Below are 72,089 nucleotides of genomic sequence, written 5' to 3'. Positions count from 1 at the left end.
GCCCTAGCTACCCAATTTACAAAACGTGTGCTTCAGTTGGTAATATTCAGATTCGTATAGGTAAAAAAAAACAAAACATGTAGACTTGCTTAAAAGTTAAAAGCTCTGCCAGATTCTATAACCAGAATCCTTTGGGACTGAGATTCACATGCATGTTGAATACCACACCCACTGCTTTTATTCCTAATGAATTTAAATCAATTTATTAACAAAACAACCAGAGCAATAGAAATATAGTAAATATGCCACATGCTGTTGTTTGGTTTTGCCATAAATTTGTATTTCTTATGTATAAATATTGTTAACATTCTCCTGCTAGATTTCAGTTACTTTCCTAGCTGCTTTAAATATGAAATTATTATATAAAAGTGTGATTTTGTGATAAAATGTAAACAGTCATTAGCCCCACCTTGTCTCTCTCTCTCTCTGTGGATAAATTTATGAGGACATTTTGTGTTGTGTCCATTTAACTAAAATTTGTAGCCCTCAATGTCATGAAAAGCCTTGGAAAGCAAAATGTATCTCTAAACTTCCTGTGATTATTAGCTGCGCAAGCTATACTGTAGTGTTGAATATGGCTTACTTAGTGGTTACAATAAAGCCCAGCAGTCTGTTGTCATCATGGACACAAGTGCTTAAAAAAATTAAAATTAATCAAGGCTTTACATATAGAGGCCAAACACTTTAATTAACTGCAAATGAGACAACACACACAGCCCAACCCTCGGCTCACAAATGTTTCCATATTTAGATTGATCTTATTTCGAATGATGTTCCTCCATAAAGCCAAGTGTTAGCAGTGCAACAATCCCAGCCTACTACAGGGAAAAACCATTTTAGAGTCTGTTTTTATTCCAGTCTTAAAATAGTGTTCACTGTGCAACTTTTGCAGCCTTATGTGAACTGCTAGATGGAAAGAAAAAATAGACATGTAGCTTTATAAAATTGAAATACATTCACATAGGAAGAAAGTATATCCCAAAACGTGGGAAAGGCAAAGAGACAGCTCAATAAAAAGTTAATCTGAAGTATGTAATTAAACGTTTCCTAGGTCACTTAGATATCCAGGATCCATTATCCAGAAATCTCCAATTATGGAAAGGGATATCTCTTATAGTCCATTTTTAATTGAAATTTTGTAAAATGATTTACTTTTTTCTATAATAATAATAAAACAATACCTTGTACTTTAGAGTAACCTAGCTGTATGACTCCATATTGGAGTATTCATATTGAGTTTATTTATTGTTTAAATTATATACATTAGAAAAATATCTCTTTTCCAGAAAACCCCAGGTCCCAAGCATTTTGCACTTCTACCTGTACACTTTTTTCACATTTCAAAACAATTAAACCTATTTCTAAATATATACAGAAACAAGTTGTGCAAAGCAGTTTAAAAAAATTGCAACTCTCATTGCAACAGTCATTGTACCAGATTCAACAAATCTAACCACAGGCACTAAGGGGCTGATTTACTAACCCACGAATCCGACCCGAATTGGAAAAATTCCGACTTGAAAACGAACATTTTGCGACTTTTTCGTATGTTTTGCGATTTTTTCGGATTCTGTACGAATTTTTCGTTACCAATACGATTTTTGCGTAAAAACGCGAGTTTTTCGTATCCATTACGAAAGTTGCGTAAAAAGTTGCGCATTTTGCGTAGCGTTAAAACTTACGCGAAAAGTTGCGCATTTTTCGTAGCGTTAAGTTTTAACGCCACGAAAAATGCGCAACTTTTCGCGTAAGTTTTAACGCTACGCAAAATGCGCAACTTTTTACGCAACTTTCGTAATGGATAGGAAAACTCGCGTTTTTACGCAAAAATCGTATTGGATCCGAAAAATTCGCAAAGAATCCGATCCGATCCGAAAACATACGAAAAAATCGCAAAGTACCGATCATTACGAAAAAAACGCAATCGGACTCCATTCGACCCGTTCGTGGGTAAGTAAATCAGCCCCTAAGTGTAAACCTGTTGTTACTAAAACTTATCAGTATAATCTGGCATCTTGTGGGAAGTTTTTGTTACTAGATTTTGGAGCATTGTTGGTGGGATTTGCTTAATAGGTCTGACTCCCAGTCTAAATCACAGTTCCAATTTAGGTTTTTCACTTTGGTTGAAGTCAGGGCTCTTTTTACACCCATTTTGGCATACCCATTCTTTACAGACCTAATTGTGCTGACAAAAAATGGCTTCCACCAAACTAATGTGCTTAGGTAGAAAGCTCAGAATAGTCACTGAATTGCTCTAGGGTTTAGGGTGCACAAAATCACACCCTTTAGTATTTATTCAATAAGCACTTACATCCAGTATTGCTGTACTTTGCACCTTATGCAAGATAACATAATTTGTGTGTGTGTGAACAAATTTTAGGACATGGAATAGGGATGACTACTGCCCCCTCTAGTCTGCAGCTTATGGATATTGCACTGTTGAAAGTAGTCAATGTTGTATTCTATGTTTTTCTTGTGTTAGTTAATACAATAAATATGTCATCGTATAACAAAACATGTATGGGGAATTACATTAAGCCAATGTAAGGTGGCACACAACGACACAGTGACATTTATAGAGTAAAGCAGTAAATGTCACACATAACATACCTAATCCTAATAGGGCTCATTATTTTGGAGTCCAGTGTTCACCTTTGCTTGCATATTCGTATTGGATTGATTACAGATATACATTATCCTTCACTGGGCACATGTTGGATGGTTTAGTAGTCATATGACAGTATCCTCTCTCACATGCATTATAATTGCATTTGCATGCATATGAGCAGCCTTAAGCAAATGAGTCATAGCAATAGGACTGATCACACTATCAGTACTGTGCAATGTATTATATGTAATGGGACAATTGTTTCCCATAGAGCATGTTCAAGGGCCTGATTTAAAAAATTATGTCCGTGGAGTCTTTTATAAGAGGTGGGGGCCATAAAAATCCTTTGGAGAGCCAAGACCAGCCTGCGAGCCTCCAGTTGGACAGCCCTCCATTTCCAAAAGGAAAGATATTTTCCCAGTATCACTCATCAAAATTACTGCTGGTGATGTACAACAAAGAAAGAATTGTGTGATTTTGTACTGATAGTAAGGAGCATTTCAGCCTCTAGAATTTACTGCTGGCAAAATGTGCCTTTATTTTAGATTCATCCACAATCTCAGATCATTTCTATTATACACTGCACCAGCTCCAGCTCCCACATCTTTCCATCCAGCAAAGCAGCAGAGCATGATTGTGTATCACACCTGCAAGCTGTGTGTCGGAAGGTGGCAGTACTATTTTGTGCCAAGTACTGCTAAACAGCGTGACTGCAGTTCATTAGGCTTCTCATGCAGAGTTGCCCCTTGCAGATTTTGCCTTGTAATCATTATATGAACATTCCATGTTATATAAAAAATGTATAATGCATATTTAGTACATTTATAACCAGATTATGCACATATTCCTAAATCTAATGGAAGATAAGTCGGTCTACAACCCCCTGAATAAAACTACACTCAAAATGGACCTGTGGTAAGAGCTTTTTTTTTGTTTTTTTTTAAAAATGATGGAAAAACAGCAAAAGAATTTCAAAGCCACTGGTAGTTACAAGGTAAGCCCTATTCATTAACTGAGACTTTTGTGTAGAAGATACAATTTTAGGGGCTTATAGACCACCCTTTATTAGGTGAATAACAATAAAAGTGCAATATAACACAAACTCCTCAACTTTATTAGGCAGTGAAGTACGTAGAATAGTAAACTGAGGGTGCACACCACTCTTTCTATGACAATTTGTATGTATGCACAAGGATGGCAAGTGCTATAATATTTCCTATTAGTTTTACTTAAATATACTTAAATGTACAGTGTCCATCTCTCCAATTACTTGCTACTGATCTCTAAGAATTCCTAACTACTGTATATACTCAAATAAGCCTACTTACAAATTGTGCTGAAAAAGTCACCCTCGGCTTATACTCGAGTCGGTTGCCATGGGTCCCTCCAGACTAGCACCCTCTGTCCTTTGTGTGCAAATTAGGCCACCCGCAACCAGACCCTCCTGTGCCCTGGCCTGCTCCCAAATTCATCTTCATCTACCATCCTCGCCTGTCCCATTCTGCACTAGACATTGCACTTTATATTCTATATAAACTATACATAGTTTTGAAGGATTGAGCTAAGGGGGTAGTACTCTTAAGGTATCATTGTTGTTACCATATTGTTTTTGTTGACCCTCTTCTCCACTTACAGAGCTAACTTACTGTTTTTCTTTGAAATATTTAAAACCATATTTTGATCATTGAAACTTAGCAGTAGCTGCTGCATTTCCCACCCTAGGCTTATACTCGAGTCAATATGTTTTCCCAGTTTTTTAGGTAAAATTAAGTACCTCGGCTTATATTCAGATCGGCTTATACTCAAGTATATACGGTAAATATATACTGGCTAATATGGTACAAATTAAATCCAGCCTAGTTCCCTGTAGCAACCAATCTGCAATTAGCTTGAGTCCAGTGCAGCTGAATGGCTGGTGGTTTTGATTATGTACTGTGCAGTTTAGCTAGTAGTACAATAAGTGGAAGTTAAACAGTACCTACCGTTTACCTACAAGTATAACTACAGGGTATATTTTAATAAGGACCCTGGTTGATAACAGCCCAGGATGCAATCAATTCCCATTGAGATTATTTCAGATGTTATTAGCTATTGTTACCTTGTGGGCACTTCTTTCTAACATGTATAAAGCCTTTTTTTTTTTTTTTGGTTTGCTATATAAATAAACAATGTTGTTTCAGTCTGAAATGAAAATACATTGCAATAATCATTAAAAATAGGACAACACAAAATGCATCTGTTCTCTCTCTTGATTTTTTACTTCTAATATATTATTTTAATATTTAATATACTATTACCAAGTTATTTCCTAGTGAAAGATCTAACTTTTTTTTAGGAATTTTTAGTTAAATAACAGCTTCTAGCTTCTAGCAGAGTGGCAACAACATTATTTTAAAATTTAGGCTGTATTTGTACACTTGTACAACCCCAGAGGCTATGAGATAATAGGACTTATTTACACCCACAAGTGCAGTGAGGAAAGTGCACTTTCACAATTGGCTTGTTTTTTTTCCCACAATGCACTGCCCCTCCCCCTCACATGTTTAGTGCAAGGTGTACATTTTGACCCAAGTAGCTTTAATAAAAGTGGTGTTATACACAATTCACATCAGGGAAAAGTGCAAGTTGCCCACTGTGCTTGCGAACATAAATGAGCCCTAATGTCTTCCATTCTCTGATTTGTCTGGCAATACTGAACTGGGTAAAGTTCTAGCACTTCCCAGTCCTGCTGCCACCTTAGCAGATAGCACTAATTGCTTTAAAGTGACTAGGTACTATATGTGGTTCATTCTGACAGGAATTACAAGCAATTACAAGTAATAACCCCCAAGAGGGAGCTTCTCAGTGTCTCTGTCTCCTTTGCTTTAGTTCTAGGCAGGTTATTCATCAATCCAATGATCAATCTATCTGCTCTGCACCCCAGAATGTCCATTATATATCAGTCTATTTATATACAGTATAATATGGATAGATGGGTAAATAACGGTAAAACCTGCATCCCTTTATTTCTGTTTCTCTGTTCTGGTACCATGTAGAGACTCTGTTTCACATCGACTACCGACCATCAGTTAGGAGTATCCAATGCATTCTTAAGAATCAACCCTGTCTAGCGTCATTGTTTTCATGTTGCTGCTGCATCATTGCTTCAGTACAGCTCTTACAGGACTCACAAATATTATATTATATATATATAAATATTAGTTTTCTTCCCATTGTTCCTGACACCCAGTCTGTGATTGGGGGTAGATCTGCATCGTTTTTCACATGCATTGGAAATATCAGATTATAGCAAAGTTAAGCTAGTAAGGCTCAATAAAAATGTATTGTTTTTCACTTCATTCTATTGCACAAAGCACAGTATTGTCAGGTGTAGTGGAGCCCTGTACATATCATTGGCCATAGTCAATCTGGAGGGTATGTAAGCAGGTTTTTCCAGAGTACACCCATGTGCTGCCCATCTTGCATCTTGCTGAACACAGGCAGCACCACATACAAAAAGCAGTGCGCCATTCTAGAAGCCAAGAGGTGCATCACAAGGTACAGCAAGCAATTTAATTGTAGTACAATAAGCATTGAACCCATATTTACACATTGTCCATACGCTGTAAATGTGTCATTAGATCTTTGTAAAGTTAGGCATTTTTGCAAAAACTTTATTTAATGCATACATTTAAATGTATATTGGTTATAGCTTGTTATTATTTTAAAGGAGAGTGGTGTCCAATGGGCTCTACTGTGACGTCCAGTTTCCATTTCATTAAATGAATATACACACAACCTTATTATGCCCCATCTCCTCAATGGCTCAATACAATTACTTCTACAAAACTAATACAAACTACATTGCAGCACAATTTTACTATCAATTTAAACCAAACACAAAAGTTAAAATAACAGCTGGTAACTTGTGGCAAAAGATTATTAATACAAACATCTCACAAACAATCATATCACAAACATCTCAACATTACATCATAAAATCTTATTCCGCTTTGACTTATGAATATGATTTTATACTGGTACTTTGTATTACTAGCTTCTCCTGCACAAACCGTGAATTTGCAGAATCAAGAAGAGCTAAAGTGAAAATTTTAGTTAATACTTAAATAAAAGGGTGCTGGGCCAGTTCTCCTGTTTACCAAAAACTGCATCTGCACAGGGGATTTCTGCAGAAGATCCTTGTCATCATCTTCCTTCCCAAATAAAATGTAATAAAAACAACAGAAAACCAAGCTTATTTACCACAAACTCTTTTAATTGAGCTCATGTTGAACAAGGGTGTACATTGTGTATTCCATTAATACTTGATTTGGTTTGGTGTTGCATACACAGAATCCTGGCTCAAACTGGCAGATGGGTGGCTTCATACTGTGCCGTAAATACATATACAGTAAACCCCACTGTTGCACAGGGGGTCCAGAGAAAGGGGAGCTTATTCCCAGGCATACTACAATAGCACATAGTAGTTACTTTATTATATGAGAAAATGCTCTATATTCAGATCAAAAATGACTGTATGGCCACTGTTATAGTCTTTAGCAATATTTAGGAATCAATTTAGTCCCATTGGTTAGCAGATTCATTCTTTAAGACCCCCTTGGAGGTCCAGTCTCTAGTCAGGACCCCTTTAGGCAGGTTATGGTTGTAGAAAACATTCCTATATTAGTCATCCAGCTTTATTTCCAAGTTGATCAAATACATTTTCACTCAAATTTGACCCTCAAATTTGGACTTTCAATGTATTTTTCCTAGATCTCATCATAACAGGCCTTCAGACTGAGCCACCACCCCAAGCTAATCTAAATTCTGCCAGATGCCAGAGGGGCTGCTGTAGGATGCCACTATTTATTGGGCCTGTGGGGGGCTGTTTGGGCCTTGGGTACTTGAAATGTCAGGACCTATTTTGAATCCCAGTCTAAACCTGCCACCCAGGGAAGCCAGCCTGACAGTTTCAGAACCACTGCCCTAAACTTAGTTTATTACTGTAGAATTCGATATGTCCTGATATGACCCTAAAGTACACAGGGAATCATTTACCCACTATAGTAAAATATAAGGATATATTTAGCACCGTTTATAAGGATATAATTTACAGGATATTGATACTTTCTCCACAAACGTTTAGACTTTGAGTACAAAATTACTTTTAAAAATGTCTGAAAATCCATCAGCTTTACAGTTTTACATTAAACATTGTTTGCACTGACCCATGCAATTATTTCAGTTATTAGAGCATTAACCAAGAGGCGCGCTGTCTGATTTATGCCTGACTGTAATGCAGGTACCAGCTAGTTCTATCTGCAGTATGACAAATACAGAGATATGAACTGTATAATGTCAGTGCTGAACAAGATAAAGTTATCCATATATCCAATGGTACTTCATAGAACTGTAAACAAAACTATTCATCAGTGTCAGGACCTGGAAATATGGCAGTTTATCTTTGCAGTAGGAGAATGTGACAATGGTCCCTACTGCTGTTTCCTATGCAGCAACTTCACTTGGCTCTGGAGTCATTTTGTATTCCTCTGAAGTGCTGTGGGTTAAATATGCATTTTGGAGAACCAAACTGAGAAGCAAGTTCAATCAATGTCTGTCCTAACATGTTTAATGTATAATAATCCATTGTTATTAAAAATAACCAAATACAATTACTGCTGTTTTAAATGTTAAAGGCCAGTTTTGGAACTGGGCATGGAGTTGCTGATGGTAGAAGCGGGTTGTGTATATATATTCATTGGCTTGTGATAAATTCCAAAAGCAAAAAAAAAGAAACCCTGAAACCCACACAGTTGTGAGTAACCTTTTCTATGCTATAATATTCAAGCTGGGAATTCAGACAGAAATCAGAAAAAGCTGTAAGAGTGCTGTTGATATTAACATTTAATTGCAGGGTAGCAGCACTGCTGTCAGAAGGAAAAAAAGAAATTGTAATTTATTATAACTTGCTTACGAAAGTGAGGCCTTATTTACCTTGCATTGTCTCTTGTAGAATCTATTCACATGTTTTTGTTCATCTGACAAGGCATCTTTAAATAAGTATTAACCTCCAATAAACACAAGGTTGATAATTATAACAAATATGGGTTATATCTGAGGCAAATCTCATATCAGAAAAAGCTGTTATTTTGGGTGTGTCTTGGCCATGGCCCATTATGACTCAACCACAACCTATTATGTCTCTGGTGATGCCAATCCGGTGGGCCCAGAAGGGGTGCAGACCTGGGTGCAGTTGAGGCTTCATCTGCTAAGGGAGCTGAGGTGAGCGGGGGTACCCCTCAACACACAATCCTCATGTGCCGACTGTATGGTGCATGCACTGATCAGCAACAGGGGGTGCAGTGGTCTGGCTCATACGGCAACACCAGACCCAACTATAGCCCTGGTCACATCTCAGTCATACTACCATCACTGCCCAGCCCTGCCTGGTTCTGGGGTAATTCAGATGCATTTGGGGCCCTTTCAATTGCATGCATTATCTTTTAATTGGGGTGCAAATTACAGGGAGTACTGCAGATGACTCGTGATGGAGGGGAAAATCCCAAAAAATCTGTGTGGTATTGACATGTTTGCTTTTACTAAAGGTGTTTCTTTGGCCTAGTTGGTTTATAGAAAATGTTAGAATATCGGAGTAGAACTCAGACTGCAGAACTAGCCCCATATGTGAGTCTGGCACCCTGTGATTGAAGTTGTGAGCTGGGTGCTGTAGCGGGGCCACATTTCTTTGGCCTCTGTGATTCTGTGCAACACTGACATTCACCATTAGGTATCTATTGCAGGGTCGGACTGGGCCACTGGGACACAGGGAAAAAACCCGGTGGGCCCCGGTCCTAGTGGGCCCTGGAAGCCCAGACCTGACCCTTGCCAGCGCACCCCCGGCCGACTATTTCTCCCATGCTGCGTAAAACTTACGCACGCTCAGGGGAGGATGTTGGGCGGGGGACCCTGCGGGGGGTTAGGGGGTGTGGGGGTCGTGGCCAGTGGGGGCACCTGCAGGGCCCCCGGGGGCCCTGCACCCCCCCCAGTCTGACCCCGATGTATTGTGAAACATATTGGTTAAAACCGTGCCAAGAATAGCTGCCATTTCTTTAGGACGAACCTGCTGGAATAATGAACAGGTTTTTAAAAGCATCTGCATTGTGACTGAAGGGCAGAGAAGAAAGGAGAGGATATGTGGTGTTCTAATACAATATCACTGATGTTTCCTAGCAACTGTCCTCCTTCCTTAGGTGTTACACATTTATTCAGCAGAACTCCCACACTATGGTGAATCACCGAATCAGAGTCAGTAAACATAACCCCGCAATCACAAGCTTTAAACACAACTTTTTTTGTGTTCGCTTTCCCCATACAAATGACAGGTGAGTTTGCTGGTGCTCTCTAGGGTTGCCACTTATTGCGGAACAAATACTGGCCTATATATGTTTTTATTCTTCCCTATTTATAACATTGGCATCAAGTGTCATTTTACTGGCTGGCCTACAATAATATTATTAGTATTATTATTATTAACATTTATTTATATAGCACCAACATATTCTGCAGCGCTGTACAATAAGTGGGTTTCATACATTGGACATACAGAGTAACATATAAAGCAATCAATAACCGATACAAGAGGTGAAGAGGGCCCTGCCCAAAAGAGCTTACAATCTACAAGTAGCTAGGAGCCCTTATGGTGTCTGATGGCATTGGTCTCCAGTTACAGGGCCTTATGCTAAAGACACATGTTTCTGACTCTGTAAAGACCGTGCTACATCTTAATGGAGTGATGCAATTAATAAACATTTATTACTACTTTAAAATTTAGGAATTTCCTTAAAAGGCTATATGTGAATTAATGGAAGACCTATGGGTTCATACTGCAGCCCTGTTTCACAAATTCCATGAAACGGTAAAAAGACTAATTTATGAATATAGCCACATATGCAGGTGTGCACGCTTGTGTCCCTTCCTGTACTATCCATGAGCTCCCGTGACTAACAGCGCCTGCTGCTCTGTTGACATGAGAAGCTTAATGCATTAATCTGTAGTATTAAATAGCAGTCAGGGCTCTCATTTGGCCTGAGAAGTTAATTGTGTACCTTGGTGCTTTAGAAATTGCTGATCCCGAGAAGCATGTGTAAATCAGAATCTGACATTTGTCTTTAGAAAACAGAGTAATTATGAAATTAAGCATTTGCCTCTTTTTCCTCTGTGCGTCAGAATATAGTTTGGACAGATGATAGGGAGGGAACAAGAGAGTATTTAAGTAGGGGAAATCCATACATGTTTATTGCTTGTATTGCGTTCAGCTACAGCTCCGTAAATGTAATCATGCATGAGTACATGTGTATTTATGTATTGAAATCTTTATTTATATAGCGCTACTTGTACTCACAGCATATTTGTATAACACAGTAATAGTACAAATAGGGAGGCCAAACATTGCAATAATTTAATATAAATATATACAATTAGAAATGGAAGGGCCACATGGCAAGAGATACAGAAGAAGGCCCTGTCCTGTAAAGCTTATAATCTAAATTCAGGGATGGAATAATAAAGGTAAGGAGCAGCATAAGAGAGATTGGTGGTGGCAATAGTTGTGGGTGGTGTGAAATGACATAGTAGGATTCTAGCAGCAGAGGTTAAGGTTGATCAAAATAGGGGAAGGTGGGAGTCCAGAAGACTGGTTAGCAATAGGTTGGAGTAGTGTAGGCTGGGCTATTATCTTGGGGGAAGAGGAGAGAGTATTGGAAGGGACCCCATGGCAGTAGGGCCTGGACTGATGGTAGGGTGGGTATTTTCTGTGGAAATGGGTGGAGTTTGAGTGTAATGGCAGTGTTTAGGTCTGATTGAATAAGCACATAAATAAATCTTGGTGATATAAAAGGAGAAAACACATCAGGGTTTTCTACTGATATTAATATGATCAGAGAATGAAAAGGACGGGTCAATGAATACCCATAGGCAGCATTCTGAATCAGCAGTGTTAATGTTCATGCCAGACTCCTGAGGCACCCCAACATTTAATTCAGAAACGGGGTTTGTTAGCGTGAGAGATGGAGACAGCTCTGTTACAAAGGTAAGATAAGAACCTGGACGAAGCTTGATTGTGATATCAAGGGAATGGAGAATTTGCATTTAAATGGAAAGGCTAACACTGATAATTCTAGACCTGTTACAATGAAGAAAGGAAGGTTCCAGAAACTAGAAAGGAGTGGAATATATGAGTAAGAACTGGAGAAAGGACAAGAGCATAGTGTTTGAGTAACAAAGAAGGCATGGGATCAAAAAAGCAAGTGGAAAGGACAGGAGAAGCTGAGAAGATTTGTAAGTAAGGCTGATGCCACACGTGGCGTTTTTATGCTGCGTATTTTCTAATTCTCTCGGTGGCTGAAAAACACACAATATCATCATCCATAGAAATAACTTGAAAAGAAGTAAACCACACAATGCGGAAATACGCTAGAAAACGCCTTACCACAGATTTTTCAAGCGTTTGCTGAAATACGTCGTTATTTGCACAGCAAGCTATTCCTATGTATACACAAAGGCAACTGCCAGACCTAGAGGAAATACGCAGCGTTTTTTACTATTTCGCACTGTTAGCACCATGGGAAACGGGATTTGCTACGTCACCAGTACTTGGCTGAAAAACGCCATAGTCAGGGGCTGTGTGGCTTGTGCAGCGTTTTTAGGCTGAGAAAATACGCAGCGTAAAAACGCCACATGTGGCATCAGCCTAAGGGAGCAATATGTCTGTATCTGAGCTGCTCTCTGTAGGAACAGCAATCGGTTTGTGGTTCTAGAGGAGTCCAAAGCAATCACCGTGTTTTTTACCCACATTGTAGTGTTTTCCCCATAATTCCAGTAAGGTATCTTACACCTGTTTTGGATAATCAAACCTTCAAGCGTAATTGCAGTCACCAGGGGGAGATGAGCTAGATGCAGCTGCAGCCAGTGCATTAAAAATCACCCAGTTGCATTTATACATTCAACTGTACTCAATTTATTTTATTTGTAGTGCAATTGACTGTGGGAAAATTTGCATACCTGCAACTGTTGTCTAGTAAGTAAATTACTATTTCTGATTTGGAAGAAGTCAGTCAGCCTTAGTAAAGAGACCACAGTAGTGTCAGGCATAGATTAGATCTCCCTGATCAGGTCTGCTGTTGGGATCCAGGCCATTTAAGGTGGAAACCCAAAGTATATTAATCTACTTGCCCCAAACTGGTCCTCCGCAGTGGTGCATCATATAGATTCTGCTGCCAAATCTTATGCATCTACATGCCTGCTATTCCATCAGCATTTTCAGCATCAACCCTGCCTTGCTTTTGCCTTTTGTCATTGCCAATAAAGTTGATACTTCCAGTTTGCTGCAAAAGAACTCCTGGCATCTTCTTTACAACACTTTTTTACATTTGGCAGTGGAGGTGTAGTTTAACAACACAGTCCATGTAAACTCTTCCACATAGTGAAGGCCCATAATTTGAAAGAGAGTCCAATGTACCCCTTGCTCTAACCTAACTAGCTGGACATGGCCTGTTACAGGCAAAAAGGGGTTACAAATACAATTGCTCTGGGGTTGTAGGGGGCCATCAGAGTAAACAGATGAAGACTGCGTGAGGTTCTAGGTGTTGACAAGCAAATTATTATCATAAGAAAGCTTAAGGGAGGATAGATTGGAGCTGAGGGTGTTAGCTAGAGCACATAGGTTATTAATGCAAGTATTCTGGACTATTTGTGACTAGGAATTACACAGAAATAGTGACAAGGTGATCTGTGGCATAACGAAAAGCGACCAGGTTGCCCGCAAAAACCTACATGGTGGTTTAGCATGCACCTACCCCTCATATCTGACAGCCATGTGCTTGTTTGCAGAGAAGTGTCTGGAAAGGGGGAATATCATACAGCAGACACTGTGGCACAGCCCCCTGTCCCCTAGTTCCCTTGTGGCTGCTGGGTCTGGTGTAGTTAAGCCACTGAAAGTGGTCATTTAAAAAATGAAATTAATTACTGCTAAATGTATAAAGTATTTTTGTAAAGACAAACTCAGTGAAAAGGACCCCAAGAAGTCTGGCCACCTTTACTTGGATTAATAGCATACACAATAATCACTGCTACTCAAACTGTGGTCTATTCACAGAACTACTGATCTCCAACATTATCCAGTGGTAGAAATGCCCAAATACCGAACCAAATTAAATAACTGATTGCATAATGAATGAGGCTGAAAAGGTATTAAACACCATTTGGGAAACAACCATTTTCAGCATTCATTACAAATTGTTTCTGCATTTTTTAGCTATGGATTTTTTTTCTTCCTTGCTAATGGACAACGTGCTTATTGAATACAAAGTAGCAAAAGGGGGTCTGCTGGGAATGCTAAATAGTGGGCAAGGTTCTTTAATTTACTATGTAGTGTGCTTCTGCAAATCCTCTAGATACAAGCACAATGTTAACTCCTTGAAAGAATTTAGGGGCCATTTACATAGCATGGGGCAGAATGCATAGTGCAAAAACAGGCACATACTGCACTTGACTCCATGTTAAGTGCCCTTAGGCACAGGTATTTGCTTTCCAAAATACAGGCCTGCTTGCATCCGGCACCACTTTATTTAGGGGAAGGAATGTAGATGTCCCCTATCCTGCCCATTACCCACCACAAGTTATGGATCACAGGGATTCAGCACAAGGTGCAGGCTGGGAATCCAAGGCCCCACCATCAGATGCCGCAGTAAATCAGAAAAGATCTACCTGTAGCCCTCCAGGTACTTTTGATCTACAACTTTAAAGGAGAAGGAAAGGTAACAACTAAGTAAGCTTTATCAGAAAGGTTTATGTAAATACTACCATAAGTACTCAGAGAAACGCTGCACTGAGTCCTCTATCAAACGAAACACTGGATTTCTTGTCTCCTTTTTTGGAAACATGTTCTTAGGGTATCTGGCTTCCTCTCTCAGAAAAATCCTTCATTCCCTGGCCAGAGTCTGCTCAGTTCTCTTCTCTCCCCGCTCTCACCCCCTAACATAAGTACTCAATAGCAATTATACAGTGTAACATGATGCAGTTTTACATACTTCTTTTTAAATGGGCACTGGATTTGAAGAAGTGCTGCATATTGTCACGAGATCTGACACTACTTTCTTTGACCCAACTTGGTATATATGTTACATATTTACAGCTTTTGTTTGTTTAGGCAAGCTTGGGAAAACAACTTCAACATGTATTGTTGTGCAGCTTCATTATATTCTTCAAAACAACACTGAAATTAATAGTGCAATACATAGCAGGGCTCATTTACAGCCACAAGTACAATTGCGGTCCTGCAAATTCCCCCACAGTTGTGCATAAAGCCCTATACATTAAAAGTACGTCAAAATGCGCTACTTCCACCTCTGTATAGTTGCGCTCGGCACCATTCTGTCCTTCTTGCCTTTCATTCTGAATCGAGTGCAGTAGCACCTACTGATGTGGAGGAACTTGGGCTGGCAGTAGCTCCAGGGTTCCCTCAGTGCCCAGAGTTGTATTGGCAGTTTGCCCTGACTTTAGCAGGCTAGTGTTTGGAGCCACATTATGAGCATTAAACATTTGTGGGGGCTCAGTTATTTGGTAGGAAAGGCTTGTAAATTTATTAGGAGAATACTGCACTGGTCCATGGATTAGGCCCTCTCGTGACCAGTCTGCATGGGTCTGTGATACAATATTTGGCCCCAGGTCCTGTTTTGGTTGACCAAAGAAAAAATATGCATTTTTTTGTGACCTTGCAAAAACAGCTACATTTGTAAGATCAGCTTTTATGATTTCTAAAGTATTTGTTGATGAATAAGAAAGTAGTGTTACAGAACATGTAGAGAACAATTAATAAAAGGGTATCTTTTCTTTAAGGTATGTGTGCTTGTGTTTACACAAAAATATATGTATATGCAGTATATGCAAGGTTAACACTCAGGCTTTTATAACACTGTTTATACATCTGTAGGTTTAACTGTTAATGTGGAGATAATAACACAGTTACAGTAGACAGATCCTTGAATGCAAATAGGTGGTTACAGACAGTATAGGAAAGTTCAGACATTTTAAATGTAATGCATAACATCTTTTTTTAACCACACACCTTTACAAATGCACAGACTTAAACTCTCAGAGAAAGTGTCACTAAACTGATAGTCTTAAATGACTAAGCAAGACTTGTACAGCATGCATACAATAGCTGCAAGCATTTTTCATTTGTCACACTCTGTAATTTTGCTGTATTTCAATAAATTTTTTATTAAAATCAAAGAAAAAGTAACAGACTGTGATACATTTATTATAATGTATTTCACTGAGATTTTCTTCCAGGAATATAACATCCCATTAGCTGTTTTACATAAAAGCTCCACTATTTGCTACCTTATTTACATATGAAGGACACAGACGATAAAGACTGACAGTCCCAGCCAGAGCAAGTAATGCTCAATGATTGGTGTGCCATATCCCACCTGTCACTTTACTGTACAGAAGCTAAACTGTCTTGTAAAGCCATGTTTTTGCCCTCCGTGTAGCATAAGAGGCACACTAGTATCCAATCATCCCTGCTAATACAATATGGCATTGCCATGTACTGAAACCAGGAAACACAAGGTCGGGTTTTGCAGCTCTGCACCATCAGCCACTGGATTATTTAAGTGGATGAACCAGTCGTGTCCACTCCTTATAAATGTGTTGCTCTTGTTTCTATGCCGTATTGTATCTTCCTTGTGTGCCTTCTATCTGGAGCTTTTTAAGTTTTCCAAAGACTGCAGTTTTTTCTAAGTTGCTTTTTACCCAGTTCACAGATAACTTCTGTCTGCCCTCTTATTATAATTAGGCCATATATGTCTTAAGATACTTCTGGTTACATATATAGGGATACTGTCAATACTATGACCCTATGTGGGCAGAATTGGACCAATATGCAGACCCTAAAAAAGAAGAGTGTTTTGGTTGGCTTAAGTGTATTGCTATGCCTAACTAAATATAATTTACAACCCCAAGTACCCAAGTGGTATTTGCTTTAACATGCACTCCTTGCATTTCTGTATAGTTACGCTCAGTGCCACTGTCCTTCTTGCCGTCCGTTCCAAATTGAATGCAGTTGCCCAGACCAGGCTGTTCCCTCAGTATCCTGCATCAATGGATGTGGTGCACTTGAGACTAAAGAACAAGTGCATGTATCACTCACACCAAACACTGGAAATTACATTAACCAGACGAAAATATTTGGTGCAATTGCTCTAATTTTAATGTGTCAGCCACTATTGCATCAATCGCTGTGCCCCTTGCAACCGCAACAACGCTGGAATTATGAGGAAGAAATATGACAATCGCACTCAAAATTGCAGTTTGCTTACAGAATTTGTGATTCTAAATGATCCCCGTGGTCTGTATTGGCTAAGGAGCTTTGTGGGTATGACTATTACCAGGCAATTACAACATTTAGAGACATTTTAAGCTAATATACTCCCTTAAATGTAAATATGTACTGAGCACATCATTTGTAAAATGACATAAATGAAAGAGGGAAATACCATTTTAGGTAAAACCCCTGGCAGCATGTAACTGTTTAGCTGGATTTCACTTAATCATTTTCCACCCCCATCGCCTTTTTCTTATATTACCGACAAACTTCTCACTCCTCACCTTTGCTTCAGAGTGTATTTATTTTAACAGCAGTGCAACGATTTAACTCAGACATGAGCTTGAGTCAGATATTTGCTCCTTTCCTGCAAGAAAGCAGAATAAAACCAGTGAAGTTGCTGAAATACTATTAAGTGCTTAGTTTAAAATTAGTCTATTGAGCAGTGAGTCATTTTCCTTTAGTCTATGTATTCCATTGTGTCTATCGATTCCAAAGGCCAGAAAGACAGGACCTTCTGCTTCATGTATTGATGTTGGATATCTGTATATCATCACATTTGAAAATTAGGAAAAATTACCAGCTATCTCATGTGCCGAAGCAATTTCTGTTCATCTGTTCAATGGTTCATGGAGCAAAAAAACCAAGAGACCTAATAACAGTGTAAACAATCCCAGTGCATAGACTGCTTCACACAATGCCCACAATGAGTTCCCTGACTCCTAGGATCATATGCAGAAGTCAGGTTCTATGCCAGCTTGTTAATGACAAAGAAACAAGCCTTAAAACATAACCACTTATCGTTTGAAGACAAATAATGCCCTTTAAAGGTGCAAGTTGTCCAGCAATACAGAATATCACCTTTTCATTAAATTCTGCAAAACTTAATTTAAAAAAAATATTATCACTTAGATTGTAAGCTCTACGGGGCAGGGACCTCCTTACTACTTTGTCTCATACAACATGGCACTTTATTATATATATATATATATATATATATATATATATATATATATATATAATAGAAAGAGTGCCGCACACATAGGGACTTGATACAAAAGAAAAAGTGGTTTTAGTGAAAAAATTCCAACATTTCGAGCCCAATCTGTGCTCTTCCTCAGGGACAAAGTTGTCCCTGAGGAAGAGCACAGATTGTGCTCGAAACGTTGGAATTTTTTCAATAAAACCACTTTTTCTTTTGTATCAAGTCCCTATGTGTGCGGCACTCTTTCTATTATATTTTTGTTTTTTGACCTGCACCAAGGGCATTTGGACTTTTATAGGGTGTGCTCCTCCCTGTATACTATAATATATATATATATATATACCGTATTTATTGTATTTATTTATTATATCACTTGTCCTCCCTGTGTGTAATTTTGTATTCTGTGAGATTGTACAGCGCTGCGTACCCTTGTGGTGCTTTATAAATAAAGTTATACATACATACATACATACATTATCAAAGCAGACAGGTAATTTGTTAATAATAAAATTAGATTGAAAGCTCCACCAGAGTACACAGGGAATAATGTGAATGATGAACAATCCCTGGAAATGTGTTAGTGCTTTATAAATAAACATACTAAATAATTGCAGTTTTGAGTCACAGTGAACAGTCTACTGCAAGTTGGAAAATAAAAACAAAACCTGCATTGCCTTGGTAGTTCACATTGCATGCATAGCACGGTATGCTCAGTAGAGCTATCTCTCACAGTAACTTTAAATGACAACGATTGGAATTACCAGATTATAGCTGGCTAACCTTTTAACACCTCTATTAAAATATAACCCATGGTCCAAAAGTGCTAATCCTGCGGTCTGTAGTACTTTCATTACTTAGTTGCTGCCTGTCGGAATGAATTTGCTTTGAGTCCTTAGCACAGAGAATGAGAATGTGCTTAGAATGGCTCTGCTCCCTGACAAGGGGATTAACATGCATTTAGAAGAGCAGAGGACAAAGTTGTCCTAAAATTCAGGTTCATTTTCATACAAAATTTGAAAACAAGGGGTAGAAGTGAATGGATATTGATTCCAAAAATACATAGTAAAATTTACAGAGGAGCCATAAGTTTTATTCTTATGATTAAGCATTTACAGTTGTTATCCACCAGGTTGATGGTAAAAAGATTAGACACGCCCTCTGAAGAGGGGTAAGACTTGTGGTGAGGAAATGAATAGCTCCTCAGTTATAAATCTGTTCTTTGTTTCAATTATTTTTGTAAAATGTACAGGTGGAAGAAGAAAACTCACATATTTAAGAACAAAGCAGCTTATTTGTCTTTGTGGTAAAGGTTTAACTTGCACCTGATCTTCCTCTATTTTTATGCAGTTTTTAACTAGTTCCTTTCCTAATCAAGTAGGCTGTAATTAAAACTATTATCTGGTTGTTCTTATAAATTAATATTATTTTTACCCTTCAATTTGGCAACCAAAAAAGCAGTATTTTTGCTTGGGTTAGTGACCACAGGGCCAAACTAGGGATAGGCAAAAGCACCTACGAAGGGCACAAAGATGGGGGTTACTTGGCAGGTACCATTCCTGCCTACCCCTAGTACCCCACCATTCATCGAGCTCAGCACCCCCCCAAGCGACGTCCCTGTGCATGTAAGTGCTTCTTCACATGTGTGCATGCAGGGGGAAAGCCTGCAGGGGCTAGGGGACCGGTCGGGTTGCCTAGGGTGTTCGGTTGGCTTGGCTGCCCGAGTGACCATTACAACCAGAGTTTAGAGTTAGTAAAAAAAATTCAAAAATGTTGCACCAGTCCAGTATACCATAACAGCCAATCAGCTGGGTATTTGTAAGCAAACATCTGATTAGCTGTTATGGGTTACTAGATCTAGGGCACTATTGGATCCCATAGCACCCAGTAATTTCTATTGCTGCTGAGTTGTCTGCTTTGCAATTTGACAAAATTAGAAAACTGGGCAGCAAACTGGAAAATGAGGTTCAATGTTGACAAGTGCAAAGTTATGCATTTTGGTAGAAATAATATAAACGCAAACTATCTGCTAAATGGTAGTTTGTTGGGGATATCCTTATTGGAGAAGGATCTGGGGTTTTTTGTAAATAACAAGTTATCTAATTCCAGGCAGAGTCATTCTGTGGCTACTAAAGCAAATAAAGTGCTGTCTTGTATAAAAAAAGGGCATTGACTCAAGGGATGAAAACATAATTTTGCCTCTTTATAGGTCCCTGGTAAGGCCTCACCTTGAGTATGCAGTGCAGTTTTGGGCTCCAGTCCTTAAGAAGGATATTAATGAGCTGGAGAGAGTGCAGAGACGTGCAACTAAACTGGTAAAGGGGATGGAAGATTTAAGCTATGAGGTTAGACTGTCGAGGTTGGGGTTGTTTTCTCTGGAAAAGAGGCGCTTGTGAGGGGACATGATTACTCTGTACAAGTACATTAGAGGGGATTATAGGCAGATAGGGGGTGTTGTTTTTTCCCATAAAAACAATCAACGCACCAGAGGTCACCCCTTTAGATTAGAGGAACGGAGCTTCCATTTGAAGCAGCGTAGGGGGGTTTTCACGGTGAGGGCAGTGAGGTTGTGGAATGCCCTTCCTAGAGATGTGGTAATGGCAGATTCTGTTAATGCCTTTAAGAGGGGCCTGGATGATTTCTTAAACAATCAGAATATCCAAGGCTATTGTGATACTAATATCTACAGTTAGTATTACTGGTTGTATATATAGTTTATGTATGTGAGTGTATAGATTGGTAATTATAGGTTGCGTGTGCTGGGTTTACTTGGAAGGGTTGAGCTTGATGGACTCTGGTCTTTTTTCAACTCTATGTAACTATAACTACATATGTATGTTTAACAATATTGTGAATACCACAAGGAAATATATATGTATTAAAAACTATTCTCAGATTAAAAGTCTGCAAGTCTGTGGCAGGTTTGCCTGTGCAGTAACCTAGCTGTCTGTAAATATGGCAGTTAGGTCTCTGCTATCTGCAGTCTCCAGCCAAACATTCCTTTAGGTCCAAATTCAATCTTATGAAGTTTATAGATGCAACTGGCTCTAAAGTGGTTACATTTTTCCTGTGGGATGGCAGAAGTGCATATTGACCTGGAGGCACTAAAAAGTTAAACCAGTACAATTAGCATCAGAATTTAAGAGAAGTTTGCAACTGCGGTGGGAGTCTTATGAGGTGGCAGCGATGGAGGGCCCCGCACACACCAGTCCAACACTGTATATATATATATAAATATATATAACAAAAGCTGGAAACCACTGGCACTCACGTAAATAAGTTAAAGTTGCCTGGGTGCAGTCATCAAAGCAGGAAACGAGATTCAAGTAGAAAAGAAGCCGCTCTCACAGGTCTTACGTACAAAAAATAGAGTCTTTTTTATTGTATGGTGAACTTATAAATATATATATATATAAAAGCCAAACCTCATTCTCTGCTTGACAATTGGGACAATCCCTAATCTTAGCTTCTCAACAGCCGCTCAGAGCACACTGAGCATGTGCAGTGTCACTGAGACTTCAAACAAAATCCCACATGGAGCACTGCTGGGGCAACTTTACTTTATCATTACTGCTGTAGAGATGCTGAATCTTTAGGCTGGTGCAATAAGTTCAGCATTTAAAATATGATATTTCTAGCCATATTCATTTTTAGGGTTTAGTCCTCCTTTAAATCTTACATAAATTGGTTTCCAGGTGGAAATTTCTGTACAATATGCAACAGTAGATCAGTAATGAATTAATGGTGATTACTAGAAATAGAACAGTTCTTTCCCATCTGGAGTTCTTATTTCATTCCATTCAGCATGTACACGTGGTGCATTATAGGCCTGTGAAACAAAATCAGGTTTGCGTTGCTAATATCTTACACAGCCTGCAGGTGCATAGCAAGCATTAGCTATCAATAGATAAATCATTTTATCCCTACAGCCAGTATAGAGAGCACAAAACGGGAACTTAGGGCCAGTAAAGCTCCATAAGCACTGCTTATACAGAAAATTCAGTAACAGAATTATATATAGAAGTTCGCAGAAAATTGCCCAGGGGGATGGGGGGGGGGCAAAATTATCAACCAAAAGCAACTTGTTTTTGTAGACTAAGTCTGTGTATACAAGGCCAAGTCTGTCCCAGTTCCTGCTAATATTTTACCTTTTCCATACTGATCTGTCACAATCTTCCCCACAGCCCACCCATTGATGTCACTGCTACTGAAAGGTCCCACCTGTGTCCCTCAGGTTGTTCAGCTACAACACTCAACTACTTATAACATAAGATAGCCAGGGATTTGGTGGGTTCTGTTGCTGCACCAGCCGCAGGAAGCCATGCAGAGCTGTTAACTCTCCCGAAAATGTGGATAGTCTCCTGAACATTATTAAAATACCCAGGGTCAGACTGGGCCGCTGGTCTCCCTCCCCTGACACGCTGAAGGTAAGTTTCACTTACACGCACTCTTGAAGGCTGCTGCATGGGCCTATTGTGGGGTGCAGGGGCCCCTGAGGAAGTAGCCCCAGTGGGCCCTTTTCCGCCCACCCCACACACCCTGAAATTACCCCAGTTTGTCACCGATTGCATTTAAAATAAACTGCCCCCGGTTCAGCCCTGCTAGCTGGATTTTTTAGACATGTCCCTAAATTTTCAAGTGACCTGGTTACCCTAAAAATGACACACACAAGCAGACTATCCCCCCAACTGCAGAAGAGACATATTCTAAAATAGTCTCATACACACAAAACCATATGACCAGATGGGGGCTCAGAAAGACCCCATGTAACAAGTTTTAGGCAGAAGCCTGACAGAGAGAGTTGCAGTACTATCAGTAAAGAGGCAGAGAGAGTTGCAGTACCATCAGTAAAAAGGCAGAGAGAGTTGCAGTACTATCAGTAAAAAGGCAGAGAGTTGCAGTACTATCAGTAAAGAGGCAGAGAGAGTTGCAGTACTATCAGTAAAGAGGCAGAGAGAGTTGCAGTACTATCAGTAAAGAGGCAGAGAGAGTTGCAGTACTATCAGTAAAGAGGCAGAGAGAGTTGCAGTACTATCAGTAAAGAGGCAGAGAGAGTTGCAGTACTATCAGTAAAGAGGCAGAGAGAGTTGCAGTACTATCAGTAAAGAGGCAGAGAGAGTTGCAGTACTATCAGTAAAGAGGCAGAGAGTTGCAGTACTATCAGTAAAAAGGCAGTGAGTTGCAGTACTATCAGTAAAAAGGCAGAGAGTTGCAGTACTATCAGTAAAAAGGCAGAGAGTTGCAGTACTATCAGTAAAGAGGCAGAGAGAGTTGCAGTACTATCAGTAAAAAGGCAGAGAGTTGCAGTACTATCAGTAAAGAGGCAGAGAGAGTTGCAGTACTATCAGTAAAGAGGCAGAGAGAGTTGCAGTACTATCAGTAAAGAGGCAGAGAGAGTTGCAGTACTATCAGTAAAGAGGCAGAGAGTTGCAGTACTATCAGTAAAGAGGCAGAGAGAGTTGCAGTACTATCAGTAAAGAGGCAGAGAGAGTTGCAGTACTATCAGTAAAGAGGCAGAGAGAGTTGCAGTACTATCAGTAAAGAGGCAGAGAGTTGCAGTACTATCAGTAAAGAGGCAGAGAGAGTTGCAGTACTATCAGTAAAGAGGCAGAGAGAGTTGCAGTACTATCAGTAAAGAGGCAGAGAGAGTTGCAGTACTATCAGTAAAGAGGCAGAGAGAGTTGCAGTACCATCAGTAAAAAGGCAGAGAGAGTTGCAGTACCATCAGTAAAGAGGCAGAGAGTTGCAGTACTATCAGAAAAGAGGCAGAGAGAGTTGCAGTACTATCAGTAAAAAGGCAGAGAGTTGCAGTACTATCAGAAAAGAGGCAGAGAATCAGCAGTTACTGAGTTCTTAGGCGCCATTATAAGGACCTTGTTCTTGCCCTGTTTAAGGAAGAGACTCCAGGGGAGGGAGAAGTGCCCCTCTTGCCCCCCTCAGTACGCCTATGTAATATATACACGTTACTGCAGAGAAGCTCCTCAGTGTAACCAGAAATTGCTTTACTTACCTCCAGCACACAGGCAGGCTGTGATTGGTCACAGGGCTTTTGCAGGAAAGATTGGGAGCACGCTGATTGGCTGGGGCATATTCTCTGTGCCTGAAGTGCTTGGGAGCCGAGAGATGCTGAATCGCCCCGCTCAATAGGCTGCCGAGCTCAGCTGGAGAGAAGCGAGGGGCTCTGTTTCTAGGGACACGCCGGAGCCCAACCATGGATACCGATTCAGGGGACCTCAGTGAAGGGGAGCTCTCACCAGGTAACGGCTTGGATTCACAGCCACACGTATTTGTCCCAGACTGAGCTCTGGCTGATTCATAGCTTAATTAGGAGACGTGCGGCAACTCCTAGTTCAACTTCATTTAACTAACGGGGCATGTCTGTATTACCTGTACAGCTGGAGCTAATGTCAGGCTCTGGCTCTCCAGCCCGGCCCCTCCCCCTGGGGTACTGGGAGTTGGAACTCAGCAATAGCTGGGGAGCCGCAGGGTAAACGTTAGTGAGGCTTACTTACATTGCACTGGGGGAGTTACTTACATTGCACTGGGGGAGTTACTTACATTGCACTGGGGGGGTTACTTACATTGCACTGGGGGGGTTACTTACATTGCACTGGGGGGGTTACTTACATTGCACTGGGGGGGTTACTTACATTGCACTGGGGGAGTTACTTACATTGCACTGGAGGGGTTACTTACATTGCACTGGAGGGGTTACTTACATTGCACTGGAGGGGTTACTTACATTGCACTGGGGGAGTGAGTATAAGGAAACTGTTGTGTAGTTGTAGCAGACAGCACACATTAATACCTGTCTCATGGAGTCCTGTGTTTGAACTGTGATTGCTTTGCCTGCACTGAATCCTTGGCTTAATAACTAGCAGCAGCTGGGAATCTTCCAGTGTCTGGCCAGTGGAGGGTTAATGTTGAGCTTAGGAGCCTCACTAGGATGCCTTCAGTTAGTGTAGGGGTTTATGTTGCTCTGCTCTGTTTTCTGGGTCTGGACTGCAAGGTTAGGGTCCCACACTAACTGGGAGTGAGCAGCAAACTAACCAAGCTGTCAAAATATTAGTCTAGTATGGGAAGTACAGCCACACAATTTAGGGTTATATACAGTAACCTGAAAACTCTCTAGCCTAAGACCCATAACTCGTGGGTTATAGATCACTTTAAAATCACAGTATTTGAAATACATCAGTACTCACTAATAGTACTCACTTCAGTACTCACAGCAGTACTCACTAATATTGAGAGCACAGCTCCACTCCAGAATGGTTTAGGAATCCTAATTGGAAGCTGATACATCTTTAGTGTTTGGGAGACAGTATGGTGCCTTATTACCATGTTACACTCTATGGTCTGGTCTCTGGAGGCTGTATGTTTTACAAAAACATGCAGAACTTTGAAGAGACGTTTTGAAATGGTAATGCCTTTATATTCAGATTGCTGTAGGTTTTCACTGATGAAACATACTTTTATAGAATATCGGTTATCTGGGTGGGTTCTCTGTTTGCTCTGTAGCTGTACAAATATAAAACCAAACCCTCCTCTGCCCACAGAATGAATGATTCTTAGGGACTCAGTATGCCACTGGTGATTTGCCCTGCCAGGGGGGCAAGACGCTACATCATTTTTGTCTAGTCTGATTTCCCAGCAGGAGCGATTCCTGGCTAGCTTGTGGCTGTATTCTGCAGGAACAAGGAATGCCCACAGCAAAATTATATTGTCAGAACGTATCAGATAATTAAAGATCGCAAAGTTTAGCTAAGGTTTAGTCCTAGTGAATAACTAAGTCAGCATGCAAGTGAAAACTTGGGCATTCCCCATCTCCAAGACAGCAAAGGTCTAAAACCCCCACTTTTTATGACACGGGGGAATTCACAAATGTGATGTAAAGTGATATTGCATTTAGGAAGCTTAGCCCTTACATTAAAAATAAACATCATATTTACAAAGCCACAGTGCAATTTTGTGAATTTAGAGTTTTTGTATTTTTTGCATTTACTTTATTCATTAACTTACTACTATTATAAATATATTTTGTGATTTAAACCAATGTGTCCAATATCTTGTGCCAAATTGGAACTGCTGTAGGTGTTTTGTCTCTTTCAGTTGTATTACTAATGTCACATTTAGAAAAATGGCATTAAAGGGTTAGTTCACCTTTAAGTTAACTTGTAGTTTGTCCTATTCTTAGCAACTTTTCAGTTATTATTTAATTTTTATAGTTATAGAATATTTAATTATTTGACTCTTTCCAGCTTTGAAATAGGTGTCACTGACCCTGGCAGTCAAAAAACTATTGCTCTGTGAGTTTACCATTTTATTGTTATTGCTACTTTCTATTACAGGTATCGGACCCCTTATCCGGAAACCCATTATTCAGAAAGTTCAGAATTACAGAAGGGCCATCTCCCATAGACTCCATTTTAATCAAATAATTCACATTTTTAAAATTGATTTCCTTTTTCTCTTTAATAATAAAACAGTACCTTGTACTTGATCCCAACTAAGATATAATTAATCCTTATTGGAGGCAAAACAATCCTATTGGGTTTAAATAATGTTTTAGCAGACTTTAGGTCGGAGATCCAAATTACAGAAAGCATTCTGGATAATGGGTCCCATACCTGTACTTATCTTTATATTCCAGCCTCTCCTATCCATTTTACAGCATCCCATTCAAACCACTTCCCAACTGCTAGGGTTGACACTAGCAACCAGATACATTCTAAAACTCCAAACTGGAGAGCTGCAGAAAAAAAGCTAAATAATTAAAAAAAAAAACCACACAAAATATAAAAAATGGATACCATTTGCAAATTGTCTCAGAATATCACTGGCTACATCATACATCCTGTTTAATTTGTCTGAAACAATGTTACCACATCTTCTTAAACCATTTGGGGTTGGCTAGTGTGCAAAATCAGAAACTGCTATTAAAACAGTGTGAATTAAACTATGTGCACACACTTTTATTTTACTTCAGGTCTGTACTCTATAAAGTATTGGTAAGTGGGGAAGAGAACTGCACAGTTGCTCTTCAGGTATCCATACAGCATTTCTAGCCTTGTTCTTTTTTTTTTTGGCTTTAGTTTACCCACAGTTCTGCATGTTTGCAGTTGCATTAAATGTCTTTAGGGATGATTTGTAGGAAAATCATTTTTGTTTTGTTTTTGTAACAAAAATATGAAATGCATCATATTCCCATTTGGTCTGATTATTTTTTGGACTTTTGTTTAATTAGATTTCCTTCATGTTATTAGCAGTATGTAAGGAGTAAGGAGAGTAAAGAAGTTTAATGAGTAGAGGAAAAAAAGTGTAGGCCTGTGATCTAAGGTTTTCTGGTGGACCAATGTTACCCACAGGCACTGGGAGAATATTAAATAAGCATGAGCATACCAAAAACAGGCCATTTCCCAAAAGACAGGGCCTCTAATTTGCACTGTTCTGTTCGTCCAGTTCAATGTGAACCCCATAACAGGTTTGGCTGTTGGTGGTAGACAGTCTTAGGGATATCCCCCAAAAGGGGGGATAGTTCTGTATCACAGAAATGCTGAAAGCAATGAACTTAGGGATATATATGTTTTCACTGCCTTAAGATATGTTTCACTTGAGCAACATGAAATGTGTTGTAAACTCAAAGGAATATGCCAAGGTTTGCTAGAAGAAGACCATAGCAAGCTTGTAATTGCTTTTAAAATAGTACCAAAAAGTAATTACAGCGTATATAGAATATGATTGATTTAGTCACTCATTAATGAATTAAAGCAGTGGCTTTTAGATAATTCTTGTTACTCTGTGCTATTGGTCCTATCCTTCCCCCAGGGTATTGTAAGTAGCTGTTGGAGTATCTGATGGAGTAACTGATGTAAAATCTCACTTTTAATCAAAGCTGGCAGCACTTTGTACCACTGATGTTAATGAGCTGCTGCTGGGGGTAGACAGGCATGGTAATAGCAGGTGTTTGCTGCACATATTTGCATGCCTGGTTTTCTACTGCATTAGCTATGGTGACTTTTAAACACCTAACATTGGCACTATCCAACAGTACATGAAGATAATGGGAGCTGCCATTACACAGTGGTATAGTGATTGCTGTACAACAAACCTGTCTTAACGGGCTCTGCTGTGTTTATTATCTGCAGTAAATGGCCAAATGTCACATTTCTAAGGTGAATACCTTGAAAGACTGTCCTTGTTCTATATGGATATTGTGTGTTTATTTTGTGGTCCTTAGACTGAACTTGCACAGCAGATAAATAAGGTTGAAGTGCCTATATAAGAGAAGTGCTTTCAACTTCTTTTGTGTTTGGGGAACACATTCATTTCTTGCATAGTCCTTCCTTTTGACAACAGTAAATGTGAAGCTGAATCAGTATTATATGTTATCAGCAGTTATTAAAAGTTTTTCACATGTTGATACATCTTGGGCTTTTCTCAAGCACAGTTTTTCTTTCAACAAATGAATGATCACTGGCTTGATTTGGCGGTGCACTGGTGTATTGGTCATAAAAAAAGAACATTTACCTCTTCACCTTGTATCATTTTGGAAAGGCAAAAGTTCCCTACATGTATTCTTATTGCACATTGTGTGCCCTGTTCACACTTCCTCTGCAGCAACACACCTTGTGTGCCCTTTGTTTGTAACTGTTTCTTTTTCCTAATAGATTGTAAGCTCCTTGGGGCAGGGACCTCATCTCAACTGTGTATTGAAAGCTGTAAGCTCTTAAGCATTTATTTATCAATTGTTACTCTATAACTTAATATATCTATAACCCTGGTTGTGTTTACACCTTGTATGGCATATAATTGTGGTACTATATAAATAAATAAATACATATACACTTATGTGAGTCATAAACACACTAAGCGAGAATAAATGTGATCATCTTTATCTCATTGCATTGCATTAACAGTTTTTCATGCAATACGTCAGTGTTGAACAGAGCAGGGCCACATAGTGATGCAATCATGCAATGTTATCAGATCAGTACTTACTACTTATGCACAAGTGTGGCCAAACTACACTAATAACTGATTGTCATATGAGTTAGTTGGTTTGATATTCAGGAATTTAGCCCATGTGAGGCTAGCATATGACATTGCTCTGGTCTGTATCATTTAGTTAAATGTTTGTTCCATAGTCCTACTACATTCTTTTTTTTTTTTTTTTAATGCATTTTTGATTATTAGGTTTGCTGCTGGTCGCTCTCTTGTGTCTGCTTCTCCCTTTTTAATGCTCTTCTCAGATACCATGTAAATCCTCTATAGTCTATATGATATTTACCAATCAATTTATGATTGATAGGTCTGCAAAATGAACAGTCAGATATTGTCTCATTTATCCATCAACATGAATGAATAGTGTTTATATGCTTGTTAAGCTGAAGAATGTGTGGCCCCTGGGCACTTCATAAGTCTTCTGATGTCTTATCCACATGCTGGCACACTGTATATTCTGTGTAGATAGAATGAATGCTATCCAAATAAATCACAGGATGACAGGTAGAAACATGTCTCCCAAGGGCCCAATGGAAACAGCAGGAGGGCTAATGGGCCAGGCTGCCTCAGCCACACCTGTGCGTTTTCCACCATCTTTGTATCGATATTGCCTATTTTAGTAGTTACACCCATAGTGCGTCAGCATCCAGATGCAAAGAAATGTGTTTCTTTGCAGAGAATCATACGGCTATTGGGAAGCTTTATACATAACAAAGCAGCAGGCTGAAGGTGCTTAACCCTTTCACTTTTAAGAAGGCAAGCAAAAAGAATACTGGGTTCTGCCTTTTAAAGGGGTAGTTCACCTTTAACTTAACTTTTAATATGTTGTAGAATGGCCAATTATAAACAACGTTCCAATTGGTCTTCATTATTTTATTTTATTCTTTATAGTTTTTAAATTATTTGCTTTCTTCTGACTCTTTCCAGATTTCAAATGGGGGGTCAGTGACCCCAGCAACCAAAAAACTATTGTTCTTTGAGGCTACAATTTTATTGTTATTGTTAATTTTTATTACTTATCTTTCTATTTATCCCCTCTACTATTCATATATCAATCGCTCTCCTAAGGTAAATTGGACCCTAGCAACCAGATAACTGCTGAAATTCAGAAAGTAAAAAAAAAAAACTACCAGTAATAAAAAAAAAAGACCAATTGCATATTGTCTAAGAATAGCACTACATCATACTAAAAGTTAACTCAAACTTAAACAACCCCTTTGGCTAAATTTTTCTCATTTAGCTCCACTTTCTATTTCAGTAAATACCACTGCAGGAATCACATTGACATAAATGTGGGGTTTTGCTTAAAGGAACAGTAACTCAAAGAAATGAAAGAGCTTTAAAGTAATAAAAATATAATGCACTGTTGCCCTGCACTGGTGAAACTGGTGTGTTTGCTATAGTAACACTACTATAATTTATATAATAAGCTGCTGTGTAGCCATGGAGGCAGCCATTCAAGCTGGAAAAAAGGAGAAAAGGCACAGGTTACATAGCAGATAACAGATAAGTTCTGTAGAATACAATAGTGTTTTATCTGTTATCTGCTAAGTGCCTGTGCCTTTTCTCCTTTGAATGGCTGCCTCCATGGCTACACAGCAGCTTATTATATAAATTATAGTAGACTTTCTGAAGTAAACACACAACTTTTACCAGTTCAGGGCAGCAGCACATTATATTTTAGTTACTTTTATACACTTTCATTTTTTGGTGTTACTGTTCCTTTAAAAGTAGCTACATTTTAAGCAGGGATATCCAATATGTGTTTTTCCGGTTGTTGCTAAACTTCAGATCATCAGCAGCAGCCAGCAGCCTGCAACATGCAGTACTAATAACACAGGAATTTTCAAATTGTGACCCTGTAGAAGTTCAGTTTTAGGGAGGATCATGGGACTGGCTGTGTAGGAAGATGTATTTTGCATATTTGTAACACACACGCATACCCCACTAATCCCTTCCTGACCCAAAGCCCTGGCCTTTAGAGCTGCATTATACACTGTGTAACCTCTGCTAGCTCAACACATTGATTAGTGGATCATGCAGTGATTTTCACTAGCCAGCAATAGTGGAGAAAAATCCAGGCAGGAATATATCCATCACATGCAGAATTTATATTCTGGGACTTACCTACGCTTTGGTGTATCGTTTTTGATATATCCCTATTTCTTCCTAATTCATGGCAGCACTTTGTGCATGTTGATTTGCAAATGATGTGAGTGTTGTATCCAAAGTCTCACCTTGTGAAATAATTGAGAAAAAATATTTTCAGCTGATATCTAGGCTGTAACTGACAGATCCAATGTATGAAACCCAAAGTTCTAGGAATGCAGATGCTTGAAGTTTACTGATATTACCATGCTGTTTTCTTTTCGGGGGAAATCTGTTCTGTTCTTCATGTGGGATGGCTTATTGCTTATATGTGCAGTTTTTTCCCTATTTATTGTGACACCGGCATGAGTGCTTTCTATCTTGTAAACTATAGCAGATAGGCTTAGGGTGATATCAGAATGGTTTAACATGCCTGCTGTAGGCAACTTGTGCAGATTAGAAGCTTGTCTGATATATATAGTTTAGGGATTGCCCTATATTCACATTTTCCCTGCCTTCTCTTTTCTGAAGCTGGACACACTCAAGATTGTGCTCCAAAGAAACAGGCACAGAGCTCATATGATGAACATGTGTAGCTTTAGTATGAAGTGTGCTCTCCCTCTGTTTATCTTTATCGTTCTCTCTCTCAGCTGTCTCTCTAGGGCCCTGATTTCCTAAAACATTGTAGTAGATTAATTTGCTTGGTACTGATTAATATGAAAACAAATAATAAAGCCTCTACTCTAAATAGTATTTATAACAAAGTAAATGTAAACGAATAACAAATTGAAGCCCCAAACAAATCAAAACCCGTACCAAATAAATATAAAGGTCTGGGTGTGAACACCCCAGACCTAGCGCAGTTGTGAAAAAACTCTAGGGGGCCCCAATGGAAATTTGTAATTAATGCAGAATCAGAAAAAGCTCACCAGAGTCCACAGTTGGTCCGGGTGCTCAGGGCCCCGAACCCGTAGCTGAAGGGAGAAGTTATATCATATACAGTTGAGCTCCAAACATCTCCGGACACGACATGCTGCTAAAACCAGGTCTTTATTGTTCCATCTAAAAACTAGACGCCTAAGGCGTCTAGTTTTTAGATGGAACAATAAAGACCTGGTTTTAGCAGCATGTCGTGTCCGGAGATGTTTGGAGCTCAACTGTATATGGTACTGATTAATATGTCCACATTATATAATAATTATAATAATACAGGTATAGAATCCTTTATCCAGAAAGCTCTGAATTACGAGAGGGTCTTCTACCAAAAGCTCCATTTTAATTAAATAATTACATTTTATTAAATGTATTTCCTTTTTCTCTGTTATAATAGAACAGTACAGTGTACTTGATCCAAATAGGATTTAATTAATCCTTATTAGAGGCAAAATATCCTTTTGGGTTTATTGAATATTTCAATGATTTTATAGTAGTTTTGAAGAATGGAGATCCAAATTACTGAAAGATCTCTTATCCAGAAAACCACAGGTCCAGAGCATTCTGCTCAGGTCTGTCTGTTCCAACATTTATTTCACTGTAAAAATCAAGCCTGTGCTATTTTCCACATAGCAGCACATATATATTATTAAATAATTACTTTATAAGTATTTTGGTAGAGTAGGTATCTGCATGGATCGAAGAATGACAAAGACTTTTATAAGGTAAAATGCATTTTGTGATTGTGCTTAGCAAAAATACCAAATTGAATTTGTAATGTATATGGGAATGGACACAGATTTGCCCAAAAAGACTAAAGCTTTAAAAAGAAAATAGCTAAAATTGCTGTATTCTATATACTAAGGTCCAACAGCCCTATAACAATACTTTTAACATTTTCAAATCTATTTGGTGATAGAATTTTGTCAAACTTTATAATGGTATTTGCCACCCCAGAGCATGTTTTATGGCCAAATTCCTAGTCACAAATGCAAGAAATTTTATTTTTTGTAAATATCAGGAAATGTGCATGCCAGTGTTTGGTCAAATCCACACTGTAGTGTTGATCATCTGCTAAAAGCACTGAAATACCAGTACTTAGCCTTACAAAACACTGGCACCAGCTGCTACAAACCATATAGTTTTTGTTACACAAAAAGAGCAAAATGATGGTGTTAGTGCAAGAGACTAAGCAACAGTGAGTAGAAGACAATGAGGGAACATGACAATACAAACATGGAACACACACATGACCAATGAGAAAAAATGAGAACTAAGCACTTGTATTATTCCCTTTGTTCTGCTGATTATTAATGGCAGTTACGTTTGTATTTTGGGCAGTAGTTGGGATAGTAGTCAGCACGGCAACTTGAATTTGTTTCAGAACAGTACAGGTTCTCCAATGGCAACTTCTCGTTGGTATATCCAACCAAGAACAGTCTGGAACAACACCGCTTTTGTTCTTTTAAAATGCCTTTATTGCACACTTCTTAGGGCATCACAGCAACATTTCTGGCCTGTGTGGCCTTTTATCAAGCTTGGTAAAAAGCCACACATGGCCTGAAATGTTGCTGTAATACCCTAAGTAGTGTGCAATAAAGGCATTTTAAAAGAACAAAAGCGGTGCCAGATTGTTCTTGGTTGTATTTTGGGCATGTCACAGCCCTCTTGTTAATATAATAACAAAAGATAAAGTCATATCATAAAGTCTCAGCATAGTACCCCATGACATCAATAAAAATAATATTATCATTAAGCTTTTATTTTATTAGGGGGTGGATATCACTATGTTCAAAATATAGTGCCTGTATTAATGTTGTGGTGTTATTTGCACATCTGCCAGTGTTTGAGATGAAACCAGAAGCAATTGGAGTGGATAAGCTTAATAGCATCTACAGGTGGCCAGTGCCCAGGTTGTTACATTTTTAAACCTTTCTCTTCATTTTAGGCATTAAAGACATCAAAGGGTGACAGTCTGAGATAAATATGAATTATTCATGTCTAGTAATAATTGCCCTCTGCTATAGACTTCTAATCTGTATAATACTAATATCTCCATGTGCTTACAGTGTAAGATATACACTAATATACAAGATTTGTAGGAAAATGAATCCTTAGCTTTGGCATAATGCTGTACCACATTTGAAACCAAAGAACATGCATTCAGTTGCTCTAATCTGAATCTAAATAGAATAATGCCATAATGGTGAGTTTACATGTGACTTCCTTGTGATACACCCACTTTTAAGGGACTGTCAAAAATTCCATAGCCAAAAAAAGAGACAGGGTTATCATAAAGGGAACTGGGTTAGGGCTAGACAAGTAGCTAAAAGGGGATTTATGAGATAGATGACCAGATTATGTTATTTGAAAAATCCTATTTCTCATATCTGGTGATGTTGACTGGTATTAAAGGAAAACTATACTCCCAGAATGATTACTTAACCAACAGATGTGTATATCTTATGACGTGGCCTATTAAAAGATCTTCCCAAACTGGAATTTATATGTCCATAAATATATATATAAATATAATACAGCTCTAACTGTAACAGGAGTAGTGTGAGAGTAAAAGACAGAACTCTGTCCATTAATTGGCTGATGTATTAGCTTCAAGAAGGGGCTGGATGGCTTTTTAGCAAGTGAGGGAATACAGGGTTATGGGAGATATCTCATAGTACAAATTGATCCAAGGACTGGTCCGACTGCCATCTTGAAGTCAGGAAGGAAATTTTTCCCCCTCTGCGGCAAATTAGAGTTGCTAGCAGTTAGGCAGGTTAAATATAGGCATTAAGGTTGAACTTGATGGACGTGTGTCTTTTTTCAACCATACTATGTTACTATGATGTGGCCTTGCATGTATTTGTGCCTTGGTTTGTTCGTGTGCACCATAAATCACATGCTCCCAGGAGCATGTAGAAAAAAAAAGTTGCTCAACAAAAAAAATTACACGCACGTCAAAACAACATTTTTGCCATTTCACAAATTTTCCATTGTTTATTTTTCAGGACAGATTCGCCCAAGACTACTTATCTAATTCCTAGAGTGCATTACATGTAGGTTCTAGTTACATGTAGGTTCTGGCCTACCACAAGACCTTAGTCAGTGGGTCCCTTCATGACTTTCTCTTAGCTCTTGGTCTGTTTTTTTCATTGGATCTCCCTTGTCTCAGGTTCTTGGCACCATCCTCTTCTGGAGTCCAAGGATGTCTGATGCCACTTCTCTGCTGTTCTGCTAGGGGAAACCACATGACATGGGGGACCTCCCACCATTGTCATTCTATAGTCTAGATCCTGCTCTTATATTCCTGCCTTCAATATGAGTGCATCAAGCCCCAACACAGTCCAGTTTCTGTTGTATGTAGAAACTGAATACTCAGTCTTGTGTTATGCTTTAATGCTTCTACATAAGGAAAAGACACATGGTTTTATCCATCTGCCATTGGTATGGGGAGACCTTATATAGTTTATTCAACCTCCCAGCTTTTACACACAGCTTTTATAAAATACATTGCTAAGCTTTCTTGATCATTGCTGTTGCATTCAAATGCTACCTGAGTAGATTGATTAATCCAGCAACTATTGCAGTATTTCATTAATAATGTAATATATATATATATATATATATATATATATATATATATATATATATATATATATACAGTATATAATGACATTCCAAACTAGATTTGCTCTACAGTGCATTCGTGGATGCATATTCTTTAATATTGATATATGATTACATAGGCTTTCCGAATTGTGCCTATAGATTAGAGGGAATATGTGCAAAGTGCAAATATAGCTTACAATCAGCCATTCTTTTGCACTTTGCACACTGTGTTCTGCTGTGTTTCAGAAAGCAGAAATCTGACTATATACTTACAAAATTTTACACAACTTTTAGGTAAAACATAACAGTATTATAAACACAACCCATAATGTCACAATCAGGGACATGGCCAGCTGGAGCTAATAGCAAGTCGGGAGTTAGGCAAGCACTTATCCTGTGACTAAACACACCCTAGCTGCCATTATTGCCATTATTGACACACCCAAAGGCAGGGAATGGCAATGCTGCAGCCTATAACCTCTCACCTTAACTTTTACTGTGATGTAGGCATTGTGTGGCTTTCTGTTCAGCAGTACTCAGCAGTACTCAAGTTTGGTATTTCAACAGCTATCTGGTTTCTGGGATCTTATTTACCCTAGCAACCAGGCAGACTGATATATGAATAGGAGAGGGACTAAATAGGAAGTTAAGTAAAGTAACAATAACCATAACAATAGCAACAATAAAGAGACTGAGATATGAATAGGATCGAGACTAAATAGGAAGTTAAGTAAAGTAACAATAAAATTGTGGCCTCACAGAGCAATAGTGTTTTTGGTTGCCAGGGTCAGTGACCCCCATTTGAAAAATCAAAATAGGTAGAAGAAAGCAAGAAATATTTCAAAAGCTATAAAAAAAGGAATAGGACATCCTATAGCATATTAACAGTAGCCTAAAGGTGAACCTCCTTTAAGCCTGTACAGGAGGACACAATGCTGCGCTTAATGTGTGACTGCTTATATAACATGTAACACTAATTATATGACATCACCCCTGACCTGCACAAATGGTGTATTTGCAGAGGATATATATGTACATTTTTATAGCAATCTCTTGTGGAGACAAGATTGTTATGGCATTAATGCAATTAGTAACTATGCTGATTCAATATTTACTAGCCACAACCAAAATATATATCATTTATCCCTTGAGTATGTGACAAGCAACTACTATTTTTAGGAGTATCTTCACACTTGTAACACAGGAATTAAACGTCACTTAAACCAATTAGTTTACTGTAAAGAAACACCAAGGGAAGGAAAATAATAAGACACAGGAGGTTAAATTGTTAGAAATGAATGTGTTTATTGTTAGTACAAATGAGGACAAGTTATTTAAGGCAAAAACAAATAGATGAAAAATGGCAAACATTATTTTACTTATTGTACTGTATTTTTTTTTTTTCTTCGTCAAATCATGCTTCATCCTTTACAAGGGAATACTGATGCTAGGATAGATTTATGTAGAGGCTGAAAGAAGGCATTTGGCTCTAATACAAGAAAATCCCATTAAAGAGAACCTTGGAATTCCTAGTAGGTATCCTCTGTTTGTGATTCCAATATTCCTAATTGCACCTAATTCAACAGAGCAGGCTAAGGCTAATGTCAGACGTGGCGTCCGGCGTATACTTTTGGCAAGCCTAAAATCAGTTGCTGAAAATAGCACCATACGCCTCCTACGCCTTTACCCGAATGAATGGAATATGCTTGGGTGCAGATGTAGCCGATATCTGCCAAAGATATGAAGTCTTGCGTTTTTTGGTAGATATCGGCTACATGTGTCTGCACCCGAGTGTATTCTATTCATTCGGATGCAGGCACAGGTTGGAGGCGTAGGGCACTATTTTCGGCAAGCGATTTTCGACTCCTTTCTGAATAGTGTCAATGTGCACTCAGTTGTTTTGCTTAGCATTATGCACTTGCATTTTAAAATCAGCATCAACTGTACTCAGCTGTACTCATATCTTCATTAGAAAAACCCATAGAGCAAATAAAGCTATTATTTAATGTATAGTATGTGAGTATTCGGTTAAGGTTTGCCACTTTATACTTTTATGCACAGTGCCATGTTATTTATTTTTGTGGTTTTAAAAGGAAAATTTCAACAGGATTTTATATTGTAAAAGTGACTTTTTGATGTAAGCGCCACACCTAATAAGAGAAACTGATAAATAAAAAGAACATATCTCATTCTGCAAAGTACTTTCCCTTAAATATATATTATGAAAATACATGGTAAGTCAGTATTGGATTAATTGAATCAGTCTGAGAGGAACAGATGCAGCCTCTCAGATGATTACAGTTTGACAGCAGGGATCAGTAAACATTTATTTAACTATGGAATTACTTAATGGTCCCAGAGGTTACAGTCGTTACTGCTGTATTTTGGTCATTATAATGAATGGAGGTACTGTGTGTGGCACAGGGTAGATGCACTAATATCTAATATTAAAAGAACAATTGTTTATTGTAATTTGGAAAACTCGGTAATAGCAAATTTGAATTACATGTCCCTTTATGGTAGGCATTTCATTATATTTATGTGAGTAGCTAATTTGTTAATTATTTGATGGGTTTTATGGCAGATACAGTAGATTAATTTCTCTAGGCTAAGGTGACCAGAGCAAAATCCAGGGACACCTTAAAAATAGCAGCGTGCTGCAAAAATAATAAGCCATGCCCATTTTCTTTCCCACCCCTAGAGAAGCCACTCCCTATTTGACAGACGCCCTCAGTTAAAGCAAAGACGCAAACTTGACTTTTTAAGTATATTGGGAGCTGTAGTGTAACACCATATTGGGGGTCACAGGTTAAACTTTAGAAGCATCTGAGGTAGGGGTTGAATATGATCTGAAATACATTATATGGTGAGAGCAATGAGATAGTATCCCCACAACATAAAGTGAGAAAAAGCATCTCCAGCACATTATTCAGTCAAAGGCACTGGATTTAGGGACAACAAACACATTCTACGCAGGGGCACTTGCACCCTAAGAACGTTATATACAGTCAGGGGCAATGAAACATTAAGGTTAGATTGCATACAGGTTAAATGAATTACAAATGTAATTTATAGTGCACCAAGAACATTTGGTAGAATAAAAGCCATGAAAGCATTATGTATTATTCCCTCGGAAAACAAAGTAGGATAAATATAGAGCCCCATGAATAATACCACCAAGGCAGGATATTTGCAGGTACAACACAAATTGCAGCAGAGGCCCACAACTAAAAATATTACAGATGTTAAAGGAGAAGGAAAGATTCTCCACATTAGTGCCACGTAGAACACTATATTTATTCTGCAGAAAGCATTGCCATACCTGAGTTAAGAGCCCTAGAAGCTTTTTCTGTTTGCTTAAGATAGCAGCTGCCATTTTGGCTTGGTCTCAGTCTTCCTGAGCTTCCTCAGCTCTAGCCGTTATAGCTCAGATCACACATTCTAAACGGTAGGGGGAGTGAGTTTTATTAATTCTTATAGGGAGGGAGGGGGAGGGGGGAAAATAAATTTTGCTGCACCCATTTTTTTTTGGGACCACACCCCCCTAAGTACCACTCTCATTTTACTAAATTTGGCAGGTTATTTAAAGTTTGAACACATTTCTAGGGGTTTTAGGGTTGGTTTATGTGTTATACAGTTTTGCTAATGCAGGTGAAATTGCCCTTTAACCTGCAAGTCTCAGTTCCCCCAAGAGACCTGTTTAGTTACAATTGCATCTCAGTGCAGGTGTAGCTTGTTAACTCTTTATGGGCTCTCTGCCAAAAGCCCACTTATCTAATTAAGTCTGAGAAACAATGTATCTAAGTGCAGGTGAAGCTTGTTAAGATTCACAGTCTGAAAGGAGTTGGCAGCTTTGGTGTAGCAATAAAGGCCTACCCTCTCCTCCAAATATTTAATAGTTCATATACTATCCTGGGTCACTAACCTGGTCTCTATATAAAAATGTATGTCAGTAGCAAATCTCTCATAACAATTTTTTTATTTTCATGATAAAATAATAACAAACAACATAAAACACACATAATGGCCTTAATACAAGTTTATTATCTTCATAACATTTAGCTCAGGCCTTGAATTTTAAAGTAGTTATTCCTTATGTCGCATAAAGGACAGAAAGAGAAAGAAGTAGAAATAAGAGGGAGGGAAGAAAGAAGAAAAGAAAAAAAAAAAAGAGGGAAAAGGGAAGGGAAATCAGACACTGTTAAGTTATAGTTAGACTTTGCACCACGCTGAACATGATATAATTATTTCTTTATCTACCCTTCATTAAAGTGTTTCCACTTTTTGTGGTGATTGCTCAGAGAGTTTCTATTTTTAGCGTCAAAAAATTCAGACTTTTCGGTAAGGTCTAAAAAATTTACTAACTCTGGGATAGCTGGGGTTAAGTCCGATTTCCATCGCTGAGCAATTAGTAGTCTCGCCACTTCTAAAAGGTGTACTACCAGACGTTTTTGAGAATATTTTAAGAAGTCTATTAATACTGACAAAATTGCAAGTATAATATATACACAACCAGGTCAGTATTTGTGAGCAGGCCACAAACGCCCGGTCCTAGGGGGGCATAAGTCTGGGGGGGGGGGGGCAGTATGCCACCTGCTGCCTGCATTTCCACTGGGGACTGGACGGGAGATTTTGACGGCTGTTTGAATTTCCCTCCTGCCCAGTGCAGCCGATCAGATAAACGGTAGCCGCAGCAGCAGTAGGGGCTACTAAGGTGAGGTAGGTACAAGCTGGAAGGGGTGCAAGTGGAGGAAGCAATTGGGGGGTTGGGGGGCAGGGGATGAGCGCACCAGGGGGCGGTGTGAGCGGACTAGGGGTACACCGGATTTAAATCTGATCGCACAATAGCTTCTGCTGCAGCTATTTTATATTTTATGCCATGTCTTTCCTCCAAAGATGGAACCATCTAACCATTAATTTTGCTAAAAAGAAAGGGCAGTGAAAGGGTGCTGAAGCACTTTTTAAAATTTATAGCAGATCGACCAGCCTTTGTTGTTTGGGAATAAACTGTGCTACTGCTGCCAGAACAAAAAACGTATAGAAACGGCTTTTGATTTGAGCTTTAGAATGAAAAGAGAGATCCTCTGGTTTGGGAGGATTATTGTGTATAAATTATATGTCTCTCAGAGGACAAAAGCAATGTCCCCAAATAGACTGAGATAAAATTGAAGATTATTTTTTTCCCCCTTGCATTTAGACATTGGCTTTGGAAGCAAAACTTGAAAAAATTAGCAACTTAAAACTTAGGGGTGGAACACTTTCAAATGAGCAATTAAACCTTTTCTAATAATTTTATTGTGAATTTATTTCTATGGCAGATGGGGCTAAAGCTGGTCATTAGAACTCAATGAGGTGGATGGGTTCCATGACTTTGCCTCTAATATAATAAGGGCCTAGGGTTCCAACCTTTGACGGTGGCTAAACCCAAACAAAAGGGGTTGGGCTAATGGCATTAGGGGTGGGGCAGTGACATGATAACATTAGGGGTGGGGCACAATGATGTGAGGCAGGGTTGTTGTATCATTTAGACACGATTTTTTAACCTGGACAGCCTTTTGAAAAACTGGGCTATCCAGTTCTAAACCAAACGGGTGCCAAATCTAGCTCTATTTTTTTTCTGTCTGATGAGAAAATCCAGTCCTTTAATTGAAGGTATGAGATCTTTTATACAGAAACCAGTTATCCAAAAAGTTCTGAAATACAGCATTGTAATTTAGAAAAAAAAAATCCTCAATTTTGACTGATTTGTTTTTTTCTTTCTGTAATAATAAGTAGTTAATTGTACTTGATGATAACTAAGCCATATTGATAGAAAAAAAAAATCACAGTATTAATATTTAAATGTATTTAGTCAGAAAATTGTTCAGGTTTCCCAAGGCTGAAAATCAGACAGGTAAGCCCAAAAACCTACTGTTCAAGTCAAAAACAAACAGGTGGCAAGAGCCTCTTATGGAAGTGGGAAAAAAGCTCTCTGTGAAAAAGAAATAAATAACCACAGCTATATTGTTCTGATTTAATGGTGAGTAATGATACAGGTTGTATAGTGAGAATCACTTTGTCACAGTAATTATGGGAAGAGGAGTAGGCGACATAATTCAAAGGGAGAAAACGTGGGCCCTTGGAAGCCTTTTGAATATTAATAAAATAAATTCCTATTTGCCTATTTATTCTGTTTTCATTCCTTGCAGATTTAAAAATGCTGCCTTGTTTAAATAATTGCATTTCTGTTCGTAGTTAAGTTATAAAAAAAAAAACCAGAAGTTCATCAAGTTCAGCCCTTCCAAGTGAACCCAGCACACGCATGGAATGTTCAGAATGTTTCTCATTATGTGTAGGGATGTCAACCCTCTTTTTTTATATATTTATATGTTTCCTGGATTTACATAGCACACCCCTTGGCTCTGCCCAAGCCTGATATCTCTCTCTATGTTGTAAATGATATAGCAGCTATTATTGAAACTCAAGGCTCTGTCGTCAGGCCTTAATAACTAGCCAGGGGTGGACATGATTATTAATAAAGGTGGCCTTTTTGCAAGTAGGATTGTTTTCCATTTAGTCTAAAAAACAAGGAACAGAGGTGGCAAATAGTTATCCCTCCCAGTAATTATAATGGTTTACCTCAGACCCCAGGCCGTCACTCCTCTTCTCTAAATAACACATCGGGCCAGAGTAGTATTCTAGCGAGTGCTTTGGGATCTTCACTCCGGCCACAAGGGATCTCTGGGAAAGACAAGGGCTGGGGTAGTTTTCTGTGAGTGCCAGCCTGGGTGGGTGGAGGTAATTAAACAATTATATTTACTGGGTGGTAATTTTGATAGTAGCGGTTTCCTTCTACTTTAAAGTTTAGATTTTATTCCCAGACAATCAATAAGCACCCATACTTTCTGGCCCAGATTAGTATCAAAGTGAGTGCCACACTGCCATCTTCTTCCCTGTAAGAAGGTAAAGAACGCAAGAAGGTGGTGGCACAGCACTCACTAAAAGAGTACTGTGGTCTTGTGTGATTTTCATTAAAATGGAGTGCCAAGCTGGAGATGAGAAAGCTGGCCTTGGCACAGAGAATTTTCTGCTTGTCCTTTACCTAAATAGATATAGCCGCTCTGCTTCAGTATTATGTTTTATTAGGGCTCTTTATGCTTGTCTTTGTATTGCAACATACCATACTACATTTATATGGCACAGGACCCAAATATGGTAGCACTGTATGCTTTTCTCAAATGAGTGTCTGCCTTAAGCAGGTTATTCCAGGCATGTATTGGTTTTCATGAACATGTTTTTTCCACTATGCTATTTTAGACAGTTTACAAATACCCTACCATTATACTTCATCATATTGACATGATTATGGTTTAAGTGACAGAGAAAAAACTCTCATTATTAATAATAATAGGGGACGGTAATGAAAATATGTGTTGCAGTTAGTGGAATCTGACTGAAGGGAAAAGTCTGGGAATTTAAAATACCAGGCAATGGAGAGCTTGGACAATATTTCCACTCTACACTCTGGATGGTACCTGTTATAAGCTAGAGGGGACTTGATGGCAGTGCATAGAAAGAAAAAACAAGAGGTTCTGTTTAGCATAAAATAAAGAGGAATGTATAAATGAAAGCTAATGTTCATGTGTAGACTGTTGCACACTGGGAATCATTTAAAAAGTAGCTTTTATTGATTTAATAATTAATACATTACAGATCAGGTCAACGTTTCATTTTTCTTTTTTTTTTTGTTATTTAAAGCTACTCCAGATTTGGTCCTTGCAAGGTTGATATGAACTCCTTCTAACAAAACAGTCACAATAAAAGAGGTAGGGCAGGGTTGTATACTGGTAATCCTCTACCTCACAAGGACCAAACATGAAGTAGCATCAGTTTCCCAGTTTAGCTCAAGAAATAACAAAGACCATAGAATTTTCATGATTAAAACAACTCGTTCATGGGGTCCCTGTTTCCCGACTTCACTAAGGGTGATGGTCTCCCTTAAGGCAGAAATACTTCTGGGCTAGTGTGGATCCTAGGCTTTATGGAGCATCCACACAGTCCATAGGTAAACAACACCCTACCACACTTTATTATAGTGTTTGGGAAGGGGTGGTTCTACCTTCTTGGTCTGTTACAGATCAGAGATAACAGGCCAAGAAGGTAGAACCACCCCTTCCCAAACACTATAATAAAGTGTGGTAGGGTGTTGTTTACCTATGGACCAATAACAGGGTATATGAAACTACCAAACTAGATACATTAATCCTTGCCCAGTAACAAGGAGAAAAGGAACGGGTAGAGTTTAAAGCCATAGTGGCACATTAACCCTATGGGTCCCTAGACAAGTTACACACATCATGCCAAATGGGGGTTGTGGCGGCAGTTTATTACAGGCCAAGCAAACTAGGCTGGCAAGTAGCAAAATCTGAACCTCATTAAAATAGGGTATGTACTAATTTTTGATGTTCATAGCATTAATGCCTGCTCCTCTGGTTTACAGTCTCACAGGGCAGATTAAGATCAGTTAACACTTGTGTTGCTGTGCAATGAAGTGGCTGATGATTGATGGCACGGCAAAATGCCCATGTGCAAGTGTAGCGGGCAATTAAATGAACAGAGCTGCAGTTGAGCAGCCATAGCTTATGCCATGTCAGCAGCTTGGTAAAATGCCCATTATAATCTTGTTACAAATATCCTACTTTGCACGGAGAAAAGCTTGTTAGGTTCTCTTTAAAATTGAACAAATAGAAAATCCAAAGCTGGCTGGCTATTTAGCAGTTCTTTGGATAAATTTGTTATGGTCGCATAAAAATCAGTGTTTTCTGCAACAGCAAGCATCAAATATAAACTGAAAACAACTTATAATGTCTGATAAAGGGAAAACATCTTGGGGGCGGATGAATATTGAAATGGTTATAATGGGTGTTGTGCTTGCATAGGGTTAGTGTGACTGAATGGTTTTGGTTCCATCCTATCTCTGATAGAGCAGCGTTTCTGATGCTTCCATTCACAAAAAAACTCACATAACCTCCTGTTATTACTTCCTATAGAAAAACTGGTGAAATGTGCTGTTTGTCACTTGCAGACACCAGCAGTGAGAAGTGGGCACAGCCCAGAAATGCAGAAGCCAATGTTTCTAAGTAGCTCCCACCTATAAAACCAGTGGCTGCAATAGGTAGACTGTTTCCCATTCTAAATGCAAGTTGAATGATGTACAGGTATAGGACCCGTTATCCAGAATGCTCGGGACCAAGGGTATTCCGGATGAGTGGTCTTTCCATAATTTGGATCTCCATACCTTAAGTCTACTAAAAAAATCAATAAAACATTAATTAAACCCAATAGGATTCTTTTGCTTCCAATAAGGCTTAATTATATCTTAGTTGGGATCAAATACAAGGTACTGTTTTATTATTACAGAGAAAAAGAAAATCAGTTTTAAAATTTGGAATTATTTGATTAAAATGAAGTCTATAGGAGATGGCCTTTCCATAATTCAGAGTTTTCTGGATAACAGGTTTCCGGATAAGGGATCCCATACCTGTATATGTTTGGCATTAATAAAACACAACTAAATAAGCACATTTCAGATATTGTGCAAATATATCTAATTTGCTAGTCATGGTGAGTCTTTATTGTCTTTAGCTATAGAACATGCAGAATTTTCATCAGTGCTGCTTGAATGCACTAGTCGGATCTCTCTCAGTTTAGGTTACTGATGTCATTGAGCCTCAGGCAAACACTAGCCACCAGGAATTATATCACAAGCGGGCATGCCACTAACACCAATGTTTTTGCCAGTTTTATTACCTGACCAGTGGTAGGTCAGGCTGGTATTGTGAATATTCTGGTCTCTGTTCCTGGACACTGCATTGTATGCTGCCTGTCCTGACCTATTGATTCATTGATCCGAACTCTGCTGTTTTGCCCTTTCTGTACCTAGACTTGAATGTCTCCCTTCCCTGCTAGTGTGCCTTGTTTGCCTTGCCTTTGTCAAGACCTACCTTCTTTCCTGCCTGTTCCTCAATAAAGTGTGTTTCAGTTACCTACCTGCCTACTTCTTTGGTCCTCACAATACCCTTTAAAATGCAGTGGCACCTAAAGGTAGGACCAAGCCTTAGTCCTGCCATGGCATTTCATCAATCAAAATGCCACTATTCCCCCTAGATTCCATTAGGTTCTCTTGTATGGGTAGTGCAACAAGTTGCTTAGTACCCGTTACTAGTTCTTAAAAATGTCTTACTGGCCCTATAGGCAGTTTCTCCATGGCTGCAATTTTGTCAACCACTTTATAAACCCTAGAGATGGAGCCCAAACATCCTAAATTGTTCCTCATTATCTCTCTGAATAAGAACTTGAATTAGTGCATTCACTTTATTCTTGAAGATCACAAAATTGCCCTATGTACCATCCTGGCGCGTGGGTTTGTGTGAATACAGAGGGGGTGACATTCATAATTGTGGTTACAGATTCCATATAGTGTTGCACAGGAGCCTTTTGTCCTTTGTTATGAGTATTGACTGCTAGACTGAACTGAGATGGCCAGTTGACCCACTATATTAGGTTATGGTGTTCTGGAATCTTCCAAGGCTGCTTCTACTTAATATATATAGTAGCTTTATTTTATGTACTATGTTTTAGAATAGATCTAAATATCTGAACAAATTTGAATCAAGAGTGAACCATTGTATGAGCTGTACACCTGCCAACACACACAAGGTTAACATTACAGCTCATCTCTTTAGGCATGAAGTGTCTGGCATGGAAACCACACTATTCGGCCCCCATTGTACCCTTTCAAACATGTACAATAATAGATCATTAAATGAAACTGGCATAATGATAACAGATGGAAGGCAGCAGTAGGAGGACACGTTCTCAGGAAATTATTTCTCTGGCAGATTCTCCATTTAATAATACAGTTTATGCAGACCCCAAAACACATGAAAAAAAATCTTTTGTTATGTAAAGAATCAGATAGACATTGCATTCTCTTCTTTCCTACAATAGAGATGGCATGAATGACGTTTTCAAAGACCTGAATTTTTTTTTTCTATTTGGGAGCTCTTTGCAGAAGAGGCATCACATTACACGTAAACACTGCCCCCACTTGTATTATCATACCTAGGTCTATACAAATAATAAACACAAAATGTGTGTGTGTGTACTTCAGATTGGCATGTATGTGTGTGCATTGTATTCATATTTTCTAACCAAATTTATGATATGGATCAGCATCAGCCCTTATTAAGCTTTTCTCCCCTCCACACTGGCTGCAGATTAACAGATCCTTATTATAAAGTAGTTATAGAAAAAAAAAAGTAGCTAGGATACAATATTGCACATGAAAGACTGCATGTCCAGGGATACACCAGACCTTTAGACCTTAGGTCTACAGTGATGATGGCACTGCAGGGTGGAGGGATTCGCAGTCAGTAAAAGTAAATGTAAGAGGAACCAGGATAAATATTCAGAATAAAAGCAGAAGGGCCTGATGAGTAGGTCAGGTAAGACAGGCTATTAAAGAGTGTATTGGTACATTTTTTCACTTCTGCGCTACATGGACCTGCAGTACAGTGATAGTTGAACACTGATGCTTCCCGGCAGTAATTGAACTGGATGTCCATTGTCAAGTAGCTCCAGAGAAAAGTTTAGCTAAAAACATTTGTTTCTGTGCTGGGGTTTGTTACATAACAGGTACAAATATAGACTGAATATTGCTTCATTCCACAATGATCCCACCAGGGCAGTAAAAATATTCATTGTTTTGCTACTGCATTAATTTTGTTTCTGTCTGTGTGTAACTTCCATCTTGGCACAATGCACCGTGCTGGAGTCTTGGTTTAGCTCTGGCCAGGGAACTTTGTAAGCCTTCCCTGGGCTTGTTTGCCTGGGACTTTGGGACTACAGTTGCCATCCACAAACATGCTACTAGATTAAGTGACTTTGGATGCCAACTATCAATAGTGTTTGTGTATTTGCGTGTGTGCAGTGATATTGAGTAGGAGCAAGGAATGGTGGGAATGATCATACATTATACAAACTACAGTTGATAGACCTACCAGAGTACCAGACAATCTATCCAGTCTATCAGCCCAATCCCTCCTTGGCAGTGTATGCAAAAATGTTCTTCTGTGCACACTTAAAAAAAAAACTATTTGCACAAAGAATTTGGTGGGTCAGAATAACTACAAAATGATATGTTTGCACACAAAAATTTGTGCACCACAATTTCTTAAACCCATCTTTATTTCTATTATGGATCTATGTTAAAATCTATACAATTTGACATGATCTGTATCTATTTGCTATGTGTGTAGGTCCAGAGACTTAGGTTCTAGGAGACCTGGTCTATCACTGATTCAGTCTACAGCAGAAGGGGTTATATTGATGATGGCAAAGGCTGGATTATAGTCTGATTATGCTGCTCTAAAAAAGGACTCCAGGCTGTTTTGTACAAATGTATACAAAGTGTATAGCGGGGTCAGTGAGTGTTGGACATGCTGTATGTGACACTAATTCATACAGACATTCCCTTGAAGATATGATTATGTCCTGCCACAGTGTGCCGCGCTCCAAGCACAGCAATGGAGTGCCACCTGATGACTTGCCATCCTTACAGTGAAAATGTTAAATGTATATATCTCATTATACCTCAAAGGGCCAATATAACTTTTTTTTCAGTGTCACATTTTAAGAGAGATGGATGAACATCATTAATATGTTGATTGAAAACTTCCAGTACATTTTTAGGGAAACATTTTGCATGAAATCCTTGTAGATGTAGACCACTTGGCACTATTTTTCCATATTTTAAAACAAGTAATGTTATTCCCTCTTCTAAATGTTTTATAAATGGGGGCCTTCCTGTAACTTTAGTTAGCTGGGCCATATCTATGAACCACCACAAAAGTGCGTCTTATGGTTTCATATACATGATGTTTTATGGAATTCTTCAAAGAATGATGTGACTTTAGCTCTAATGTAGCTAATCTCCTACCCCACTAAACAATCATGACTAGCCACCAGGTAGCGGACAACAACCTGACAAATATTTAGGAAAATGTTTTTAAACATCTTAATAATAAGTAAATAACATATAAATATTACCTTTACTATGTACAGTTTGAGTCCCTGGGTATGATTCTGTGGGATTCAATTACCAATGGTAAGCAAATTTGCCCCAATGCAGTCGTCCATGCAAACAGCTGTTGGTCAGTCTGTTTAAGGTAGAATTATGGATGTAAAGGTGGGCATTCTTATATGGTATGTGACTAATCAGCTGACAGGCTGAACGGATGGATACCATACAACTGGCCATACACGGTGTGGCCACATTTCTGTTGTTCCATTCTTTCAGCTGATGGTCCAGTCAAAAGTTAATATATTTCCAAAGTGAAATCTTCCCCATTGCCATGCATCCTCTCAACATCACAGCCACATATTTCAATCTTAATATATTTCCCTAGAAAAGTTTTAAAATAATTGTATACATTTTCCTTCCTTCAGCAATAGAAAAGCTGGTGCGGGAAGTGGAGGAGGGAAGAGGGTCAGGTGATAGAAGATCACTTCTTCCTTCCTTCCTCCTGTCCTGCAATAGCAATATTTGGCTGGGGGGGGCGAATCTGTTGCTATAGGGACAGCAGGGGTCGGCTTTAGAGGCTAGGACTCCATTCTCCACAGGGATAGAGAACTCAAAAAGGGGTCAGCCCTCTGAAGTGGTGGCCGATGATAACCTTACCCCAGTCAAACCTGCAGTAAAGAGGAGCTTTGGCCTTTATCCATCAGCACTTGCTCTTATGGTACATCAGAAGATTACATTTTGAAACCTGCCAAGTCACTGTACCAACCAATATCTATGGTACACGGATATTGGTCAAGATTATCCCAGCAGCATGTACATCCTAACCATAACTTTGTTTTATGTGATTTTATGGGTACGCGTATTGGCGCCCTTTTTTGTTGCGCAGGTAACTGCAGTGGGGCGAAATGTGTTAAATTATGAAGACACATTTGTTTTTGTTCTTTGCACAAATCAGTAAATTTCTGTAGGGTCTGCATGATAATAAATAAAATATTTTGACTTGAACATGGCCCCATGTGATACACGCTAACTAGCAATGCGACTAGTACATTCTAGAAAACACGTGTTTGTCCTAGAATACGCCAGCTGTGAAATTCTGTTAAACTGAAGAGTTTATGCAATCATCTCAGGAGAAAACACAGGAGATTATGGCTTAGGGCTAGAGGATTCCTTCATGTGTGATTATAGAGAGGATTTAACTCAGTGATACGAGCGTTCTCGACTGTCTTATAAAACATATGATTCAGAAGACTTTCCCATCACCACAAGCTGCAGCCTTTAACACATTTCTATCAAACAGCAACAGTAACAAATCATGGCAAATCTGTCTCTAAATGAATAAAAGCAACTAGTTAGTGATTTTTGACAAGCTTCCTGCCATGTGATCTATGCGAGGCTCCCTGCGTATTAGCAATCTCTAAAGCAGCTTTGTATGTAGCAGCCAGTACCCAGTATATATATATATAGAAAACACAGGGAAGAACATTATCTCATAGTATTTTGCTTTATCACCTTTCCAAAAGATCAAAAGTGAATTACTTTTTCTTATAGTGGATCTCCTCCTCCTGATTCCATTTCATTCTATACAGATGTAACCCATGATTTGTGTGCCTCTCTGCCCCAGATGGCACTTGATGTTACAGCAGGGGATTATTTTGTGGACACCGACAGAGTAGTCTTGCAAATATATAATGGGCATACACCAGTGTGTGCTGACCTTTGAAGGAGATCTAAACCCAAATAGAAAATGAATGTAATAATTGTTAATATAATAGCAAAAATATTAATGCGAGGAGTACTATAAGTATATAATACAGAGGAGTACTATAAGTTTACCATTGTTTTCTGTTTGGGTTTGGATCCCCTTTAAGTATTTCTGCATCATCAGATTATTCTTCTCTGACCCAGCGTGCTAAGGAAAAAGTGGGGTATGCATTTATATGGATCAGGTTTGTCCCATTATTTTCCTGTGGTTTAACAAATTTAGGGGATACTCTACAACGTGGTAGTAATAATAATTGCTTTGCTGTTACTAAATGGATCATCATAAAGGTATTTACATTCTATTTTTTGCGAGATATAAATTTAGTAGAATGAGGGTACAGGAATACATGCCTGTTGCCTGTTGCACAAATGGATTTTTTCTACTGAACCTCTTATCCTGTATTTAAATGATTTACTTTGTTGGCAGTAACTAGGCCAGAAAGGGGCTTCAGTGATGGCTATACTGCACCCTAAGTAGCTACTTTAGCTGCATGTGCTGTTCTACTAATTCTCTATAAAAATCTACTAGTGAAGGGTATTTGCTGAGAAGATTTGAGTACATGCTTTGCCTGTTTTATCACAGTTATGGAGAGTTAAAGCCATTTTTCACCACAAGTTTAAAAGGAAAGAAAAGAAATAAAGGTAATGGAGATTGTAGACACTTTATATTGGATTATGTGCAGGAATCTTGGTTGTAAGATATGACCAATATGGCTGGGTACCTTTGCCTCTAAGGACACAGGCAGATCTGGAACAAAGAGGGCCCACGTCCTTTCTAGAATGTACATAAGCGTCTTCACCCAAAGTAAAGTAAACCTTCTGGCTACAGACTGTCCTTTGCATCTCTACAAAGCAGCTGCTGGAGTGAGCAAGATCATTTATAAAAATGGAGATATGATCCAAAAAATGAATTTGTGTGAGAAACTATAACTTTATGTTAACAGATTTTGGTCTAGAAGCAGGAAACTGTCTACAGCGTGTACAGATTGGGCAGACATTATTGAAGTATCAGACATATGATGCACCATCTGTACTTTTACTATGTAACCCTTTCTAGTTACACAGAAGCTCTATCAGAAAGACCCCAAGCTGTGTTGAAATAAGTGAGATGATTGGATGAGATAATTGCCTTTACCCATGGACAATAGGTAGGAAGATAGGATAAAGGATAGAAGGTTGGAGAGTGCAGTATCATACATGGTACCAATATACACACATATAAAATATGTTATAATTAATGCACTTCTTAATTATAATATATTTCATTATGCAAATGCATTAGTATTTCATACACATATATACTGTACCAATATCTATACTTATTAATTAATTATTGTCTGTATTACAATAGCCTTGGATATTATGCTTGTTTAAGAACTCATCCAGGCCCCTCTTAAAGGGCATTCCACAACCTCACTGCCCTCATTGTTTTAAATGAAATTTTTGTTAATCTTATCTAAAGAGGTGACCTCTGCTGTATTGATCTTTTCTATAGGATAAAGATCCTCTGTCTATAATCCCCTCTAATGTACTTCTAAAAAGTAATCATGTCCCCTCACAAGCCTTTTCTCCAGAGTGAACAACCTCGACAGTCTCACCTCATAGTTTAAATCAGTGCTGTCCAACTTTTGTTGTACCGAGGGCCGGAATTTTTCCGACCTACGTGGTGGAGGGCCGATAATGGAAGCCAGTTTTGACCACTCCCCTTTTTGAAACGGCACCCACTTGAAACCACACCCATGTTATCACATGACCATACCCATATTAATGGTTGTAGTACAGCAAAAACCTGCCATACTCTGCCTACCCTACCCTGCCTGTGTGTGCCATACTCTGCCTGCCCTACCCTGCCTATGTGTGCCATACTCTGCCTTCCCTACCCTGCCTGTGTGTGCCATACTCTGCTTGCCCTATGATGCCTGTGTGTATGGCACACACAGGCAGCCTACAGTGACACAATGCTGGCACTGCTCCTACAGTCTGCACAATAACTATATATTAAAAAACTTTTTAATTGAAGTACCACCTCAGTATATGTTCTTTTTGTAGTATGCAGGGATTGTTTGTGGGTTTCTACTGCTCCTGAGGTGTGAACAGGGGAACAATGTGGGTGATTACAGCCTGAGCCTGAGGTGTGAACACTGCAGGGGGTGAACAATGCAGAGATTAAAAGGTGTAAACAACACAGGGGATTACATATTTAAACAATACAGCCTGATTACAGCCTGAATCTGAGGTGAGAACCATGCAGGGGGGCAGTTAATCACAGGACTGATACCATTTAAGGCTTACACAAGAGTAAGCCATCAAAGCAGCCAGACAGGTGGGGGGCCACACAGAGGGGGGTCGCGGGCCGCCAGTTGGACAGCACTGGTTTAAATCTTCCATCCCCTTAACCAGTTTAGTTGCACGTCTCTGCACTTTCTCCAGCTCATTAATATCCTTCTTAAGGACTGGAGCCCAAAACTGCACTGCATACTCAAGGTGAGGCCTTACCAGGGACCTATAAAGGGGCAAAATTATGTTTTCATCCCTTGAGTCAATGCCCTTTTTTATGCACTGAAAGACATTGCTTAGAATTACAGTTATACACAGAACTTCCCAGATATTTGTAAGTAAGGATACCTCTAACACATTACCATTTACCTCCCATATGTAATAAAAGGAACTATGTTTGCCCAGTTGCAGTAAGCTTTGGCAATCAATAAGATGGTTGCTTTTATATAAGTGACTAGTAAATTCTACCTGTTTGGTTGCTATGGGTTACTGCACCTGGGAAAACTCAGTACGTTTTATTACATAACAGGTACACTCAAGGGTATATTTATCATGCTGTGTAAAAAGTGGATTACCGGTGATGTTCCCCAGAGCAACCAATCAGCAATTAGATTTCAACAGCTAGAAAACCAAGCAAATCATCTGATTGGCTGCTATGAGCAACATCATCGGTAATGTTTCACTCCACCTTTTAAACTTTAAGAGAGAAACAGGGCACTCCACAATGTTATTACAAAAAAATTTTTATTCACATAACAAAACCAAACTTGTTTCGACCCCCACCAGGGGAATACAAAAAAAGGCAGGCAGCCTAGTCTTTTTTGAATTTCCTTTTGAGTCACTTATGCATCAAAAGTTATATTATTAGAATTGGGTCTATTGGGAATAAAACCATCATTAGCTGGATCTTCAGATGTATAGATAGATGAAAAATAACACTTGAGAATCTCTGCTTTTTCCTTCATCATGAGAAGCTCAATCCACCCCTGTATGTGGTGTGCCCATTTCATTGCCTTTGTGTTTGTAATTCAACCGTCTCTACTGGATAAAAGTTTTATAATTCTGTTCTTCCCTTTTGCTTGTCGAATACTCTCAATACTTAACATTTTGTGCCTTTTATATACAATAAAAGGCCCAACATTTTTCTGACAACAGAGTCCTGCTGCTGTCAGTCTTAGCAATTGTGCAACTATCCAGCAATAGTGGGCAAATGGTAAAGCTTCTCGGTTACTTTTTACTGATGCTAGTATTTTGCAACTGCCGACATTAACAGTGGCTAAGAGAAGCAGAAGGTGGAGCCCTGTTAGACACCAATAAAAGACAAAAAAAACAACAAACTAAATTGTGATGACTCTTCAGGTATAAAGGATAAGTAAATACTATAACAAGAAGCCCAGAGTCACATGCAGGGCTCATTAGGGTATAAGGATCAGCGGAGTCAAGGGGAATTCTTTTAAAGGAAAACTAACCCCCCCCCCATCAAACAATGCAGGTCTCTATAAAAATATATTGCATAAAATGGCTCATATCTAAAACCCTGCTTCATCAAAAATAAACCATTCCATAAAAACATCTTTATTAGAATGTTCCACTGGGCAATCCTAAATAGTAAATTGCCATTTAAGAATTAAGGGCCGCCTCCTGGGATCATAGGATTCACAGTGCACACAAACAAGCCAAGGCACACATACATGCTAGGCCCCATCAGCCAATTACTCTCACACTTCCTGTTAAAGTTGGAGCTTTATTATTTCCTGTCAGGTGATCTGAGGTAAAATTCTTTAATTGGCCACTTAATATGATATAAACTATCTGTTCGTATTCATTCTGAATGTATAGTTTTCTTTTAAGGAATTATTTTAAAATGTAGAATGAGAGCATTCTTTTTATTTTAAATCTGAAAAACAACTGCTTGATTCTGAGGCAGTTTTAATGTAGTTAGCCTTTGCCCAAACTATTAGGCTTATATAAAATGAAGGTATATATTTTCCCTTTAAAAATACACCTAGTATAAATGATAAAAAATATAATATAATATTGTGTTTGCATTTAATGAGCTGGAGGCCCCGGGGCAACTAAAGGGCTTTATTAAACTTTGCTTTGCTTTAGTTCTAGGAAGCAACTGCTCTAAGCCATCTGCAGAAGCAGCTCGGTACAATAGGTCCCTTGGCCTGAGTGAAATCCTTTCACATTCACATATCAAAATGGAAATAATACTATGATTCCCTATAGACCCTTCCAGGTTACAAATGGCTTACAAAGGTTAAAGGCAGTTTCCTTTAGTTACATTTTCTGTAAGAGCAAAGCTGAGAGACAGAAGATGTAGGTACATAGCTCAGCGGCAGTAGCTGGTCTAATAAAGGCAGCTTACCTGGAAATGGCTAATAGTTGCTTTTTCTCTAATATACTAATGAAATACAAGGGGTTCTGTGTGACTGGGTGGAGCCCTTCCTTCTTTATTATTTTATATATTTTTAAAAATGTTTAATTATGGCCCAGTTTTCATATTTTTGTGAGCATGACGTTCAGCAGTTACATTCTGAAAGGCAGAAATCTGATTATAAAAGTACCTTGTACCAGATAGGTTAAAGTATGCTGCTGCAGTATGTATACTAGCTTAGAACAGATGTAACAAGGGCTGGAGAACTTTTGGTTTGTCCTGATTTTTCTACATTGTAAAAAATCTCTGAAAGAATGATATTTTGCTTTAAAGTACATGATGCAGAGGTTATTCCAGCTGTAGCTTCTGTTCCTGTACCATGGTCAATTAAGGGCAAATTTTCCAAGATCAAGATTTTCTTCCTTAGCTCAATCTTGACTTTAAAAAAAAATATTTTCTCCACAGTTTGAGATTTTTTTAGACACTTATCAAATGTTTTCATGTTTTTTTCCACTAGTGTCTTCTTGCCCAAAGAACTTTTGAGATTAAAGCTACTGAGAACAGTTTAAATAAAGACCCAGTAGCAGAGCTTTAGAGAAACACTATAGGGCTCACTTATGGGCGCAAGTACACTGGGTAACTTGCACTTTTTCCTGCAGTCACTTGTGCCAAAAACTGCATTCATTAAAGGTACATGTTTTAAAATGTGCTCTTTGACTTCTGTATAGTATGCTTAGCGCTGCTCAGTCCTTCCTGCCTTCCAAATCAGGGCGTTTCATTGCCAATTGACACAGGGGGACCCTGAAACTAGCGCCATTTCCTGACCATGTGGTAGCTCCAGGGCCAGAACTAGGGGTAGGCAGAAGAGGCAGCTGCCTAGGGCGCACCGATTGGGGGGCACCAGGCAGCCTCTCCTACCTACCCCTAGTCCGCGCTCTTTAGTCTTTGCCCCTGCTGCTTGTCCTTACGCGGTGGGGGCAATGATCCATCAAATCGCAACTCGAATCCTGCCCCCCACGTTCAACTGCACATGCGCGCCAAAGGGGGGGCAGGGCGAATGAGGAAGGTGCAGGGGCGAGGTGGCTGACTGGGTTGCCTAGGGCGCCCGGGCGGCTTGGCCTGCCCCTGGGTAGCTCCATGGTTCGCTCAGCACTCTGAGTCAATAGGTGCAGTACACTTACGCAAAAAGAATAGGGCTCACATGCCAAACACCAGAAATGATGCCAGGCATACTTGAAGCCCATGTGCAGTTGCATCCATTTTGGCAAATCAAAAACTGTTCAAGAGAATCGCCCAGGTTGTGTTCAGATTGAATGTTTTTGCATTTTGCTAAATCTGGCCCCAAGTATTTCAGTTCTACTGAAATATTAATGATCCCATGGTAACTCTTGGGGTCCAGCATAGCGTGGGGTTTCACTTTGATTTCCGCAAAGCACTTTGAATATAAATATTCTCAGATTAAATATTTCTCAAGCACCTGTAGCGACCCTGATAACTTCTGTCAGTATATAACCACTGTCTAAATTTGATCAGTATATTCTATACATCGTTATAAAGGACTTTTTATTATGTGAATGTAGTCAGATCCTTTTGTGTATGTTGATTCTTTTAGAATCTGTATTTGAGCGGCGAAGGTAAGTGGGACATGGAAGGAATGAAAAAGAACACTGCTTAATAAGACCAGTGGAAATAATTGGGACCGTTCGAGATGAAACTAGAATTTCTCAAGGCTAGATGAAAGAGAAAGAAAGGTTATGCAAACTGAATAGTGCCTTTAGTACTCCTCCTCCTCACATCATTTTTTATTTAAAGTGGAACTCCGAATTTCAAACCAAAATTTGTTAAAGAGCCCCACACAACATAGAAACCTATCACTGTAATGTGTTTCTTCAAAAAGTATAATAAAAGTATAATAAATACCATATTTATATGTGAAATCCAGCTGCAAAACAATTTTTCTCTTTGTGCATAATTTGAAATCCTGGCAGGGGAGGAGGGACTAAAACATTAATGCTACAAATTGTAACAACTTCTCCACAGCTTACAGACAGCATGCAGGAACTACATAACCCACAATGCATTGCACTTTGATGTTCCTTTTCTTATTGATATAACGTGTGCCAGGAATTGTGGGATTTGGGGGATACAGGCTGAAGGCAGGCTGGGGACAGTCAACTACTGTTACATTTTTTTGAGTCTCAAAGCACTCAGCCAGATCAGCAGGAGAACAGGGGGCAGGTTTAGGTTACTGTTCCAAACCATATTATTACATTAAAAATCATAAAAAAGGCTGCATATTTTTTATTTTGAAATTATGTTTACTTTTAAAAATCCCATAGGAACGAATATAAAGTGGGTGACTTTTTCTGTGTTGAGCTCTGATCTCACACTTTGATAAATCTGCCCCCTAGACTCAATAAAATTGTTAGTATCTGAGTGAAACTTTTGCATAGGGTACAGTTATGTCCTGTGATGGCAAACAGGCATGAACGAGATGGGTGTCTTATCTAAATAGATATAGATATGGCATATAAGGGCTCACTTACCGTATATACTCGAGTATAAGCCGAGTTTTTCAGCACTAAAAATGTGCTCAAAAAGTCACCCTCGGCTTATACTCGAGTATACCTCCCTCCCTCCACTTATGTCCGTCCTGCCGATCTTGATCTGAAGATGTACGGCGCTCGCACCCAACCCCCCCGTCCCCGTGGTTGGAGGTGAGTGCATGCGCGTGCAACACAGACACACGTCCCTCCATGGGGGGTTAAAAGTACCCTGCAGCCTGCTAGTCCTGCCGACTGTATTCATCTGAAGATGTGACATGTAATGCGCTCGCTGGCCGTCCTGCAGACTCTATTAATCTGAAGATGTGAAGCACTTGGACGTATGTGTGTCCGTGCGTGCACGCGCACATACGTACGTACGCACGCACGCATGCACTCACCTCCGTCCATGGGGGGGTTCGAGCGCGTAAGATGAACAGAGTCGGCAGGACTACAGTGTTACATGTCACATCAGAGTTGTCAGGACAGCTTTAAGTGGATGGAGGGAGGGAGGTAGGGGGGAGGTATGGAGACACAAGTGGAAGGAGGGGGGAGGTATGGAGACACAAGTGGAGGGAGGGAGGTAGGGGGGAGGTATGGAGACACAAGTGGAGGGAGGGAGGTATGTATGCACAGACACAAGTGGAGGGAGGGAGGGAGGTAGGGGGAGGTATGTATGCACGGACACAAGTGGAGGGAGGGAGGTAGGGGGGAGGTATGTATGCACGGACACAAGTGGAGGGAGGGAGGTAGGGGGGAGGTATGTATGCACGGACACAAGTGGAGGGAGGGAGGTAGGGGGGAGGTATGTATGCACGGACACAAGGGGAGGGAGGGAGGTAGGGGGAGGTATGTATGCACGGACACAAGTGGAGGGAGGGAGGTAGGGGGGAGGTATGTATGCACGGACACAAGTGGAGGGAGGGAGGTAGGGGGGAGGTATGTATGCACGGACACAAGTGGAGGGAGGGAGGTAGGGGGGAGGTATGGAGACACAAGTGGAGGGAGGGAGGTATGTATGCACGGACACAAGGGGAGGGAGGGAGGGAGGTAGGGGGAGGTATGTATGCACGGACACAAGTGGAGGGAGGGAGGTAGGGGGGAGGTATGTATGCACGGACACAAGTGGAGGGAGGGAGGTAGGGGGAGGTATGTATGCACGGACACAAGTGGAGGGAGGGAGGTAGGGGGGAGGTATGTATGCACGGACACAAGTGGAGGGGGGGAGGTATGTATGCACGGACACAAGTGGAGGGAGGGAGGTAGGGGGGAGGTATGTATGCACGGACACAAGTGGAGGGAGGGAGGTAGGGGGAGGTATGTATGCACAGACACAAGTGGAGGGAGGGAGGTAGGGGGAGGTATGTATGCACGGACACAAGGGGAGGGAGGGAGGGAGGTAGGGGGGAGGTATGTATGCACGGACACAAGTGGAGGGGGGGAGGTATGTATGCACGGACACAAGTGGAGGGAGGGAGGTAGGGGGATGTATGTATGCACGGACACAAGGGGAGGGGGGGAGGTATGTATGCACGGACACAAGGGGAGGGGGGGAGGTATGTATGCACGGACACAAGTGGAGGGAGGGAGGTAGGGGGGAGGTATGTATGCACGGAAACAAGTGGAGGGAGGGAGGTAGGGGGGTATGTATGCACGGACACAAGTGGAGGGAGGGAGGTAGGGGGGAGGTATGTATGCACGGACACAAGTGGAGGGAGAGAGGTACGGGGGAGGTATGTATGCACGGACACAAGTGGAGGGAGAGAGGTACGGGGGAGGTATGTATGCATGGACACAAGTGGAGGGAGAGAGGTAGGGGGGAGGTATGTATGCACGGACACAAGTGGAGGGAGAGAGGTACGGGGGAGGTATGTATGCACGGACACAAGTGGAGGGAGAGAGGTACGGGGGAGGTATGTATGCATGGACACAAGTGGAGGGAGAGAGGTAGGGGGGAGGTATGTATGCACGGACACAAGTGGAGGGAGAGAGGTAGGGGGGAGGTATGTATGCACGGACACAAGTGGAGGGAGAGAGGTACGGGGGAGGGATGTATGCATGGACACAAGTGGAGGGAGGGAGGGAGGTAGGGTGGGGGTATGTATGCACGGACACAAGTGGAGGGAGGGAGGTATGTATGCACGGACACAAGTGGAGGGAGGGAGGTAGGGGGGAGGTATGTATGCACGGACACAAGTGGAGGGAGGAAGGGAGGGTGGGTGCGCGCAACTAGTGCGTTTCATCTGCACATCCATCTGCACAACGAGCCAGAGTAAGTAATTGGTACAATAATACAAATTACATTTTTGTAAATAATAAGTTAAGTCCAGCATCAAGAATTCGTTCTCAAATGTGACCCCTTTTGTGTACCCTATATTTGTGATTGCTAGCTTTCCTGCTTGCATTGATGTGTTAGTGGCACAAAGGCTCACGTTTGGTTATTATGCAAGCAGTGGTTCAGTACATAAATAGGTACGTCCGTTTTAGATATACATCTGCCTAAGTCTTGCCCAGAGCATCTTATTGTATGCGGGAATAAGATCTTAATGACTTCCAATCTTGTTCTGTTGCTCTTTGGGCAAGCTGCAATTTATTCCCTCTTGCACTCTGCAGGTAGTTATAGCTGAGTAATACTGTTTTTGCTCTTGTCCTCATAAGACCTAGGATCATACATAATGTTCAGAAATTGTAGATTGATTATGAGGCTGCATTTTAATGTAATTTTTTTACCCTTGACTATTTAGGCATGCCACATTCTCTACATCTCTCTTGTAACTTCAGTCTGCACTTACCAAAAGGACAGATAAGAAAAACACTTGGACTGCAGCAATGTTTGCCAATGCTGCCCCCTTCCCATACATACCTAAATGAGTGTGCATTTATATTTATTTTGCTCCTGAAATATCCATTTTCATGAAATAGTCTATGGCTGAAGCTCAGCCACTGGGCGGCACCTGCTTGAGAACCACAGAAAGGAAAAAAGGCACATGGAACTCTGGGTGGGTTATTTCCCCACAGTATTTCTTTTTCACCTCCTGCAAAAAACTGCCTTCCTCTTTATAAGCAGATATTTTGTTTCTGGCAAAGTCACAAGCGACATTAATATGTAACAAATGTGTTTGGGCAGCCAGCTATTAGAGAGGGTATGTACTGTGGGGTCAATGATGATATGGTGGATTGCACTTGGTCCACTGTATCAGTAGAGCTTGGCTAATCTCTAATACGTCTGCTCATGCGATGTGCCAGGTCCATTCACTACAATATGGATCTGCTAGTCATTTTGACTAAATACTGTAGGCTTTTTAAGAGTTTACAAATCAAGAGAAAAAGGGCTGCTCAATATGTGGTACCATATTAACATTTTTATATCTAACTTCTCACTCTGCAGGTCCTGAGCCATTTAGCTCAAAGAGCTTTGCTGTTCAAGCCCAGAAGAAGATCCTGAGTAAGATGGCAACAAAGACCATGGCCAACATGCTTATCGATGACACAAGCAGTGAAATATTTGATGAGCTCTTTAAAGTAACCAAGGAATATGTAAAGAACAAGAAAGAGGCCCACAAGGTTCTGAAGGACCTTGTAAAGGTTGCTGTAAAAGTTGGCATTCTGTACAGAAATAACCAGTTCAGTGCAGAAGAACTAAAAATTGTTGAAAAATTTAGGAAAAAACTGAATCAGGCCTGCATGACTGCCATTAGTTTCTATGAAGTTGAGTACACCTTTGATAAAAATGTGCTTTCGGGACTACTCCATGAATGTAAAACTCTCCTTCATGAATTGGTGCAGCGCCACCTCACACCGAAATCCCACAGTCGCATCGACAGGGTTTTTAATCATTTTGCTGACGTGGAATTCCTTACTGCCCTCTATAGCCTTGAAGGAAATTACAGGCCGTACCTCAAAAGGATTTGTGCAGGAGTCAATAAATTACTCGATGAAAGGGTTCTTTAAACCGTTGCCTTCTTGAACGTGTTTATAATACTGATAAGTGGCAACTGTATTTTAATGGCCTTCTCATTCCAGGTGGCCAGATAACAGTACAGCACAAGTCTGTATAGGGCACCGTGTTTGCTTTCTTGTCAGAGGATTGGAATCTGTTATCATTACACATACACTGAATGGGCCTTCATTGCTATTATGAATACAACAAAAGTATACCTTCAGCAAGAGCAGATCAACAAATACCTGTAAGCAACTTCAGTGAACTAGTGGCTCCAGCAGAAAAGAACTGTAAGCATACAGAAACAGGGGGCCACAAGGAAAGCTTTATTCTTCAAAAGCTTCTTGTACTGGTTATATTAGAATGCTGTTTCTTATGAAGTACTTTGTATTTTCATTTAGTACTTATACACCATGTTCAAGCTTTCCAGCATACGCAAAGAACTGAATGGCAGTGACTGCATTATCACAAGGGAGCATCCCGGACATACAGAATGTTTCATTGTGCCAACACCTTTTTCTTCTAGGTTACCTTATCATCCAAGGGAACATCACACTCCTCCTATACACAGTAATTGATTAAGCCTTGTTTGTTCTTAGTTTTATAGAATATTTATTTGTTGGGCAACATTGTGGCAATGCAATTTTTGTTCGGGTTTACATAGAAGATGAGCAGAATTGTATTAAATGTAAGGCTAAAAAGTGGATGGGGGGTTCACAATTAAAACATAGGAGCATTATTGTGGGATGGAGCAGATATTTGTTTCCTCACAGCACTAGATATGTAACTTTCTCACAATATCAGTACAGGTATGGGATCCCTTATCCGTAAAACCGTTATCCAGAAAGTTCCGAATTATGGAAAGGCCATCTCTCATAGACTCCTTTATAAGCAAATAATTCTAATTTTTAAAAATGATTTCCTTTTTCTCTGTTAAATAATAAATCGGAACCTTGTACTTGATCCCAACTAAGATATAATTAATCATTATTGGAGGCAAAACAATCCTATTGGGTTTATTCAATACTTAAATTATTTTTAACAGACTTAAGTTCTGGAGATCCAAATTACGGAAAGATCCCTTATCTGGAAAACCCCAGGTCCCGAGCATTCTGTAGTATATTAATGATCTGATAATTTTTATTTATCTCCAGGGATCTAAAACTAAATGAGAGTATCAAAGAAAATGATGAGGCCCCCAAAATCTTTATATCCAATATTTAGCTTTTATATTGCTGATATGTTGGATTTTGCATCACTATCGGTTTCCCTCTTGCAGTGCTTCCCAGGGCAATTTGGATGGGACGAGGAATATCAGGTAAAGCAGGTTTTCTAGCCTTGCAGAATTATGTTTTTGTTTTCAAGTTGGCAATTTTTAATAAAAGTATATTTGTGGTTATGTAATAAGACCCCACAAATACAATGTAGCCACAGTCACGTGCAAGTTACTGAGCTACAGTGAGGGTATAAACCTACCTAGATAAAAAGCGCCTTCTATATACAATTTGCTTATATGTAAAAACTAAGATTTTACTTGGCTATTAGTGTTTCCCGTGGATACATTTAATAGGATATCTGTCCTGGTTAAAGGACAAGGAAAGATTAAGTCACCCTATGTGGTGCCCTCCAGGAACATGAATCACTTACCCTATGCTTGGTACATGCACAAACCCAATCTCTTTGGAAAAGTTCGGGCCTGTGCAAGCTGACCATAAAAAATTGCTGGGAAAAAGCAAGCGGGTGGCATTCGACCACCCTTCCATAAAGTACCCCATGCAAGATCATATTTTAAAGAAGCGGAGCACCGGTTTAGGTTAAGCAATTACATGTACGAAACAGCACTAAGTTTGCCCAGGAGCTGTAACACATACCAACCAATAAAATGCTTGTGACCAGTAAATACTACTTGCTTATTGGTTGTTAAGGTGATAAGAAGTGTAGGAAACTCTGCTCCTGATATTACATACCCCTTAAATTTACTGGGGGGCACATAACAAATTAGTACCACCCAGTGCCTTAAACTTTCCTTTTTCTTTAAAGAAAATACATTTTATTATATTTCACCATACATTAAGCAAAGGTTTCGGGGTTTGGCAAAATCCCTAAAATAGTGGATTCAGTGCTTCCCCATATATATATAAGATTACATGTTTTATGTGATTCATAAACACACCTACCTATGTTGTTGGATCTTTAAACATTTATCCAGTATTTTCAGGTGGATGGAAAAGTGATAAAGAGGGGGATTATTATTAAAATTGTCTGTGGAACAATCATATCAGAATAAATGAGGGTGGAAAAGCCTATTTCCAGACTGTGAGTGTTAAGAGCTTTCATATAAAAGCCAAAATGTTTTTGAGCATGAATGTGCGTTTATTGTACAGTATCTGTATAGTCTGTCCCATGGCAGTTCATTTCTAGTGAAATATTCTGCTGCCAGAATGATGATGCAGCTGGTGATATAAAACATGGGGTATTATCTCAGTTGATTAAATTGCTTTTCAAATGCAGTTGCTTATAGAATTATGCATAACCAACAAGATGCTCTCGCTTCCAACTTGTGTGTCTGATGATTGCTGTATAGTCCTGTAATATACCAACTGTAATTCAGTGAGCAGGAGATGGCTTTCAGCATGGCTTCTGTCTGTTTCTCAAAAGGCGCACACATGGGGTTCCAGTGTTATGTAGACGTTACAGTTGCTATGCTTTATATTACAGGGAAAGTTCCTCATTATGGAAACACTTTTCCTATTCAGCGGCAGAAAGCATTTTTTTTTTATCCTGACCGTGTATTCACGGTTTGAAATTTGTACTCTAAAAGAGGTGGTTTACCTAGAACATAACTAAGGGGCACATTTACTAAGCTTTTATTCTTGAGAAAATTTGGGTTTTTTTTCTTTATATGTAGATATTTTTGAGATTTATGAATTGGTTTTCACCACTTGCGATATTTAAAAAAATTTGTGGGTTTTTTTTTGAAAATTTTCACTGAATAATTCATATTTTTCAAAATAAACTCCCATAATTTGTGATTGATTAATGCTTAGTTAACTTTTTTTGCCAAAAAAAAAAATTTGTCAGCTTAGATCAATGATCGAGTACCATTGAGTCCTATGGAGGCTTAGAATAGTAAAGGAATAGAATAGTCAGTGACAGCCTGTCATTGACACATTTTCAAGGGGAAGTTAATGTTCAGGGGAAGTCATTGTTTTCTATTTCACTAAGTTTCAAGGGGAAGTTAATCTGATGAATACAATGATCAAGTTTAATTCATATTTATACCTTGTTGATACGACTTTAAAGGCCAGAAAAATACAAATTTTAGTAAATCAGTCCCTTAAAGTTAACTTAAAGAATGGCCAGTTCCTAGCAACATTTCAGTTGGTCATCATTTTGCATAGTTTTTGAATTATTTGCCCCTTCATCTGACTGCTTTCAGTTTTTAACTGGGGCTCACTGACACCTGCCAGCCAAAAAAAAACAAAAACAAACTATTGTTATTATTACATTGTATTACTTATCTTTCTACTCTGGCCCTCTTCCATAAAAAAAGAGAACCAATTGCAAATTGTCTCAGAATATTACGCTCTGCATCATAGTTAAGTTTAAGGTAAACAACCACTTTAACCCTTTCTATTCTGCAAGCGAAATCTACAGTGTTGATATAAAATTACCATTGTGCCAAAGCCACAGATTCAACATTCCTGGGCAGTCTTTTGATTTAAGCTGAGCTGTTTATTCACGTGCAATATGCAGGGCTCTGGCACTGAAGGGTTAAATCTAAGGCCACTTAACCTGCCACTGGGAAAGCCAAGCCCAATACCCAATGGCTGTTGCTAGGTCTCTTGGATAGAAGTTGATAACAACTGAAGTTTAGCTGAACTTCTAGAGGCTGTTTTAAACCAACCTAAAAGATCTGGCATAGTGAGTGCAGCAAATGATGCCTCCATTGTCCTCTTGCATGTATTGGGAATATTTTATGGAGCTGTACCATTGATCAGACTACTTTCTTCATACTTTAAAGGTGAATGGAAGCTAATTAAAATCAAAGATTAATAAAAGTATTTCTGAAGATCTTAACCATAACTGCCCCCCGTTTACCACTGAATCTTTTCTCACAAGTGCTGCTTTTTCTCAACATGTAAGGAAACTGGGGCAGAATGTGGCTTTAATTCATGTTTAACCCTTGATATGTTGAAGTATGCAAATGTATGCCAGTCAGTTACAATACTGGCAGCTAAGAAATATTAAATTACTTTACAGCTACAGTTACATCTAAAAAGCTTTGCTTGTCTGCCGCACAGGTGGAGGATGGATACCCCTTTCTTAGCAAACAGACAAGTAAAAATGAATTAAGTAAGTAGTCCTGGATAGATCTGTAAATACTGAATAATTATTCTATAAGGCATCCAGGGAAATATGGAGAGGAGAAATAAAGAAGATCCTTTATTCAGAAATCCGTTATCTAGAGAGCTCTGAATTATAGTCCATTTTAGGCAGCAAATTTTTTTTTTTTTTTTAATGATTTTCCTTTTCTCTGTAGTAAACAGTAAACAGGAGCTTGTACTTGATCCCAACCAAACTGGATGACTCAATATTGGTGGCAAAACAATCCAATTGGGTTTATTTAATGTTTAAATTATTTTCTTACTAGATTTAAGGTATGGAGATCCAAATTATTGAAAGATCCCTTATCCAGAATGCTTGGGGCTTTCTGAATAGATCCTAAACCTGTACTTAAGAATCTAAGACTCAAATACAAACAATGTTTTACCGTACCTGTAAATAAGCAGCATGGAATGTTATTCCCATCTGTGATGTTACACTGTATGTAGGAAAACATGTATTTTGTGTTAGCAACTTTTTTTTAATGGAAATTTATTGAATCATATGAACGGTTACCAATAACGAAAAAAAATGTTGAAAATAGTGAGTTTGTGGCTCATGCGCATATACAGAACTGCTGTTCCTCAGTTATTCACTGATTGGATAAAACTTACATTCGGAATTTCATATCAGTGCTTTCCTGTCCATATCACCTGTGAGCAGCAATAACTGCAAGTGTTTTTACATTATTGCTCTTGTATGTAAAACATGGTATATTAAAGTTGTTTATTAGTGACGCCTCTGATCAGTGTTTTTTTTCATGTATCTGTTTAAAAGGTAAGTCAAACCAAATAAACAAAAATGAAATGTTGCATAATTATATATTAGAACTTTGCTGAGGGTGACTTTATAACTGTATATAATGTTTAGATTATTTTAATAATAATTGCTATTCCTTTTAAAAGCAGAAATAAATGGCTGTCTGTTTATATTCTCTGCACAGCTTGTTCTGATACAACACAGCAGCCAACTCTCCTTTAACCAAAGCTCCAGTTTCCAAAAAGCTTCATCATAGGTCAGGAAATGCATCGTGAGAGCTGGCTTGGCTAAAGGGAAGCTGGCTACTGTAAGGGTATTTTAATTGTCAGTAGAAGGAGTGTATGGAAAGACATATACATATGTAATTTCATGTAATTCTAAGCAGATTTATAATTTATTTTCTTTCATTATGTACTTTTTTAAATTTGGGTAGAGTTCCCCTTTAATATAGTATTTACAGATGCCTGTGCCCACACTACTAAAAGCATATAATCATCACACATCCATTTTGAAGAGAAGCAGAAATACCAGCACATATATCTGATGGAGTGCAGCCCTGCAATCAAAGTCCTACATTTATAGCACTGCTTGCTGGAATGATATATTATAGGAGGTTATTTGTTCTATCTGCAACCAATACATAACGTAAATCTGGTCATACACATAAGGATCAGTGTTTGCTCAAACTGGGCCATCCAAGCATTTGGTCCTTGATCCAAAAATCAGATGACAGGTGGCCCACACTTTAAAAGCAGACAGTATGAACAACCTGAAGCTGTTTCAGACCTTCAGGAATATATATATTTATTGCAGTGTGGAAACGAAAGATTTTAACAACTTTTTTTTTTTTTTTTTTTGCTGCAGTTACTGATTAGAAGAACATAAGCTTGACAGCAAAGCAAAAACACTTTGAATATCTTCAAAAGCTGGGTATTCAGACAATTGATCGAATGCAATATTCAGGTCCCTTGTTGCTACCAGGCTCTTAATAGTTGATTTATTCTAGAAAACTGCTTTTGCAAAGCTTTTAATTCTTCAACTGCCAATGGGAACAGAAATAATGCTGAAAAAGCAGAAATGTTAACTGTCAGTAGCTCTCAAACTCTAATCAAAAAGCAGTCGTGCAGGGAATCCAAAATGTTTCCCTAAAACTTTCTTGCTTTATAGCCCAATTCAGTGGCAGCTATCAGATATTGTAGCAATTCTTAGAGAGGCAGGTTTTGCTTCATAAGGTGCTATTTATCTTTCAACCATTACTTTTCATTGGACTATGCCCCAGAATTTTTTTTTTTTTAGCAGTTTCTTCCTGTGATGCTTGGAGGCTGGGGACCACAAACTTGGCCTCTCTCAGGACCTCAAAAATAGAGATCATTCAAAAGCTCCCTGTGTGCTGCTGTCCTATGAAGACTCCTTTTAGTTCTCTACAGAATCTGTCACCTTTATTCAACCATGCCTCATTGTACACACATGAAGTAGTGTTAGCATGGTCATGACCAAAATTGTTCTTTAGTCCAAAAACCTTTGCACTAAATCCTAATATTTTCTTCCTGCAAAATGAATTCCTGAATTGTTTAGTCTTGACATTTCCTTTTCAGAGTATTACCTAAACTTAAAGTGATACTGACAACAAAATAATTCTTTTAAAAAAACAAATCTACCCCCAAACATACCTATAAGTCATGTGGACCATTTTTTCCTGAAAGGGCTTGTTCTCTAAATAAAAACTTTATAAGATGCTGGACCCGACTGTCTGCCAAACCCGACTGTATCTTCTCAGCCTGTCTGTCAAAACAGGAGCAGGCTGACGTCAGTTACTGGGAGGATCCTCCCCTTTTCTTTTCCCTTACTTTCGGCAGCATAATAAATCATGTGACCCTGACATGTGACTTGTTATCTCCTCTCCGGATCTTTAGCGTAACGCTGCTGGACTGCCTGCAAGTAATACTGCCTGTGAGTTTGCTTATTTCACCCTCCTATTTCTCCTTATTGTCCCTCAATCTCCCACCAAGATTTAACTTGCAGACACAGGCTTTCAGGTGTCTGCCTGCATAAACGGGCTCCCCCTCCCCTCTACACACACTGACAAGAGACTTAAGCTAAACGTGTGCACGATGACGTCATCGCGCATGAAGGCAGAAGGGCAGCGCAGGGAACCTGCGCTATTGGTTAGATGTTTTCCCTTTTTTTTCTGGAGGAGGCAGTGATCTAGGAGCGACGAAGAGAAGCTCTAAGATGGCTGCCTCTTGGGATTGTTCTTCAGAAGCCGTGATTGGGAAGGCGATTTAGCGTTGAACATTTTTTTGCTAGGATTTTGGAGGCTCACACCATTACAAACAAGTAGGCAGATTTAAAAAAAAAAGTTTTTTAGGTGTCAGTGTCGCTTTAAGGTAAGGGAAGACGAACATTACCCATAACACCTTTGCCTGGTTCAGCTGCTGCGATACGCACTCCTTGTGACAGTTATGCAGTAAAAGGTGCAAAGCACAGGACTCTGTTGGGGTTATGTATTAAAAGGCACAAGTTTGCCCAGGAGCAGTAAACCATAACATTTACTGGTCACCTGTTTAAAAGCAAACATCTTATTGCTTGCTATAGGTTACTGCTTCTGGGCAAACTCAAAGCCTTTTATTTCATGGTGGGGGGGGGACATTGTACTTAACATCTGCCTTAGATACATAAACTACAGGGCTCCAGACGCATAACCATTCATAGCCCGGCACAAATCTTTGGACCTTTGTACTGGAGCAGAACGATTTGCACCTTGGGAGAAATGTTTTGTTTGTATAAAAAAAGAATAAGATAAAAAACAAAAGAATGTTTTTGTGCCTGTTATTTGCATTGATTTTATAAATATGAAAGAGCATTATAACACATATCAAATTATAGTAAAATGTTGATCCAGAGACTGGTCCAGTTGTTCGGGAGTCAGGAAGAAATTAGAAATTGTTTTCTTCTGGTGCAAATTAGGATTTTTTTTCCTGTGGATCAGCTAAAAGCTAGGTTGTTAACTGATTAAACTGCTGTACAAGTCTTTGTTCAACCTACGCCTCTAGGTAACCATTAATGTTGAACAATGTCTTGATGTATGATAGGTATGATATTTTCATATATCAAAGGAGAATACCACATGTTGTGGAAAATTTAAGCAATACAAATGGCAAACATTAATAGAGGAATTATATGACCATTTTAAAATAAAACAAGCAGAAAAATATTAAATAGACCCAGCCTTACTTGATGGTTTATATTTTTAGAATAGTGCTGTAAGGTAAACCAAAGAGCATAAAAATAAAACCTTTTTTACATTCATAATTGTGCAAAATAAATTAGCAGATACCAAAACATGACTTGCTGGGAAATTAAAAAAAAAAAGTGTAGTAAAAAAGTTCAATAAAAACCTCTTTTTAAGTCTATAGCCATTCACCATGCTGTATACTCGGTAGTCCACCTACAGTAGTACCTACAGTTGATGTAGCTTTGGCATTCAGTACAAAGGATGCAACCATGTAAACATCAGCGTTTATAGATGCAGGCAGTGATGGTCACAGTTCTTCTAATGCCTTTTGGCACTGACGTAGCAAACAGTCAAGCAACGTGGATGAATGCGATCTGATCCATAATGTCAGAAGTCCAGAACTGAAGTGACAATGCAGCAGGCAGGGCACTGTGGGGAGCATCTGGCATGCAGCTAACCCCTCGTCACCTTAACAAGAGAAGAAAAAGAATAAAATTAATATTAAAGTTCACAGTCACCATAGTCATTTATATCATGTATTTTTACAGCACCAATAAATCACACAGCATTCTTATTCTCTGTGTTTTGTGATTTTGAATGACATATTCGAATATAACGATGTGTGATTAAGCTAAATGAGAGACTTGGGAACAATTAAACCACTGAGTATATACAATAAATACATCCCTAGGTGCCTCTCAACACTGGAAGAAGGAAATGAAGAGGTGCACATTGTTCTTTAGCTAAAACACTGTAAACAACTTTGTATCTTACCTATAATTTCAACAATATGAAAGTTAATTTCCCTCTGTAAGTTGTGAAGAGTTCCTGTGAATGATTGCTGGCCAACAGTAAGCTTGCGTTTCAGTTCATTGGAGTGAGAAGGCCACATTATGCCAAATTCTTCAGTTGAAATACTTAAAGGTCTACATGAAGAAAGGAGATTTCAATTTAATACCAATGCTCAGTGAGTTTCCTTTCTTAACATCACCTATACATATACTCAAGTGCTAAAATAAGCAGAGACAGGCGGAGCCTCACATCCAAGAGTGAGTGTTTCCATGTGCATAAACATTTAAGGATCCATGCAGTGAGCACAAAACTGCACCGACTACCGCTAAATGATCCCAACCTCCTAATTATTATGTTATTATTATTATTATTATTATTTATATAGCGCCATCAATTTACACAGCACTTTACAGAATAGAGGGTTACAAAAGATGTAACGGTTAACGTACATATAAACAATTCACAAAAATGGTTTGCAGTTACATTGGATGAGGATCGGAGACACTAGGGGGAGGGCCCTGCTCGCAAGAGCTTACATTCTAATAAAAAGCCATACTATACAGAAAGCTATAAATATGTAATTAGGTCATTTTATATGTACTGATAGCAGTAGGCCAAGAGTATATACTAGATTAAGCTAGACATTTCATTAAAACTGTATAAACTACAGACATGAGGAGATATCCTCCTATTAATACAGTGCAGTAGGGAGAAGCTGAATAAATAACACCAATACTAAATAACACCATTAAAAGAACATTAAATAGGTAATAAAGCCTAGAATAAACATGATTTTAAAATTAAACTCTCCCTACCTGTTACTGGGAAAACAGGCAACTTTACAACAGGGTTGTTATGTTGGTTAGGGGGTGTCTGTGTTCACTGCCAACACCCACATAGCACAAAAGGGTTCAAAGACTTCACCTTCATTACTAAACTATCTTCCAGCTGCAGTGCAGTAGTTGACTTATCAGGGAAGGCTGTAAAAAAACATACCTTATAAAATCCAGCAGAAGGAAATCTACACAAAAGATGATCTGACAAGGCTCTGCCAGCTCTGACTGGTAACTGATGCAGCCAGACACTGATTCTGCAGAACAAGGGATCAACATCTGTACACAGCCCCAACACTGCTGCACACCAAGGGCATCAACCTGGGAAAGCTGGCAATGAAGGCTTGAGGAAATCTAAATGATACAGAAAGAAAATTCAAAGTAATCACAATACAGACATCGGTTAGTGTGTATATTTTATATAATATATATATATATATATATATATATATATATATATATATATATATATATATATATATATATATATATATATACATACATATATGCGAGACAGAGGAGCACAACCCT

At 39.2% G+C, this 72,089-nt stretch overlaps 2 protein-coding genes and 1 long non-coding RNA gene across 3 annotated transcripts in view; 1 reads left to right on the top strand and 2 right to left on the bottom strand.

Annotated features, from left to right (window-relative positions):
- Positions 1–17,258: 17,258 nt before the first annotated feature.
- On the bottom strand, positions 17,259–24,049 carry LOC116409771. Its single transcript, XR_004222040.1, has 2 exons — positions 23,966–24,049; positions 17,259–17,340 (listed from the first exon to the last, which is right to left on the bottom strand). It is a non-coding gene; the product is annotated as an uncharacterized LOC116409771 (long non-coding RNA).
- Positions 24,050–24,133: 84 nt separating this feature from the next.
- Positions 24,134–62,292, top strand: tnfaip8l3 (TNF alpha induced protein 8 like 3). Its single transcript, XM_002936343.5, has 2 exons — positions 24,134–24,212; positions 61,002–62,292. The coding sequence occupies exons 1-2, from the start codon at positions 24,167–24,169 to the stop codon at positions 61,562–61,564; spliced, it is 609 nt and encodes a 202-aa protein (XP_002936389.2). The 5' UTR covers positions 24,134–24,166; the 3' UTR covers positions 61,565–62,292.
- A 7,219-nt stretch (positions 62,293–69,511) lies between these two features.
- ap4e1 (adaptor related protein complex 4 subunit epsilon 1) overlaps positions 69,512–72,089 on the bottom strand; it is a 24,214-nt gene continuing 21,636 nt past the window's right edge. Inside the window, exons 19-21 of the mRNA XM_002936344.5 lie at positions 71,722–71,912; positions 70,708–70,859; positions 69,512–70,401 (exon numbers count right to left, since the gene is read on the bottom strand). Of these exons, the coding sequence (XP_002936390.2) occupies positions 70,241–70,401; positions 70,708–70,859; positions 71,722–71,912 (504 nt within the window). The 3' untranslated portion in view covers positions 69,512–70,240. The remainder of the gene's footprint in view (positions 70,402–70,707; positions 70,860–71,721; positions 71,913–72,089) is intronic.

This window comes from Xenopus tropicalis, chromosome 3 (genome assembly GCF_000004195.4).
Source record: "Xenopus tropicalis strain Nigerian chromosome 3, UCB_Xtro_10.0, whole genome shotgun sequence".
NCBI lineage: Eukaryota > Metazoa > Chordata > Amphibia > Anura > Pipidae > Xenopus > Xenopus tropicalis.
Note: the sequence above shows the minus strand (reverse complement) of the source record. Positions and strands in the feature narration are given on the sequence as shown.

What these genes read in the sequence shown, in the direction of transcription:
- tnfaip8l3 (XM_002936343.5), top strand. Translation starts at nt 24,167, where the DNA reads ATGGATACCGATTCAGGGGACCTCAGTGAAGGGGAGCTCTCACCAG. An exon ending in TGAAGGGGAGCTCTCACCAG is followed by an intron (nt 24,213 to 61,001) that starts GTAACGGCTTGG and finishes CTCACTCTGCAG; the next exon opens with GTCCTGAGCCATTTAGCTCA.